Source organism: Populus trichocarpa, chromosome 5 (assembly GCF_000002775.5).
Source record: "Populus trichocarpa isolate Nisqually-1 chromosome 5, P.trichocarpa_v4.1, whole genome shotgun sequence".
NCBI classification, from domain to species: domain Eukaryota; kingdom Viridiplantae; phylum Streptophyta; class Magnoliopsida; order Malpighiales; family Salicaceae; genus Populus; species Populus trichocarpa.
Genome location: NC_037289.2, coordinates 9,620,808 through 9,678,928, shown reverse-complemented (window position 1 = coordinate 9,678,928; position 58,121 = coordinate 9,620,808). Strand labels below are relative to the sequence as shown.

The window sequence follows — 58,121 nt, the reverse complement described above, 5'->3', positions numbered from 1 at the left end:
ATCAGTCTTTCCTTGGGTAAGGATAGCTCTCGATGATCGATCCTTGACAAAGAAAAAAAATGGATCAAATTTAAAATATACGTTATTATCTTAGGTAAAGATAAGTAAATTATTTTTTATATGAGGAACATGTAGGAAATTGTTAAGGAAAAAGGATTTTAAGCAAGAGAAAGTAATAAAGTTGCCAAGATGATGAATTTTTCAAACCTTTTCTATTACTTATAACACCTAATCTTGGTCTAGGTAGTCTTCAATTTGTAGATTCAAGTTTTGAAGATCAAAGGTGATATGACGTGTGACGCTTGTATCTGAATACCATGATTAATTTGTAGAGGATTGTGTAGTAGTGTGGTAGGCTTGAGGAATTGATTGTGGTTAAAAGTCCTAATCAAAACAATGTTAACATTTGGAAGTGATATGGTCTGCTTTAAGACATATTTGACAAAAGCATCTAATAGAGGTGGAGTGAGTGAAAGAGAAATTAATATTGCTTTGGTTGTGAAAAAATCTTCTCCCTTGATTGTTTGATGAGCCTCCATGAGAATTATAGGATGAATGAAGACCACGATTGAATTTATTGGTGTTACTGCGAGGAGCAAAGTTGATAGAGGACATAGTTGATTATATAGCTAAAGTTAGATGTTTCGGTCTCATTTAATGTTAAGAAATGACCAAATAATTCATCTAATGTCATGGGCTCAAGTCTAGTGTTTATTAAACTAACTAGGGAATCATATTGTATAGGAAGACTTGCTAGTATATAGAAGATGAGTTTCGGTTCACTAACTAACTGACTAATGACAAATAGTGCATAATAAAAGTTTTTAGCTTTTTAAAAATAATTAGGAATGGAAAACAAAGTTGGAAGAGGTTGGCCTTTTTAAAATAGTAAGGATGGAATAGGATATGCATTAGTTGAGCATGAAATGAGGCATAAAACATATGTTCCAATGTTGTCAATGCTTTATGAGAAGTTTCAAGGCCAACAATATGAGGTAAGATGGATTCAGATAAAGATGAAGTAAGCGTAAAGATAATTAATTGGTCTTGTTCACACCATGAATCATATTTAGGATTAGATTGTGAGGCGTTTGGTAGTAATGGAGAAGGAGAAGGGATGTATCTAGTAAAGAGAATTAATTGGTATTGTTCAAACCATGAATCATATTTAAGTTATGGTCGATGGAAAGAATTGAAGAAGAGGGACATGATATGTTGGATGAATTGGAGGTTATAAATATGTTGGACATAACTTTTAAAACAAGATCAATTTTGCTCTAATTCCAAACTAGTTTTTCTCACTTTAACAATGAGAGCTTAAGATATATATATATATATATATATATATATATATATATATATATATATATATATATAGAAGATTGCAATTGAAAATAATCCTTAAATTACGCTGGGTAATCTTATCCTTATCATTTGTTTTAAGTTGGAATCTTTTTGTTGAGTTTTTGAATGCAGAGATATTTTTTTATTTGTGTTTTTTATATAATAATAGAGTGTATTAATAAAAAAAATCATTTAGAAGATAACCCCTGAAAAGTTGAAAGGTCATTTAAAGGAAAATAAAATGAATGTATTACAAAAAAGATAAACGGAAACAAAGAGAAATATAAAAAGAAAGAGCAGCCAAATTAGTGATTTATATTTGTCCATATCTGAATACCATATGCACTACAAATAAAGTCGTTACTAGTATAGTTGAAATTAAGTTCACTACACTTTAGCCAAACCAATAATTTATGCAAGATCAAAGAGAAACTAGAATTTCAATCTGGCTACACCTTGTTAAAAACCAGATCATATCTTATCAGCCAAACACTCCATGCTATGCTGAAGAAAAGGAGATTCCAAGACCGAGTCTAAAATGTACCTTTCACTAAAGAAGACCACTGAAAAATTAAAAAAATCTAGAGTCTTAAGGATGCACCAGGATATTCCTCATTATTTTAAGAACTTTGCCCATAATTGTCAAGTACTTGAACAATGGAATAACAAATGATCTGAAGTCTCTTGCTCTATTGCACAAAATGGACATGTGGATTGCTCTATTGGAAGTAACCCATGTTTGAGAAGAAAGTCACATGTACAAAGTCAATTTTGGATCGCTAACCACATAAATGTTTGTATTTTAGGTGGAGCCATTTTAAACCATACATTAGATTTGAAATGACTAGATCCTTTAAAAATAGTATTATCAATAAGAGAATTGCACGATTTGACCAAGTAGTGTCCATCCTTGTCTAATTTCCAAATCTTTCGATCGAATTTATTTTATGAAAGGTGCACTCCTTCTAGAATAAATATAAGTTTTATGTTTGTTCCTACTCAAAAAAGAATAATTCTGACGCCAATGAAGCTTTCATATCCATATTTCATTTAACTATAAGCCCATGTCGCTTACCTCTCCTCCTTCTCTATTAGATAACTTATATATAAGCGGGAATTGTAATTTTAAGGGCTTATTTCCCACCCAAAAGTCCTCCCAAAAGGATGTAGTCTTACCATCTCCTACCTTGAACCTAACACAATTTGTAATTACATTTAATATTGTTTCCTCCTGCTTAACCATTAACATTATGCCTCCCCATATATCTGAGAGGTTATTATCAAAGAATGGCAATCAATTCACAAAACTAGGTTGGTATTTTGACAACACTAATTCTTTCTATCTTGAACTTTCTATTGAGCTTAATCACCATATCCATTTGTAAAGCATTGCTTTGTTCTTGCTCAACAAAGAACCAATACCCAAACCACCTTTATATTTCTCTCTTATTGTGATACTCCATTAAACCTTGCAAATTTTCCTTTATTTAGTGACACCTGCACATAGAAATCTTATATGAATGCTAGTAAGAATCCATGCAACACCTTTGGGCATTAGAAAAACAGACATATAGTATAATGGAAGGGAATTTAAGACACTTTTGATTAAGCATATTCTTCTGGCCATACAAAGAAATTTTCTTCTCCACATAACAACTTGTTTCTAAACATCAAAATAATTGGTTTCCAAGTAGAGAACCTTTTAGGATTACATCCTAGAGGCATCCCTAAGTAAGTGAAAAGCAATAAGTCATGTCTGCAATAAATTGAGTTTGCCAAAGGTATACTTTGTACCTCATCGATATTAATATTGATCACTAAACTCGTATAAAAGTTTATTTTGAGTCCAAAACATAATTCAAACCACTAAAAGATCCTCTTGATCATTTTCAAATAGTTTAAATCATTTGAAGAAAAGACTAAGGCGTCGTTCGCATACTGAAGGTGAGAAATCAGATCATTATTTTTCATCTGAAATTATTTAAACAAGTTTGTAGCTGAAATTCGGTGAAATAGGACTAAAAGCCCCTCAACTACAATGATGAACAAAAGTGTTCACAAAGGGCCACCTTTGCATAATCCTTGTTTGAAAATGAAAAATAGGACTTGAATCCTCTCATGTTCATCTTTACATTAGTGGCCAATGTCATTGATGTGTAAGGTATGTCTCTGATCGCTCTCCTTCACACACATTGTATTGGTTGATGGACTTACAAGCTTTTCTCCTCATGAATATTATAGTATTATTGATGGACTTACAAGCTTTTCTCCTCGTGAATATTACAGTATTATTGATTTTAAATTGTGTTTGTAATTTGGTGATTCGATATATCTTTAGGGTAGAACCACATTATGATTACTCGTATATGAGCTTTCACTTCTGTTTAAGGATTTGTTTCAATCGACAATCCCTAGAAAAATGTTGTGCTCGGTACTTCATTAACGAATTTGTATAGCTTGTAGTTTATATCAATAAATTATCGTTCCCAAACTAGGATAAAAAACATGTAAAGGTACTAACCATTTCTTTTGAAGAATTCATGATTTGGAGGAATTTTGTAAACTTTAGGTCATGCAGAAGATCTGTTAGGCCATTTAGCTAAGGTAAATGTTATACCAACAGTTTTGGGTTGGCCTAATTTTGTATCAACAAGCAAAATCCTAACTTTCCCTTTATACTCACCAGAAAAGGCTTTCTAGTTAACCAAAAAATACTTGATCCATGAAGGTGAGGTGACAATTACCCCCACAAGCCGAGAACCATTTCCATTTTTTTTCTTCTCTCGATTTAATCGAAAAATACTTATAGGACATGGCTAAGTATCATGTACCACAATCCTATAGTGACATATCATCAATTAGATTTTCAACTAGCTATATGACCTGTACTTCGTCGTAGGTCAAATATTTTTATTTTTCATAAAATATTACATATGAAGGTTTTTTCAACGCATTTTTGTTGTTTAGAAAATTTAACAAATCAAAACATTTAGGCATACATGTAATCAAATAAACTAAGAATTATGTGCGCTAATAAATAAATAAATACATTATTAATGACACCTAAAAAAACTTGAAAAACCAAGAGACGGATGTAAATTAAGATATTAATTTAATCTCAAAAAATATGATATTAAATTGATTGAATAAAATAAAATAAAAAGGAATAACATGTAAGACTACATATATTAAAAATATCATCTAAAAATAAATATTTGTTATTTTCAAAAATATAGTTATCTATACAAAAGATAAAAACAAAACCATAGATGAATAAAAAAAAATCTGAAAATTAAACTCATAACCAAAAAATTAATATTATTTAAAAGAGACTCTCTAAACAAAATAAAAGAGAGAAGAGGTATTAATGTAAATATAATTAAGTTGTTTTATTAAAAAAAATCATCAATTGAAAAAAAAAGTTAGGGAAAAAAAGGGTCAGGCGCTGCTAGACCTAGGAAGCCAGGCCAGCCTGTCTGGCCAATTTAACTGGGGCCCCTTCGCGGGCCTGACAGGGCAAGCCTATCCACCCTTTTTAAAAAAAAAAAATTGACACGTCAAATGTTTTGCCCAGCTTCCAGCCACTATGGTGGCCAAAAAATCAGAGCCTATGTTTTTTTACCCCAAAAACTTATTTTTAAATCCCTGTTTGATCCAAAACACCTATAAAACACCTTAGAAACCATGACAAACCTCTATATAGCATTAAAAAACCCAAAACACTGCCATAAAAACCGAACTTAACCCGAAACCAAAAATCAACCCGAGCTCATCTATTTTCTCACGAAATTTTAAGGTACAAAAAAACCTAATATGAACCCCCCTCATTAAATAAAACAATTTGACATAAAAATCACCTATTTTTGTGGCCTAAATCGGTGTCAACGGTAAGTTTCTCTCTCCACCGCGAGAATCCAGCAACTCTTTTTTCTCCTTTCTCAACCTAGGACAAAAAAATAACAAAAATAAACCTCTGTACCAAATTAGATTTGGAAAAATTCCAAGCGACCGAAATTGTAAAATTTGCGTGATTGTTTAAGTTGGAGGATCAAAGTGTATTTTTTTCAAAACTAATGGTACGCCACCCATGTTCGGTGTGTTTTTCATTTCGATCCCTCCTCTTCCAATCCCACCATTTCATAAGAATTTGAAATCAATTGCTTCTTAAATAGGACTAAATTGCACAAAAACAAAGTTTTATGATCAAATTGATAAAAAACCATTTTGCATAGTGACAAAAGCACAGTGAAAATCCCATGCATTTTAGAGTATAGTATAACTAGCTAGGTGGCATTCCGACTACCTGGTAGACCAAACTAATTTTTTTAAAAAAATATATATTAATTTACCACAAACACATTTTAAAAAAGAAATAAAAATCTATGAATTAAGTCATAAACTTGACTATTTCAAATAAGTTGATTTTATTTTAATTAGACTAAAAAAAGCGACAACAGTATATGGACCAAAGTTTTTTAAAATTATCACAATAACCTAGGGAGAAAATATTATTTCAAAATGGGACAAATGATTGAACTTAATTTTCAACACAATAAATGCTGAAGGATGACATGAGGTATAAAAAAGGACCTAAAAAAATCAACCTGAGTTAGCAAGACAAACTTATAACCCTGGTAATTAAGGTTGAGCCAGCCCTGATTATCATGGCAAACTCGCGATCTGGATTACGAGATCGAACTAATCCAATACAAAAAAAATAAAGAAAATCGCGAAGCCTATTTAAAAATATGTTAATCCGCGTTAATGTTTCAAACTCGTAATCTGGGTCTTTAGACACGAAACACCCTATCTAGAAAAATCATGAAACTCAATTCACAATCAATCAAATATTGAAGTATTAAATTGAAAAAAAACAATTTTAATTATAGAAAAGGATAAAAAAAATAGCAATTAAAAGAATAAGGATCAAAATTGAAATACAAAATAAATTTTATATTTAATTGAAGGGTGAAATTAAAAATAAAATTCATTTTAGCAAAAGTAATCAAAAAATAATCAAAGAATGAGGATTAAAATTGACATAAAAAAATAAAACAAAATTTTGATTGATGGGTGAAATTGAAAAGAAAAAATAACTTTCACAAAAAGAAAAAAAAAAGAATGAGGATCGAATTGGTAAAAATAATATATCATAAATTTGGATTGAATGATGAAATTCCAAACAAATAAAAATTTTACAAACCATCCCAAAAGGTAAAAAAAATCATTAGAATAAGGACCAAATTAGAAAAAATAATATAAATCAAATTGAGACTAAATACTAAAGTTGGAAAAAAAATAAAACTTTAATAATAGGGGCAAAAAAAAATTTAAAATCAAAAGAATAAATACTAAAGTTAAAATAGCAACAGTAAAAGGACCAAGCTGTCATTTTTAGGGGAGAAGAGAAAAAAAAAAAAAAAAACAAAAGCCCCACTAGTGATAAACCTCATACCCAAAGCCAACACATACCACCCCAAAAAAAAGATGATACAATGACACTTTTATTGACATGGCGAAAGGTGGGTTTTGGTTGTCAAAAGGCGTTGCACGCGTCGTCAAAAGGTTGTGAGCACCTTGTATAAGGTGGCGCGTGTTATGCAAGCGTCAACCACTTTTTTTTTATTTAGTCAAAGACTACATTGCCTCTCAACTAATGTGATAATAGCAAAAAAAAACCATTGGAAGCCAATTTTATTTTTTTGGATTCAAAGGGCATTTTGATCATTTCATTCTGTGTTTTATTTTTTTTATTTTTTTTATTTATTCAAATATCAAATTGCCCCTTATCTTTTCTTATAACTGAGAAGAAATCATTGTGAAAAGATGGAAAATCCCATTGAGGGTGGTTTTACTTCTTTTTTTGCTTCCAAAGACATTTTAGTATTTTTATATGCTTAAAAAAATTAAATAAAAAGATATTTAAACACTCAGATAATATTTTAATGATTAATGAGTCTTTTAAAAAGATCTAAATACTTTTAATATCAAAGTATTTGTTTCTTTTAGGAAAAGGCAAAGATATAATTCCACTATTGTAATGAATAATACAAATGAGTCTATATTTATAGTATTTTTCAATGTCTAGTTAGGTTTTATTAATATATCAATAATCATCTTAACAGATAGTGATATATTAGTTTATTGGGTATCATATGAATTTATTTGTCAATATAGTAGTTAACATACTAGTTATAATCAAGAACATTCTGTCTCTAGCTAGCTATCTATCTATCTATCTATCTATCTATCTATGATCAAATTACCAAGCACCCATATAAAATATACATTGTTGCATAATGTGAACACATAATTAGTGCAAAACTTCCTTTATAAATATTTGAGGACATCAACTAATTATAACCAATAAGAAGTCATAGTTGTGTTTGAAAGTTACATGTGCTTGCAGGCGACGGGATTGCAAACTTAAGGTGTTTGGTATGCTAGTCATTCAAGTGATTTAGTTGACGCTCATTTTTTCCCCTTGTCAATGCTTCTATTTTACACAAGAAACTTGATCTCTTTAATTATGATTTTTCTGTTTCTAATCACAAATCATATATGGTTGGACGATCAATATTAGTATGAATATATAGGTAAGGTACTTTTCATTCTCCCTTAGCTTTATGGCATACTAACAATAAGCTAGATTCCTGCTCCTTGGTCAATGCTACAATATTTCTCAAAGAAATTATGTATTATTAGGTATAGGTAGGCTAAACGCATCCACCATTATAAGGCCACATTTCTCACCCGTTTCTTTTTCCCATTTAATTCATATAAAGTCATAAAAAAATACTTCACATAAAAAGAAATATTGAGTTTTTTATGGTCTCCTATAAAAATAGACCTTGTGAGTTGGGATTATCCATTACTTCAGTTAGTATTTGTGACGAAAAAAAGATGATGTATAGAAAAAGAAATTAAAAGTATGTTGTGTGTGTATCGGGGTTTAATCTCTGTCCAACCAAAGCTCAAAGTTCAAAGTTGGTTTTTGCTTGGTGAGACCGGGTGTATTTATACACCAAAAAAGGAAACCATGTTGGTTGCCTAAATGGGAAACCTCAATGGTCACCTAAATACACGACCATGTTAGTCCCTATGTTTAGCCTATGGTGACCATAAAGGTCTAATATTGAGTTTTTCATGGTCTGCTATGAAAATAGACCTTGTGAGTTGGAAGTTCCTGAAAATATAAATCCTTCATAGAACGAGGGATTCTCCATTACTTGAGTTAGTACTTGTGAAGAAAAAAAATATGATGTATAGAAAAAAATATTAAAAGTATGTTGTGTGCATATCAAGATTTAACCTTTGTGTATCCAAAGCTCAAAGTTCAAAGTTTGTTTTTGCTTGATGAGACCAGGTATATCTATACACCAAAAAGGGAAACCATGTTGGTTGCCTAAATGGGCGACCTCATTGGTCACCCAAATAGGCAACTATGTTTAGCCTATGATGACTAGAAAGGCCTAATTTATTGTTTTTTTAGCCTCCCAATCCCCCCCTCCCTCCAAGTCTTTCAAAAAAGGTGTTTAAAATATTGAACTTAACTGGGAAAAAAAACATACAAATGTTATTTTTAAATCTGTGCAATAATATTATCATGGTGGGGTCTGTGTTTTTGTGGCAAGAATCAGTGTCTTTTGTATTTCTTCAATTAAATTTTGCCAACATTTTTAAGAAGGATGCTTAATTTTTTGGAGACAATTAGTCATGAGACCTAGAGTTAAGTGGACATGGGAGCTTTGATACACGCCGCTTGGAGATTCAATGGGAATTTTTTCATAGAGGTTAGGAGTTATAGATACCACGTAGGAGACTAAATAGATTTCATAGAGATTTTTCATGGACAAACAGTACTATTTTATTGAAAAACTCAAAAGATGGAGATATTAATCTTTGGATACAATCCAGGGATTATTGTATTCATAAACTAGTGGAGGTATCATCTGGATATCAATCATTCTATCTTTTTTTTTAGTGTGTGACACTATTTAGTATCATGCTCATTATCGCTGTGAAATAGAAAAAAACTTATAGGATTCATCATGTTTGCATTGTTTTTCATGGGAGGAGGATATCATACAAGTTATTTCCATTGGCTAACAACTAGCACCTCAATTTGTATAGTGGTTAAAAGTATAACAATAAGCTTGAGGAATACTAGGAGATCATATATATGCCACTTGATGTTATTTTCTTTATGGTGTAGTTGGAGGGTGTATAACCTTTCCCACATGGAATAGTTTTATTCTCCACTAATTAAAGATTTTGTGGTGATGGGTTCAAGAAGTCTTTTCATGTTGAGCATTTCTTCATCGAACCTTTTGAAGTAGGCCCTAATGCCCTCATCTTCTCGTTGTGTGATAAAAAAAGCTTTTTGGTGCTCTTTTAGGTACGTTAAAGCAAAAGATGATCTTGGATCTAAGATCATAAAAGTGGAGAATATAGTCATACTCTAGGTTATGGTATCATGCACGTACAAATCCATGAAGTGTTATTGAAAGAATTTTGCACAAAGAATCAGTGTCTTTTGTGATAAGCTCTAAAATGTTACTCATATTTTATACATGCTTCCAAGGATTTGTGAGTCTCACATAATTGTTTATAATGGTTTTTGCAGAGACATTGTCTTTAAAGAGTCAAGAGTAGAGGATTATGTGATTAAGTGCAAATTCTCTTACTAGGTTTTGTATTTGTTGGCGAACTTATGGAGTCATAAAGCTTGTCTTATGCCTAGGTCTTTTTCTATTCAGTAAGTGAGATGATGGAGATTAATGACGAGTGGATCGTTTTGACCTAGCTCTTTTGAAATGTAGGAGTTCAAGTGTTACTCGCTTATATTTCATTATTCCTTGACTCTTTATGGAATTGCAATCATAGTTGCAAACTTGGTGGGGCATTCATGGGAGTTTGTTGTTGTTGAGTACGAGGCAGAATGCAAAGATACCATTACATTGCTGCGACAACATCATTGAGTAACTACACCAGGGTGGAGAGTTATTGGAGATATAGGAGAGCTAGAGTCCTTGTGGTGGTGGGGAGATCAGTCACTCTCCCTTGCACTTGGCTTTGTATTCAATTTTCTACAGATGGCGCCACTGATAAAGACATGGAAAAACCTCACACAAAGAATGTTGGGCTTTTCATGGTCTGCTATGAAATTAGGCCTTATGACTTAGGAGTTCATGAAAAATAAGTTCCTCGTGAAATGAGAGACTCATAGATGCTTTAGTTAGTACTTGTAGAGGATAAGAAGGTGATTTATAGAAAAAAAAAAATTAAAATTATATGATATACATGCTTGGATTTAACCTTTGATTGTCTAAAATCGAAAGTTCAAAGTTGGTTTATACTTAGTAAGAACATGTGTATTTATACATTAGTTTAGGATTTAGTCGTAGAGAAAGAAATCATGTCATAACCAACCAAGGTTACTCATTAGTGTGAGCTTGGGTTTTGTGCCTGGTACGTGTGGAGGAGAAACTAGTGTGCTAGTGTGACAAGGTATATTTATTTTTATTAGCCATCATGTAGGCTAGTAATAGGTGTAGTAGACAAGTAACTATTAATGATAAATATGATGTCTGTCATACAAATCTTGTATATGTAAGACATAAAAAATATGTTCTACATGTAAAATTATCATATAATAATTCATAGAATTATACATAAAAGTGTGTGCCATGTAGATTTATTTGTTAAAAAAAAGAGAACAAAAAAAATATTTGAGAGAGGAAAGTGGGTTGGTTGTTGGTTGGGTGACCTGCAAGGTTGAGTCACCTTAAAATAGTACAACCATGCTAGTCTCCATGGCTAGCCTATAAAGACCAACAAGGCCAGTCGCTTAGGCTTGGCCCATGGTGACCAATAGAGCCCAAATTCTCTATTGTTTGGCCCATCAAATTTATTACCAAAAAAATTAAAAAACACTGACAAAATATTTTAAACATGTTCAGCCATAAATTTCATCAGTATTTTAATTGTCAATGGAAACCTATTATCAGAAAGTACATCGTCAAGGATTTTCTTTTTTTCTGCATCTCCATCGACAATTTCAAATGCTGATGGAACATACAATACAATATTCACACTAAAAAATTAGACTTTTTCACTCATTTTCGGTCGAAAACTCCGTCAGCAACTAATTTATCCATAAAATTTCTCATTACTTAATCTATCAAGAAATCCTAAATATTCTATAAGTTTTGTTAAAAATTATAAAATAGATGAGAAGATTACAGTGAAATTACCAATGGAATTGCCTCTACGTCGGTGATTCCATTGGCATTTTCACTATTATTTTTTTTAGGTTTGTTGTTATAATTCCCAAGCCAACTAAACAACAACAACAACAACAACATCAATAAGAAGCATCTTCAAGTCAATAATTGTTCATATTAAACTCATAACCACAACAACAAATACTTGTGCAATGATTGAAACAATGAGCAAATATCCAAAAAATATATAACAAAATTATCCAATAAATATAAATATAATGCATTAATAAAGCACCAACAAATTTCTTATGCATTTCCAATTTTATTACACAATGAAAGGTCACATCAAATCAATTCAACACTTTTTAATCATAATCCTCCTCTTCATTTTCATCATCGTCATGTTCAACATCATTTTCTTCATTGAATTCAAGATCGATCTCATTATCTTCATCTATTTTAAGATTTATCTCATCATCTTTATCTACTTCGATATGTTTACTGGTAATCAATATTACATTTAACTCATCAAAATCAATATCAAGATATGTATTCTCACTGCCTTGAAAATTTGGATTTTCTAACTCAGTAGATTTAGCTACTCGATATGGATCAATTAACTAATCCTTTTGAAATACATTATCACCCTCAATTACTTCATCGTTATCATATTCTACTACTAGAACACGAATCCTAGGTTTTGTTTTGACAACAAATAACCAATCAACTCTATTATGATCATTTCTAAATGAATAAGTGTATGTATAATAAACTTGTTGGCAATTTTTTGAAAAAATAAAAACATCATTAATGTTGTGAAGTTTAACTCTTTTATTAATTTTGACCAAACCATGGTGAGGATCAACTCTAATTCCTCTATCAATAATATTTGAATAAAAACAATGTATCTTGCAACCTATGATATCGCAATTCAATCACCTCTTCTAACTTGTCATAATCATCAACTTTAAACTCATTGAAAGTTGAACCATTTATATAATCCTCACTATTATATGTCTTTCTACTTTTACCGTATTGTTTAGTATGAAAGACATATCTATTGATGAAATATCCATTATAACATTAGACTTTTCTTTCAGGATCTAAAGACAAAAAATTTAATCTACCAGCATTAACTTCCATGTTAAACACCTGGTTAAAGTTAACAATTATCAATGGTCAAAGAAAAACATAAAAAAATTCTAAATTTAGAAGTTATGAATTATTAAACACGTACATGTGTTTTAAATCACATGAGAAATTATTTATCTTGTAATTGGAAAAGCTGAGCTTCACTAATATTTGAATTTTGTATTAATAATAATTGAAAATGTTGCTTACAAGGAATTTACTTAATTTTGTTTATAAGAGAATATAAGAGAAAATGATTTCAAACTATATAATTTTGTCTACAAGGAATTTCACTAATTTGAGCTTCATCGTAGATTTTGCAGCATCGAAGTTATATTTTAGCCTATTCCCTTAGAGTAACATGTTTTTTACCCATTCAAGGATCTAATCATAACCGACCTTACTCAACCCTTAATTTGACTTGATGGTAAACACTTTGTTAATGGTCAACAAATTATTGTGAATTGTACACTCATCTCATAATTGTTCATCAAAACTTTTAAAAGTTCAAAAAATTTAACTATATCTATATTTGGTTCTTCATCTAAAGAGATGTTACATGAAGCTTTACTTGAATAATCCTAATTCATCCTTATTGCATCTATCACCATACTTTTATAAGGATTTTAATTGTTATCCACACATTGCTAGAATTAGAAGTTGAGATAACCATCATTTCTAACATGGTTTTGTAATGAGCAAAGGGTTTTCTGTATGCAAGCTAATTTAAGTATTTCTTGATGAACCCTTTTTAAATAGATGCAACATCATAATATTTTTATGATGTAATTTTTTATTTTTACACTTCACATATCGACATCTAATTTCACATTCACTAATACTCTTTGGATTATAAAGTACAAAATTAAAACCCTCAACCACTTCAATATAATCTCGCTTATACAACCCTTCACTAGACTCTTAATATACCTAAGAATGATAATCAATTACTTATGAAACATAAATAGAGTATTGATGACAACATTTATTAATAATATAACTATCAATAACAAATTCAACCTTTTTATTAAAATTGAATTAACAATCCAGTAACTATCAAACACTTCATATGTTGAACTATATTAAATTGTAATTGGTTATCAATTCCACACAAATTTAATTTTTCATCAAAATTTCAATTAAACAATAAAATTGGCAAAAAAAAAAAAAAAACTAGTATCCAACTAATTACCCCATCATTTATTAAATTTAAACTTATTCAACCTAAATTAATACCTTTTAACCTTTTTATTTTTATCAATTTTACAAAAATCAATTTTCCCCAAGGTTTTAACTTAACAATAAAATTGACAGAATATAATTGGCACTCATTAAATTACCCATTATTTCTTCAACACGCCTAAATTATAAAACCAAACTCAATTTCATCATGTAACAAATAAAATCTATTTCTTTCAAATTCCAAACAAATCCTAAAATACAAATCATATATTAATACAACAAAATTATCTAGGAAAAAGCTTTAAAACACTTAAATAAACAAGTAAACTATAACTACTACAAACAAAAGTTAATAAATTAACTTACAATATAAATGAGTTATAAAAACAACATATGGGTTTGTTTACTTGGTAAAGTGAAGTTTGCCAATAAATAAAATCAAGAGAGAGAAGCCAACACTACTGACAAATAAGTGGTTGGATTTGTGATCAAGGGGTGGTTGGATTTGGTAATTAATTGGGAGAGAGGGGTTGTTGTTTTGAAAGAGAATGAAGAAGAAGAACATGGTACGAAGAACTATTGAGTTTTAATTTATTTAAAATCACCGATGAAATACCATTGATAATTTTATCAATATTGATGACAAGGAAGTTTTTATTTATTTATTTATTTTTATTTCATTGTCATTTCCGTTGGAAATTACTTATGGAAATATTCCATTCTTATTTCTATCAAAATATTTTCGGTTCATAGTTTTATTATTTTTTAATTTAATTTATTGATGGTGATTACCTCTTATTCATTCATTAATCTCTTAGCACGTAGATGAAGAAAACAAGAGAATATAAAAGATCACTCTAAATTCTTTATCCTTTTTAAATTCGACCATCAAATATTGACTCGCTAAAAATAAGTACGTATGATTTCATCATAATTTCAGCTCATTACACTTGCCAACGACGTCGTAGACAGACTATATTCAGATCTTGCTATATTTGAATTACTCTTAGACAATTAAGTTGACTCACAATATTTATAATGGAGCATCTTTAACATTAGTCTATGCCTACTGATTAAAAATAACAATAGATCATATGAGCAAAAATAATTAATTCCAATTCTATAATCCCCATGAGTTGACTCCAGAACCCCATAATTGCAGCAAGAATGTAGCCGACGCGCCAAAGATCTCGCAGACACGGTAACTAGATCGTCAGAGACACCTAGAGAAGAGATAAATTAGATAGAAGAACAACAGCTTCTATATATTAGCATTAATCACTGTTGGTTTCTGGAAAATAAGATTGATCTATTAGGTAGTTTTGATTTTAAATTAATACTTCTAATTAGGACGGTTTGTTTTTACATTTTAAAAGCATTTAAAAGAAATAAAAAATTTTATTGTTTTTTTTTTACTTCAAATTAATATTTTTTTATATTTTTAGATTTATTTTATGTGTTGATATTAAAATTAATTTTTTTAAAAATAAAATATTATTTTAATATATTTTTAAATAAAATATCATTTAAAAAACAACAATTACCACACTCTTGAAACCATATTTAATTTTTGGTCACATAATAATGATTATGAGCCCATTCATTTTAGTATGTTTGTTTTTATATTTCAAAAGTATTTTTAAAATAAATTGAAATTTTCTAATTAGTTTTTTATTTTAAATTAATATTTTTTTAATATTTTTAGATTTATTTGGTATGTTGATATTAAAATTAATTTTAAAAAATAAAATATTATTTTAATATATTTTTAAATAAAAAATATTTTATAAAACAAATATTTAATTACAGGTTACACAATGATTATGAGCCGATCCATCCTATGATGTGAACTAAAAACCTCAAGTAGGTAGCTAGGTTAGTGCCAAAATCCAACCGCTTGGATGTCCCCACGTTAATAATTAGTGGTTTCTTGCATACTAGTACGTTTAACGTTAATAGGTTACGGCTTCTATGATTTTAACGTTTTTTGCATTTTAGGTTTTTATTATATAACTCACCGACAGCTATCTCTGTTCTTCGCTTTTTCATTTCATGTTAGTTTTCTGGGCATTAGAAAGTTGAAAACCTGTTATTCTATGTTTTTTCTAGTAGTCATAATTCTATGGGAAAACATGATTTGGTACGTGGTTCCTTGAGGATAATGTTTTTGGTTTTTGACTTGGTCTTAATCCATTAATGGCTGGTATGTTAGAGAATTAAATAAATCTGATGGATATTATAAATTTTAATTTCAAAATATTTTGATATTCCGTTCCAAGATACAACACGATCTGAATATTTTATGATGCTATGGTTTTCAATTCTCTATTGTGGTGGGGTTTTATGCGAGATTGGTTGCGAAACTTGAAGGGTTGGTTGAGTAAAAATGATTTTCTCTATTTTATGGCCTTTTGCAACAATGGAAGGCTAAGTTTGCCCTAGTACGTAGCAATCAATGCATGCTTTTAGGAGAACAAGGCAATTTTATATGGCGTTTTATCCGTACAGAATAAACAAGATAAACTCGCCGGAATTTGAGAAATAAATCTAGAATAACTCAAGATTTTGGACGAGATAGAATTTATTTCACTTTATTCTGTTTTTTTAACATAATATAAGATATATATACTGATCATTAATTCCGTCAAACAGAATGAAATTAATAACTTTAATCAATACATCAGAAAAAATGGACTTGAATTTCAAAAACTTCATTTTTGTATCAATTGTATTTTAACTGGTGGGTCGAAATTATATTGATGTGTTACATTTAATCAATGCATAAAATGCATCGATCGATCTCATTGTACAATCTACACTGATGGGTCGAAATTATATTGATGTGTTACATTATTTGGTCAAACACAATCAGTACTGTTTGGCTTTGACCAGAGGAAAGAACTCATAAAGAAAAGGGAAAAGAAGAAGAAAAAGAAGAAGCATATCAAATAAAGCAGTGATGAAAATAACTACACTGCATCTATTGTAGGAGTATCCAATCACAAAATGAAGAAATGTTGTCCAAGGAGAAGTTATTTTATATATATATATATATATATATATATAACAGCTTGTAAATCAACTTAATATTTATTATTATATGTATACGTGTGTGTTTTGTGTGTGTTTGTGTCAAATTTAAGCTATTTAGAACAACGTGCATCACATATCATTAATTATTTAAAATAAAAATAACAATTTTATTATACTAAATAAAATATGAATAAATAATTATTTTCATACTATATTTAAAAAAAGTATAACTTATTGTTTGAAAAAAGTATAACTTATTGTTTGAAAAAAGTATTTACAATACCAACATTGCAATTCCAAACAACAATTACTCTTTTCAACCATTTGGATGATAAGAGAAAAAAAAATTGTAATTTTCAATATATATATAATTTGATTACATCTCACTAACAAAAATGATTTTGGATAGAAGGAAAATTCCTTCATTAAAATAGCAACAATCATTAATTTTTTATTCAAAAAAAGAAATATCATAATAAATTAATGAGGAGAACGAATAGTCAAGATACGACCATATTAAACGAAATACAAAATTTAGATTTATAAAAACTAAATAAAAAGTCAAATAATTTAAAACTATTATCAACAAGAAGAAGAAGAAGTTGGTGCTAGTGAGAACCACTGGCCCCGGTTAGAGGACTTCTCTAAAAAACCCGGTTTTAATTTCAATTAAAACACAAATTAAATTAGAGCTAATTCTTTTTAGAAAGACAATTAATTTCCTAAATGGTACGTAGTCTACTTAACACTTAATTTTAAATGGTCAACAAATAATCTTACAATTTAAAACTGTTCATGAGACAATTTAGGAATGAGAAGGTAAACATTTGAAACAAAATAGGAAATCTCACTTGTGCTGCTGCTGCTGCTGCTCCAACTCCTACGCAGATTTTTCAGCGAAGAACGCAACAAAGAGTATAATTATTGATTACCTTTGGGACGCTCTTATAGAGGGCATCAAGCACTGTCTCATAGCAGATGCTATGGGGATTTTTTTATTTTAGATCTTAGTTTTTGTATTATCATAAAACAAAAACAAAAAAAAAATTAGATCTAAATTTTTTTTTTAAAAAAATAGTGATTATAAACAGAAATCATAGCAAAGAAATGCCAAAAAATATATATAGAAGGTAAATTAATATATCTTTCTCTGTAATTCCCTCTTCACTTTACTGCACTACTAGCTCTTACTATGTACCCAGTACAAAGCAAAACCCAGAAGAAGAAGAAGAAAGTACTGTAAGGGCTGTTAATGGACTTATTAATCTATGAACACCTTCCCTCTTCCGCCGATCTATTTTCAGCATTGGAAAATTTAAACTAAGACCTAAACTCTAAAAGTCAATAGCAAAAGGTGTCTGCATAAGATCATAAGGAGCCCATAATGCATCCAAAGGGCATGGCCGGTTTTCATCTAAGCGAACCCAAGGCTTCCCTTTGCCACTCCAATGCAGAAGACTAACTGGACCAGGATGCAAATCCCTACAAAGACCTCTAAAATTATCCCCTCCAAGGCCATGTTGATTCCATTTATGATCCACAGCAGCAATATTCCCAGCAAAAACCAACAAGAATGGAGGCAATGAGCCCAATTCATAAATCCTCATCCTCTTTTGAAGCTCCATCCATTCAACTATTTTTGTTGTGTAATCTCCTTCTCTCCATCTTTCTAAATCAATAATCATCACTCCTGTGTTAAAGTAACAGGCATTGCGTCCTGAAAATGTCAAGGAGAGCGAAGGGTTTGCCCAAAATGTAGGAGTAAAGTATGCGGTAATGTTAGCATTACAGTATTCCGGTGCTGCTAACACAGTTCCGGTACCAAGTGGAGTAGCTGCTAGCATTGCAATGTCGTCGACTAGGACTAAATCGGAGTCTAAATAGACAGCTTTCCGGACGCAAGGAGGAAGGATGTTGGCGAGATAATTGCGAGCATAGTTAAGAGGAGAGTCGAGGGCTGAGCGGATGGAGGTGGAGATGAGGCCGGAGACAGAGTTGGTGTCGAAAGGGTGGATTTGGGAACGGAGGTAAGGGAAGGAGGAGGTGATAGTTTCGTGGAGGTAGGTGGAGGAAGGGGAGGAAATGAAGTGGAAGCGAGTATTTTCCGGGCAGGAGGAGTGTTGGAGGATGGAAAGAATAGCGGCCATGGTGCCGCGGAGGTAAGGGAAGTCCAGAGTCATAGCCACGTGCACTGCTTGCTGAGAGCACATGTCTTTGGTGGAGATTGATGGACATGTTGGGGAGTTGTAGAATTGTGGGGCTTCTCTGAATCTTTTAGTATTGACGGTAGCCGTGGCGGTGGCATTGATTATAATTATGGAGAGGAGGAGAAGGAGGGAGAGGAGGAGATGTGGCGGTGATGGTAGTGTTAATTTTCGTCCTGGTTTGTACATGGCTTGGGGCAGGGCAGAGAGATTTAAAAAAGTTAGAGAGACTTTGAGTGATGGGTTCTAACCTTTTAGAAAGAGAGGAGACATGCCCACATCAATCTTGTCTATGGATCCAATTTGTTAAAGCAGGGAAATTGCTAGGAAGCGTAGAACAGTCAATGATTTTAAACAAAGCCAGGATTAGTAGCCACATGTTTTTTAAATGTGCTTCAAAAACTAAGTCCAAATATAAATAAATGGTGTGAAATGTGCACTCTTTAAATTCTTCCAATGTGATTTTATAAGCAAATAATTAACCACCGACTCTTTTTGGCAATTGGCAACAGAGAAAGTTCGTCTTTATGAATGTTTTTTTTTATTATTATTACTGTAAATAAATTAGTAACCGTCGGATCTTGAAAAAAAAAAAAAAGGAGAAAGTGCAATTTGGTACAATAAAGTACTAAGGTCAAAATCGACTTTGCCTGCATCAAGTCACCAACTTTTGAAGGTAACATCCGTTTCGCGCGGATCTTTGATTTGAGGAACAAGAATTATGGATTCATTAACACCAACTCGAACTCTAATGTCTACTATATGTGTGTTAAAGTATAATTTTTGCCATCTAATCTTATTAACATTTTGAATTCGGTTACAAATTATAGTCTATGAAGTTGTTCCTATGGATATTAAAAGGAATAGCTAATTTATAATGTTTGCATTATCTTACTTGATCAAACTCGACAAAATTAGATAATGTGGATATTATAAATGATAGTGGGTTAAAAAACTTAAGAAATAAATATCACGGGTTAGGTGGGGTTGGGATTTTTGAAATCCAATTAATCTAACCCAACTTGTATACCGTACACTCCTTTTTGTTTTTATATCTAATAATATGTGGATTTAGCATTTATTTTATTTTATTTAGAAATATTTCAGCTTCAAAGTTCTTGTTCGTGTGGTTCTTATTATATCTTTTTTTAATATAATAAAAGAGTTTATCTCATTGTAGGAGGGGAGGGGGAGGCAACTAGAATTTAATGGTGGTGCAAGGTATGAAAATTACACATATCATTAAGGGTGTCATGGTACCTACAGTCCATGTTATAGGTCTGTCTCCAAATGCGGATCCATAAAAATTAGCAATATAAACTCAAACCGTGGATATTTGTAAATATCCATAAAACAATTAGGCTAACCCGATATATTCAACTCGTTTGAGTCCAAAAAAACAATTGAATGAGTTAGATTTATAATTTGTAAAATATCAGAAGTTGAAGTAGATACAATTATAGGCCTAAACTCGACCCAACTATGTACATGGGAACCCCTCGTTGTTCCATCCAAGGCAAAGAACACTACCAGAATTTTTAGAATTACCAATGGAATTTTCTGTCGGGATTCATACTCATAGTTCGTAGGCATAAATTTTCCCGACAGGATCGTAGACGGTAATACTCCATTGAAAAAACTCTCATCACTAATTTGTGGTGTGCTAGTGAGTCTGTCGGAAATAATTTTACCGATGAATTTACTGACAGCAAAAGCATGCTAAAAAGAACATTTAACCTGCTTTATTATGTGGTATTTCCATCAATGAATATAACATGTCACTGACAGAAAAATTATATATCGTTCCATCGATGAATTTTTTTATCCATCAGTATTTTTCTCGATGAATTTGACATATAACTATCAAATAGACCGTTTGTAATTTCATTGGTGAGTAAATAGTGGCAATGAAATTTGCAGTAATTATTTTCCAACTCCCTAAAATATATTGATGGACTAAATCCATCAATAACCCCGTCAGTAATAATTTATAAATATTTTAAAATATATATTAAATAGATATTAAATAGAAATAGAAAATAAATTCAATTAAATTAAATTAATATAAAAATAAAATATTTATTACTAATTAAAACTTTTATAAGTTCAAATACAATTTGTCTAGAATAGAGGTGTTGGAGGAGAAGAAAGAGGTGAGTCTTCGTCAGGACCGTAGGCAAATAAGGGAGAGCACAAGTACCACTCATTTATGATCTCATCTTTATTACCGATCAGGGAAGTTCGGTCATCTCAACACTGAGTCATTCATAAACAACAACAAGATGGGTTGTCCGAGCTTGAACTCGTTGGTCTAAAATAGCCTTAAACTCCAAAGTTTGAGTGCTTGAAATCGATTGCAAGCATCCAACAGTTGAAACATTGCAAGCCATTCGCAAGACCTCGGTCGTAGTATTAAAGAGACAGTACACCTGATTTCTATTAGGTCCACCGGAAGATCCTGCCTTCACCTATAAATCTGGATCAAGATCTGGATGGGTCGAAAGATTGTCACTATATCTCTCCTTTAACTAGGGGTTATATGTATCCTAGAAAAAAAAATGTCAGCAAATTCAATAAAAATAATAACTTAAAAAAATTAGTTGGAAACCAACATATTACAAAGTGTTAAGCTCGGTTATCCACGAGCTGCTACACCCCTATTTGACAGTCATCATTCCACACGCATGTTTCCACAAAAAGCTTCATCGAGCTTGGCTCATATCCAAGAACCATAACTTGCAAGAGAAAACTGTCTTTAATTAAATATATTTATAAAAAACAACAAATTAAAAATGGATGTAATTAAAAAAATAATCTTATCATTTGTTTCATATTCAAAACAAACATAATTGAGTTGCTGGTGTGCATGGTAACCAAAGTGTGATCATCACATGAAATGTTTGAACGTCACATGCTGAATATATTCACGCACAATGGTTTGAAATCCTTCCAAATCATCATCTACTTCCAGCTTGGAAGCACTCTTTCTTTTGCATATTGTTTTGCTTTCTTTTACCCCCCATACCAAAAATCATGCAACCTATATGGTACAAATGAATTATTTGTTAGTAAATAAAAAATAAAAGGATTAAGAAATTTTATCTTAATTATAATCCTACTTAGTTGCAGTGTTATTCTTTTAAGCTCTCCTTTCAATAGCGTTGTCAGCTCTATCTGATTCAAAATTTTCCTTGGAGTTAAAATTTGTAAAAGAAAATTTTCATTAATATTAATAAACTAACCGAATTAACATAATAAAAAAATATGTAAGTTAATACTAACCTTAAACATTCTGAACCATGCATAAATTATAGGTTTTCATTCAAGATGTTTGAAACCTGACTCCATTGAAACAATTGAATTTTCATCGATGATTTCATCACCGATGTTATGGTTCTAGCAGCCTCAATGTTTTTAAACCTGAAATTGCATTCGTTAATTGAAATTAATTTGTCAAAAATTATTAACATGTCGATGTGAAGGGAAAACTAACTTGCATTGAAAAGGTTGTTTTTCCACACACCTTGATACTTTTAGGTAAATGAATCCTCTTGTGAAAGGACCCTTCCTCGACGTGGTGGCATTGCACTCGACGAGCCCGCGTTGAGCATGGTCATCTTTGTTTTAAGTGCCCGTTCTTGAGTGACATTTAACGACTCATGGTAGTCAGAAGCATTGCTAAAAGAACTAGCAACAATCTTGTCTGTACGATGTGCTATTAATTTTTTTTTAGGCATTTACACAAATTAAAGGATTAAGATACCATAAACTATTCATATTTTTAAAAACAATTCGATAGAACCTCTTCTATACAAGAGACTACCCAAAAATTTTAAACTTGCAAATACACAACAATTTAAATTCAATTGCCACAAACTAGTTGACTTTATTCAATTTGTTTCCTTGTCATTGAGTGAAGAGTTCACCCAACTTGGACTTAACCTAGTTTATAGAATATTGTTTTTAATTTTTTTATTAATACATATACTTATTATAGAGCATACATAATTATTGAATCTCTACTTTTTAACTAGAATTTAACTTTATAAATAGAAAAGCTTTTTTTCTATAATTAGGTTATATATAAAATTATTATAATTATAATATTGTATTGTATATCATATAAAAATCAATCTAAATTTATAACTTTAACTTTTTATTTAAATTGAACTTATAATTATGAATATATGATAATTAATTATTATTAACTAAGAATATTTTAAATTTATTAACGTTTAATACAATATTATTAACTAATAATAATTAAAATCAATCCTACACATTTAATTTAATTTGAGCAACAAAATTGAAAAAACAAATCCAACTAAGATTCAACAAAATTGTTCTCATATAAAAACAATTCCAAAAACAACATTAATACAATTATTAAGAACAAAAAGAATTAAAAAATAATGCAAAAAAAAACATAAAAAAGAGAAGAAAAAAGAAAAATCTTACCTTAATTTTTTTGTGAGTGAAGCTAAGAAAATTAAAAAAAAACAACAACAACAACTTTGAACGGTATGTTAATTAACAAAAAAAAATAGAGAAGTTAGTGGAAGAAAAAAGAAGAAGACATATTTGCACGTAGAGGAGAAAAGAAAAGAAATGAAGGAGTTCAGGAAAGAAGGAGAGAGAGAAGAGAAAGAAAGAGAGGGACATTAGTGTTTATTTGCAGAAGATGACGAGAGAAGAAGAATAAGATAAGGAAGAGAGAAGAAGAAAGTCAGCCCGTCTGTTATGATTTTAAGGATTCTGATCTTTTAACAAATATGAGAGTGGTTGAAAAGAATAGTGTTTTTTCAATTTTATTTTTTCAATTTAGTATTATTAAGGTTTTCTAGTTTTTTTTTAATATATATAAAGGCTGTAATAGTCTTTTGACAAGTGGAGACATAAATAAATAAAATTAAGTATTTTAAAAATCTCTCAATAGTTATAGTCTTTTTAGTCTTTAAAGATTTTGACTTGTAACAAGCCTCATTATCCTTCGCTTTTGGCTACGTCACATATTAAGAAACTTATAGTTGTTGCTAGTTATAGGCTCCTTCTCAAACCATATGTTATTGATCTCGATTCAGGTTTTTGAGTTTTGATAACTAAAACTCTTAGAATTCTTTTGATTTTAGTGTAGATAATTTGTTTTTCATATATTAAAAAAATATTTAAATCTCTATATCCAAAAATTAAACTAAAAATATACTTCATCATCATTAAAAAAAAAAAAAAGACACTAAGGGCATTAATTAAACAGACTCCTAAACCGAAATAATGAACAATTCATTCTCCTAATCAATAAAACAAAAGCATGATATCTTTTTGTTATTGAAAATTTTATATATTATTAAAAAAATATCATTTCTTTATGGAAGTTTATTCTTGAATTTGAGTTCTAGATGATGATGATGATGATGATGATGATATATATATATATATATATATATTATTGAAGCCAAGTTTCAAAAACTTTTTGATTCATTATAAGTTAAAACTTTAACATAATTATTTTATGTCTCAGATATCTTAACTTGATTATATGTAAAAAGATTAAAAAAAAAAGAGATATTAAACATGTTCTTTAAATATTGTTAAATTTTGAGGAAATAATAGTTTTATCATGATAAAATTATATATATAATAAAAAAGCTAGCAAACACTGGATTTATTAAGGCTACAGCATAACCCATAACGAGCTCACATATAATGTCCAATTATTAAGGTGGTCACTTCAATGTCCTTGATGAAAGTATGTGATGGAGCATTAAAAAGAAATTTATGGCCATTTAAGCTAAGTTTAAACAATTAAAAGATGCAGCTATGAAAAATCTAATTTTTATCTGAGATTTTTTATGACCTCATCATTGATGTTATTTGTGGAAACTTGAACAAAAACCAGTACATTCCATTTCACTCTTCACTAATTCTTTTTATGGCTGACAAAACTCTAGAATAGGAAAGAGTAACTAATCACCCCACTATAAAAACTCCAACCCCTCTAAATTCCTATCAACCCTCCCATCAAGTACAAGTGATAAACAATATTGTTCCAGTTATATAAGAACTATTTTGCACTTTTTCATTCCATCAAAAGAAAATACAACACACAACTTTAATATATGCACCAAGTGCACATAGACAACTCCATTTCCCTTAAACAATAGGATAAAACAAAGTGCAATAGGCATGATGCTCCAACTCTTCAAAGAAATGAGCACTCTTCAATAGAACCTAGCCATAAACATGGCTATCATTATCAGTCTTCTTCTGACTCTCACTCACATGCTCCTTGTTGAAAAAGACATGGATACAAGATTGTACCAGCTCCTAAGAATAAGAATGGACATCATTTTCACTAGGAGAGAGACTATGTACTTTATCATAAAATGTTACAAACTCATCTCTCAAAAAAATATGTCGTCACATAGACCAACTTGGATAACTATAATAACTTTACAGATCCTAGAGAGGACAAAATGTTAGAAACATCTTAGATTTTGTAATAAAAAAGAGTGATGCTATTTGAAAATATTTTCCTATAACTTTTATGGATCTACTAGGATGTGGTATTACAACCTTGAATTTGACTCCATCATTGACCTTAATGATCTCTACATTAAAATCATTTCTCATTTCAACACTAGGAATCCCATTAAAAAAAAGCATGGCTAGGATTTTCGACATCATCCAATGAAAAGATGAAAGAACCATAACATATCTTCATATATTTAATGAGAAAATACTAAATGTTAAAAGTATACTCGAACCCATTGTCACTGAAGTCTTGATTAGTAGAGTCTACAAGTACTAATTATGAAAAAAAAACCTATATATTCTTCATGAAAGGACTTTCCTTAACTTAAAATAGAAAATGAAAAACTATATTCGAGTAGAAAAGGCAAAAGGCAAGTGTGACTAGACAAGGACACCATTGTTTTCAAATAGAAGAATATCTATAGCGCAATTAGCCTCATACTAGGGCATCCAAGACAATCACCAAGGGATCCATTCATGATTGCCTGACTTTCTCTAAGTTCCCGACCACATCTCTTACCACAACATGTGTTGAGGTGTTTGTTGTTATTTAGGGAAAGGATTTCATGTAATATTCATTTCTAATGAAGAGTAACATGAACACAATGAACCCTAACTAGTTATGTCACTATCATAATGGCAATAGTTATGACACTGGGGAATGACATGCACTGAAAAAGGAGATTGAGAGATTGATCTCCAGATAATATCTCTAATAATTTTTAAAGAAGAAAATGCAACCTCTACAAATAGGAAAAAATCCCAAGATGCATTGTTCAAAATTAGATAACTTTTAGAAATTGTATCTTCACTATTTTTTAAACTTTTAAATAAAAACTGTAATGTTTCTTCACGTTTCCAATATCTTCAATGAAAAATCTTCATAATGAAATCTCTATATCTTCAAACAAATTCTTCATGTTTATAACAAAAAGTTTCTATGAAAATATCTATGAAAGTCTCTAGTGACTTGTACAAGAATCTCCATGTCTATGACAAGACCCCATGTGAATGTCTCCATACATAATGCTTTGCCATGGTCACAAACTATTCTTAACCTGTGAAAAATATTTTCTATCCGAAACATGAGTTGATGAAAGTATTTGAAATGGCACACAAATTCAACTATAAAAAGCTCGATTCCTATAAGAGGTTTTTCCATGACCTTATTAGTATTCAAGTCCAAATATTCAACAATAGATTATCTTGTGCTGGCATCTTTAATTCAAATATCATTCCAAATGATATGAAGAAAGAATTTGTTAATTCATGCTATTTCTTTACTTAAACTCTTTAGGTTTAGCATAGGTTTTTTTCCATGTAATTTGCAGAACTCTTTCAGCATAATCACTTCATGTTTTGTAACCAATATCAATAACATGTTTAGAAGTATGATAACGGTTGTTTTTTAATGTGTTTTTTCTCATAAATACATTAAAATAATATTCTTTTATTTTTTAAAAAAATATTTTTAATATTAATATATCAAAATAATTAAAAACATTAAAAAAATTAAATATTTAAGAAATATAATTTCAATTGCGTTCAAAGTAGGTGAAGGGGCGGCCAAAAAATCCGCTGAAAAGGGCAAAGCTCGTTGTCAAAAAAATTTGTCTGTTTGCTAGAGAATTTAATAGGGATATGTAAGGGTAGTAATTGTCAAACTATAGGGGCAAGAGACGAGGGAGTTTTAGAATTCAGCTCCCATTTCTACACCCAATGTATCTTGCAGTCGTAGATTTGGTATTTGTGCTCCCATTAAACTTCTCTGTATTATTGGCCTAAGGGAAATTTTTGTGTCAAAGTTTTGACAATTAAACTAATCAGTGCCTAATCATTTAATTTTCTCTCTTAATGACTTTGGTGAGGGTTTACATTTCAAAACTCGTTCTTATTTAGTTTTGGGACAATTTCCAAAAATATCAAAAGAATTTTAATGATTCAAAATTCTGAAGTAAGAAAATGTTTTTATTTATACATTATTTTACTAACAACATGATTTTTTGAATAAAAATATAAAGAGATTAAAATAAAAAATCAAATGATTTAAATCTAGAAAGAAAATAAATAGCCAAAACTCCCTTTTTGTTATTCATTTATTTTTTTTATTTTGATAAAATTTTCTTTCTCAGAAACATGATTTTCATATAAGAACTTGAACTAGTTTTTTTAAAAAATAAAAATAATATTATGATGTATTTAAATATAAAAGAAAACTAATTCAACAAAATTATATATATATAAAATACATTAAAGAATTCTATCTACATGAAGGTTCTGAGGACTTGGTCTTGACACGTGTGTTTTGGTACAAGCATGAAATTCAGCCCTGCGTGAAATTTTGAGCATTTAATTTAGAAGTTACTACATCCGTGGCCCTGTGTGCGAGCTCAAAAAAAGATAAAAAAAAAAAAACTAGCATAAAAAAAAGTTTGATCGGTGCTAGCGTGCTCTAAACAAATAAAAGAAATCCGTAACCGAGTCAAATAAACCGATATTATTTAATTTGATGATAAAAAAGAGGTAGATGGTCGACTAAATCAAACAAAAAAAAGTTTTAATGGGAGCCTTACTAGTAAGGTTAGCAAAAAAAAAAAATTAAGAAGCAATAGAGCTTAGTTCCAAGCCGATCCAAAGTGAAATATTGAAATTGGAGAAGAAAAGAAAAAACAAATACCCAAATATACCTAAGTGAGCATGCAAAATTTGTAAGTTGGTTCATTAAATCGGGATAAGCCAAAAAAAACAAATAAAAAAAATAATGAAACTTAATTCCTAAAACATCTAATGTAGAAGGATAAAATCAAAAGAAAATCAATTATTAAAAAAAAACAAAAAAAAAAACAAAACACCAGTAAACAGGGCAAGCCTACCAAACCACATGCCCTGAATCTTGCGAATGATATAATGCAATAGAAGGAAACTAGAAAAAATCACAAAACTCAATTCTAAAGCAATTCAATGTTGAAAAACAAAACAAAAAAATATTAAATTAAGAAAGCAACAACCCTAAAAAAGAACCAAGTCAATCCCGGCTAACCGCCAAACTTGTAATCCTAGTAATGAGATCGAGATAATTGAATTGAAAGGAAATCAAATAAAATCATGAAGCCCAATTTTTTTTTAAAAAAAAAACAACCAACTTGGAAGGATAAAAATAATAATAAAAAATAAAATCAGAGTAAAAAATAAACTCTAATAAAAAAAGAACGATGTTAACCCGGATTAAGTTTTAAAATTTATGACTTGGATAATAAAACTGCGATCACTCTATCATGAAAAAACATAAAGCCCAATTTCCGACCCTATGCTTAAGGATGAGATTAAAAAAAATACAAAATGACCTAAAAAAAATAACAACCAAAAGAATGGGGACCAAATTAAAAATAAAAAAAATAAGAGGAGATTTGACATTTTTGGATTGAAGGATGCAATTGAAAAGAAAATTCAATTTCACAAAAGGATCAAAAACTAAAAATGTGAATTAAAAGAATGAGGACCAAATTTAAAAAATAAAATAAAATAATAACCTCAATTTTAGAAGAAAAAAAAACATGAACAAAGACTTAAAAATCAAAAGAAAAAAGATCGAATTTGGAATGATAATAAAATAAGATGACAATTATGAAGTTTTGAATAGCCATAGCGAATTCTAAAGATAAAAGAGAGAAAAGAGATAAAGAATAAAGAAAATGACGTTGATGATACACCGTAAAAATTGAGCATACACACTTCAATTGCCACCTCTAAAGGGTGTGTTTGGCCACCAGAGAAGGCAATACGTGCTGCCAAAGAGTTGTGCCTCCCCCACTCTCTAGTGGCGTGTGTTTTTTTAATCTTAATCTCATGACTTGAGTCGTGAATTTGGAAGCTTTTTACAGGTTGACTTGGGTCTTTTCTTTAGTCTTTTTTTTTTTAATTTCTTCTTGTGTTTATAATTTCATCCTCCAAAATTGAGTCGTGAAATTTGCAAGTTAACCAAGGTTATCCCAAACCAATCCGATTTGTCATCATTTTAATATTATTGTTTTTTAAAATATCATCTAGTATGTCACTATTTCAGTATTTAAAAAAGGTGTCCTCTAATATGCATCATATTTTAAATTCATAATTAAATATATTTTTTTCTCAAAAACACGGTAGCAATGCATTTACATTTTTTATGTTTAAAGAAAAAATTATCCGGCTTGCGGTGCAGCGCGACCCATGGATCTAGATTGATACTAAAAATAGACATTCATAAGAAAGTGAAAAAAAAATTAAAGATAAAAACAGAAAAATAGTTTTATTAAATTTAAATCAAAGATAACAAAAAATTCAAAAGACAAAAAGGGGCTATGAGTCTAGACTTGGGAGGGCCCACGCACCTGCCCTTTGTTTTTTTGCATCTTTCAAAGGGGGATTTTTTTTAAAAAAAAAATCAAATGACATGTTATCTATTTCAAAAGATGAAGTGTCCTCTGTTGTGATAGATAATACATCGTCTGAATGCCTAGCTTCTAACTATCAAAAACCTACTAAAAAACCTGGTTGGGTTTTTTTACTCAAAAAACTATTTTTCAATCAATTTTCATCTAAAAACAACAAATAAACACTCTCATCACCTTAAAAAATCAATATCTCAACTCAAAACACCCCTAGATTTGTAAGAAAAAAAAAACCACAAAATCAAGTTGAGAAATATTATTTGCCAACCTTGATCTATATTTTTCGTCCGATAAAAAGATCTAAATGTAATTTCTCTCGTAAAATAGAGCCTATTGACACCATGAATAACTTGTTACGTCATTGAAGTTTTGTCAACTATTAACTTTCTTTCTTTTTTATTGTTTTCCAACGACTCTTTTTTCCTCTCATATCAAGAACTTAAAAATATATAAAATAAAGTTTTGAATCAAAATAAAAATTGCAAAAAAAAAAAGATAAAACAAAACAAAACAAAACAAAACAATCTTGAAAGGAAAAAATGTCATAAAGGTACTATTTGAACATTACAAAAAAACCATTTGTTTTAGATATAATGTCAATTTTGGTCCTTATATTTTCAAAAGAAAATTCAAGCAACATAATCGAATTTTTTTTATTTAGCAAAATTGAACATTAACAAAATATCATGATATTTTTTTGATATCTCGAGAACATGCTAATCAAAACAATTTCTCATATTCAAATATGAAATAACAAAATGTAAAAGGATAAATTAAAAAAAAAAAGCTTGGTGATTGAAATATAAAAATCTTAAGAGATTAAAAAAATACAAAGCACTGTTTGCTATCCATATTGGTTTTAGTATGAGATTTATTTATTTTTAATTAATAATTACCTGTAAAGCATAAATACAATAAATTTAACAACTTTAACACCTCAATTGCTCCACCTGTTAGACTATTGAAATTACATGGGTGACTGAGAATTTAGTAACATTTAAAAATATATTAAAATAATTTTTTTATTATTTTTTAAAATTAATTTTTGATATCAACTCATCAAAACAATACGAAAATATAAAAAAATAATTTTAAATAAAAATAAATAAATTTAAGCAAACCTTGGACTTCACTCCTAAACAGAGCATTTTCAGACAGTATAACCAGAAAAGAAAATTTCAGCCAGGAATTACATGGAAAAAGATTATTATTGTCCCAAAGAAGATTCATTGTGCATCTATCCATTTAAGGATGTGTATAGGAATGAAATTACTTTTTTTGGACGCATTTGAAAAATATCAAAATGATTTTTAACAATTTTAATTTATTAATTTAAAAATTAAAAAAAAATATTTTAATATATTTCTGAATAAAAACACCATAAATAATTAATTGATAATGTGAGGTTTGACTAATATTGCAGGCATCTTCATCACAATTGGTCACAAAACCTGGCATACATGCAAAGAAATTGACATCCAACCAAATTCAAGAAAATATCAACGCTTTCCTGCATGTCTCATCAACTATGGCGTAATTATCAAGAACCGAAGCTCAATCCCTTTGCAAGAAACTATTAAACCACTTCGATGATTTGAACCATCCTTTTGTAATGGTTAGTCTTCTGAAGGAAGCGAAATTTACGGTTCATTTTCTTATATTGCAGATTGCAGTAGGAACCCTCCATTCCCGTTCATCATTCTAAACGCCTGAACTTTCCTGACACTTCATCTGAAACTCCATTGCTTCACATTAAGAGCCTAATTTTATTCGTCATAATCCTTATTGGGTGAGAATCATGTATAATTTACCCGTAAAAGAGCTGGCAGAAGCAGCTTCAATCAAATGCAACGCAATGTACGCTATTCAAATACCAATGTGAAGTTGGAACTGCTATTAAAAGGCTACTTCGCTGTACAAAATTTGCCAGCAGAAGAAATAAGACCAGATAGAAGAACAAGAAATTACCTCCTTGAGATTAAATATGCAAACATAAAATAGTTGGAAAATCTACATCCCATTTATAATTAATCATGTTCCATGATTGCTAGTCGTTGTGGAAAACATGAAACTCCCTCGAAAGGATTTTAATCATTACAGAATTATCTAAGTAAAACAATCGCAGATGATGTATATACAGATACAACAGAAACAATTCGAAGTGACAGTATCAGTCGAAGTTCAAAACGCAATTCATTGATTTACCACCAAAGCAGAGCGAGGACCACCAAGAATCCAATAAAAAAGAAGAGGTTCTTCAAAACATTATCGGCCTGCTGCCCTCGAGTAGTTGCAGGTGGGAAGCGGTGTGTACGATTGCCGTGAAAACCATGAAAGCCATATGGAAATCCAGATGTTGTTCCATACACAGTAGCATCTGGGTACCCTTGAAACTGAATATTAAACAACGATGGGAAAAGTGATAGACCACCAAAAGCAGTTGAAATCGTAAAGCCACCAATCCTTGTTGGCGCTGCAGGCATGAATCCTCCTGGCATTCCAAACCCAAAATGGGGTAAATTATTTGCATCCGGCGGAGGAGCAGTTTCAGGCCTTTGTCCAGACGGGCGAGTAGGAATATCAATACCCGGATAAGATTTAGATCGAGGGTCAGCCTGAGTTTTCCCTCTACCATAAAGAGGAACCAATTTCTCTTCTTGTATGATGGCCTTACAAACTGGGCATTCATGTGAATGCGAATGGTGGTGTAACCATCGGTATAGACAGGGCCAACAAAAGAGATGACCGCAAAGAGTTACGATCGGGTCCTGAGCTAATTCAAAGCAAATATTGCATTCAAAATCGCCTGCATCAGTGCCGTTATTGCTCGAAAAAGACGAGCTTTCCAGACGCACACTTGTCGATTCCTCATATCCACTTTCCATCTCTTTATCCAAAAACCCTCAAAATCAACAGCCTGTAATCACATAAAATCCTCAGGTACCATCAAGAACAACAAATTTTATGCTTCAATTCTCTGTAGCCTTAAGCACAAAAAATCTCCAAAATAAAAAATTGTCACCTTCATTTACAACTAATCAAATAACAAAAATTGAACCTATTCCACAAATCCAGCATAAAACAACCTAATCAAAGTAAACTGAACCATTACAACGAATCACATGATCATAAAAAATGCACGATGTCATAAAAAAAGAAGAAGTTAAATGACCCATCATAGTCGGTCACAAAAACATCATAATTCAGCATGTCAAAACCTTGAAAAAGATGGAAAAGAAAAAAAAGTTGACAACTTTATAAATCAAAACAGAAAACAGATAAACTACAAAAAATTGCCATTAAAATCCTCTAAAATCACCCAAATCATATATAAACACAAACAATAAAACACTCAGAGCAAAACTTCATACGGAGACAGGAACCAATACCACTCACCTTGATCAAGAGAGACAGGGAATAAAAAGAGAAGCTTTCTTTTCTTTTCTTTGCTGGAGAATGAGAATGAGGAGTCTTTAATAGTTAATACTATTTTATTATTAAAATGGAAAATAAAGAAGAAAAGTTCAACAGGAAGATTCTGGATGGATGTGGCTTACCTTACCTAAACTTTACCTTGTCGATTTCCCCTGGTAAACCATGTGCAGGATTTTTTTTGGGCGTGGCATGCTTGTGTTTGTCTGATTCTACGGTAAATGATCAGACGGTTGTGCATTTTGATAAGACGTGATCAGCTATTTGAACCGCTTGATGATGATTTTGATTGTGTGGTTTCTTGGGCTGGGCCTTTAGAATTGGTTATCATCACCCAGCCTGATATTCCTGTGCAAAGCTTTTACAAGGCTTATGAATTATGATTTTAGGCAAGTCCGAAAAATAGAGGACTCAGAACTCAAGTCCATGGGCTTGCTGTCTAATATAGGCAAGGATTTGACGATATTTGAAAGGGTGATAAATATTATTTTTTGAAGTGTTTTTTTTATTTGAAAATATATTAAAATAATATTTTTTTATTTTTAAAAAATTATTTTTATATCAGCACATCAAAATAATATAAAAACATAAAATTCAGAGAAGGCATCACTCATTCGCGGGCAAGTATTGTTCTTGAAAAAAGGTCTAGTGGCATTCTAGTATGGAAATGCTCCATCGAGTGCCATTGGCTGTCAAAACTTGGATTGGCACTAAATTTTGTGCTGACACAGGAGCCCTACCATTCAACACTAAAGAATAATAAAGGGATATTTTGATTTCTTAATATATTTATTTTTCGGTTGCAATTTCATGTAGAAATCAAGGACCAGAATACGAATTGATGCAAGGTGTTTTTTATATGCTAGTTATTTTTGTCGTGTCAACTTTGCCGGCCAGTCAACACAACTAACTAGTTGGAGTCTTTTGTTGACGAGCATAGGTTATTACAGTCGTCAAAAAATAATAAGTGGGATTATTTTATTTTATTTTTTTTAACGTCTAACTTGCACTTGTTAAGTCTTGTTTTTAAACTTGGTCTGATTATACGAATTGAAATGAAAGTCCAGCGATTTGATGCATAATTCAAATTGGGTTTAATACTAAAAAAAAAATTATTTTATCATATTTAATCCAATCGGATTAAAATTCAATTTAGTCAACTTGACTTAATCCAATCTTGATTTACCTATCCAACCCATTATTTGAGCTTGATTTAATAACTTTGGTTTGCTCAAATGTCTTTACTGAGCATCATAGTAATAATGGTGGGTTTTTTTATAACAAGTATAATGTGATAATCAACGAGAAAATCATGATTCCCATTCAGTGATTTCAATTCACTATTTGTTCAACTCTTTGCCTTATGTTTTGTAATTAAATGAGACCATGCCTCGTATCTGGTCAGGTTGGAAAGCAAGTGTATATATATATATATAAATATAAATATGACGAGAAATTTATCAAGAATTGATATTATCATTAAGAGCATAGCTTAACATCAAAAGAAAGAAACAAAGTTAGAGTTCTAGGCTCTTTACAAGCAAACCAGAACCAAGCAACTAAAACAACTTCCCTATTAACTCATTGAACTAAAATATGACCACTTTGAAATGAAACGTGTTTAAAATTCACATAAGAAAGAATACTACAGGGATTTGAAATGACATTGAAGTCACTTTGTAAACATCATGGCCACATGATATTGGTACCCTTACTCCAGGTAATGGCATTATGCGAATTAGACTCTATAATCTAGTCTTTAAAAGAAGTATAACAACAATCAATATCCAATTGAATTTCTTTTTAAATTGTCAAAACCTTAGTTGTGTTGGAATTTTTAATACTCATGGAACATGAAAAGATATAGAAAAAGCACTCTAATGATTTTTAATATACCATCAATTCCTGTGAGCCCTAGTTTGCCAGTTAGAGAAGCATTTCTATTCCACTTTAACTGACATGTTGGTATCCATGTGATTTACTTTGCATTTAGAGAAGCTCTCATCACGATATTTTGTTCATGTTGCAACTCTATGGAAAAAAAAGTGATAAATGTTTTTATTCATTTTTGAGCCCCACGTGCTGAAGATGGTGTGTATCCCTCTTGAACCAAATGCAGGAGTTTAGTTCATGGTTGATGAAAAATTGACAAAAGCAAAGAAGAAAGGAATGTTTTTCGAACCCTGTTTCAGTTGTTTTCTGCTCTCTTTATCCTTCCCCTTTGTTGCCGAAATCGTCAGGATTCTTAGATTAATTAGGAGTCTTTGTGATGCTAAATGCGTCCCTTCTTTATCTGGTCTTTAAGTTTGGATAAATCCCTCAGAATTTGCACTAAAAAAATGATTATGATGTTGTCGCAATTCTGTTGTAATACCAATTTTGTTCTAACTTAGACTTTGATTCTGACTTGGTTTCTCGCGATATCTGACCATCCCAGCTATATTCATGACATGTTAAAGAATTGATATGCACCTTTATTGGGTCCTAGGGCCCACTGTTCTTATGTTAGACTCTCAGTCATATAGGGATGCTCGACATTCACTACCAGAAATTCGCTAAATAGCAACGGATTTACCGACGGAATATTTCTGTCGGTAATTTGAGGTCGAAATTACCGACGGAAACTTTTCCATCCGTAATTCAGTCGGTAACTACCGACGGAAAGTTTCCATTGGTAGTTACCGACTGAATTACGGACGGAAAAGTTTCCGTCGTAAAAAAAAAAGGCGGGTCGCTGACGTGGAGGTTTTGGCGGGTTATTTTTTCAGACGGGATCACCGACGGATTCAAAAAGACAGCCCATACAGCGACCGCCATTTATATTGCCGACGGAATCACCGACAGATTTGAAATGGCAGATCCGTACGGTGACATGTCGATTGTTCCGTCAGAATCATCGACAGTTTCACCGACGGAGTGTCTGTCGGTGAAATCATCGGGAAAAGTTAATATATGTCCAATCTACCGACCCTCTCCTCCCCTATTTCTCCTTCTTCTTCCTAATCCCAACTCTCCCCATCTGCAAACAACCAGCCCCCCTCCCCCCCAAACAAAAATCTCCCTCATATCAGCACAAAAGTTATATTTCTTGAAGTTTTGTGGTCACAGCATCCGTGTTCTGATTTACCGACGGATTTTATCAATTTTTGTAAGTAATTCTATCTTTTTAAATTTTAACATTTAATTAAATGTCGATTTTATTGTTTTTTTAGTATATGTATTTTGTTAGTAGATGTACATGTTGTATTGTTATTTCTCAAACAAACTTGTAGTATATGAATGTATAATTCTATACCTGTTATGGTTTGTTTTAGATTTTGTAAGATTGTATTTGTTTGTAAATTGTTAAAACTTTATGGAACTACCGAAGTACATGTGCTGTTTTGAAATAATTAATAGCTTGCTTAATGGGTTCGTTTAAAGTTTTATCAATGGTATTGCGGAGTGGTAATTTCTGTAAATTTATATATTTTAATTTGTATGGACGTTGATAAATGATAATGGATATTTAATATTTATGAGAAGTTGTGATTGGTTTGTTGGATAATCTCGAGGTAAAGTAATATTTTTGCAAGTTTATTTACCTAACTTAGTTAATTAATACATGATGTCATCATAATTTTATAGAGGTTCGATATAAATCATGGATGATCGTTCATGGATGTATCGAGATTCACCCCAAGGATTGCGGAGGATGGATTATTGTAACGGGGTTCAGGGTTTTATTAATTTCACAACATCTATTCCTAGAAATTTTACTGGAGGCGGTATTAGGTGTCCATGCAGGAAGTGACAAAATAAAAAGTATCTGCATCCAGATGTTGTAATGATGCATCTTCTACACAAAGGGTTTATGGAGAATTACCAGTGTTGGTATGCACATGGAGAAGTATATGTTAGTGAGAGGAGAATGGAAAAAACGGTGGTTGGGTCTACTTCTAGTGCTAGCAACGTGCATGAAGCGGCAAATGACAACACTAATCCTTGCAGAAATATGGTTATGGATGCAATGAGAATGAATCAAGGTAATGTCAGTCAATGTCCAATCATAGAAGAAGAACCTAATGTAGATGCAGCTAGGTTTTTTGATTTGTTGAAAGCTTCTGACGAACCATTATAGGATGGCTGCACGAACCACAGTAAATTATCGGCCGTAGCACAGGTGTTCACCATCAAGTCAGATCACGGGTTGAGTGAGGCCGGGTATGATAAGATTATTGAATGGGCAAAAAGCATTTTACCTGAAGAGAACAGGCTGAAAGAGAACTTCTATGCTGCGAAGTCCATGATGAAACTCCTCGATTTAGGGTCCGTTTGTTTACGCAGCTGTAGCTGCGTTTTAATTAAAACGCAGTCTGCAGCCGTTTGGTAACAATCCATACACAGTTTACTGTGTATGGACCCCACATGTTTTTTGCGTCTGTGACGCAGAAAAGAAGAAGCAGCATTTTGCTGCTTTGTGTTTACTGTGCATGCTAATTGCACTGTACTGTACAGTGCAATTAGCAGCAATTCACTGCATTGTTCGTGAATTGCACTGTTCACGTGAACAGTGCAATTCACTTGCACTGTTCACGTGGACAGTTTTTTTTTTTTTTTTTTTTTCAATTGTGTTAAGTTTTTTAATATTTTTTTTTTAAAAAAAAAAACTAGTTTAGATTAAATTAAATTCACTTGCACTATGATGTTAACAATATTTTTTTTTCAAAAAATTAGTGTAAAGTGAATTAAATTTACTCGCACTGTAATATCAATTTTATACCAGATAATATTTTATCTAATTTTATTACACGTATAAAAACTATAGTTCTTATCGAATGAATTTTGTACGTAATAGAATTATAAATTATTTAATAGAATAATAAAAAATATTTTATATAAAGTATTATTTATTTCATGATGTAATAGGAATAATTAATTCTACAATATTTAAATGTAAACCATCAATATTAATATATATTTGTAAATTATTTTATAACCTTAATTTCAAAAGCATTCTTAACCAAACATATTAAACTATTTCAACCTCAATTTCAACCACAGTTTTAACCAAACACCTATTTTTTCAAACCAACCTCAATTAAAAGTACTTTTTATAAAACAACTTTTTTCAAACCACAACCACAACAGCTACCGCAATACCAAACACACACTTAGGATACCAGAAAATTGACATGTGCCCTAACTTCTGCATGTTATACTACCTTGAAAATGCTAAGATGACCGAGTGCATGACATGTGAGCATTCCTGTTACAAACCTAGAACTGGCAGGGGAAAGACTCTAGTGGCATATAAAAAACTTAGATACTTCCCGATCACACCTAGACTGTAGAGGTTATTCATGTCACCAAGGACCCCTGAGCACATGACATGGCACCAAGCACACCATGCGGTTGATGGAGTGATGGTTCATCCTTCTGACGGTGAAGCGTGGAAACGCTTTAACAGTGTTCATCCTCACTTTTCAGCTGAATCAAGGAATGTGCGTCTTGGGTTGTGTACAGACGGATTTAACCTATTTGGGTCATTTGCTGCTCCTTATTCTTGTTGGCCGGTCATACTCACAGTTTATAACTTGCCACCGGGAATGTGTATGAGGCCGGAGTTCATGTTTTTATCTACTGTCATACCCGGTCCAAGCAGCCCGGGGCGGAATATAGATGTTTGTCTTCGACCGTTGATTGATGAGTTGGCGCAGTTGTGGTCTTCTGGAGCTCTGACTTATGATATATCGAGGAAACAAAATTTCCTTATGAGGGCGGCTTTGATGTGGACTATCAATGATTTTCCAGCTTATGGAATGCTTTCTGGTTGGAGCACGCATGGGAAACTCGCATGTCCATACTGCATGGAAAACAACAAGGCATTCACACTAGCAAATAGAGGTAAAACTTCTTTTTTTGACTGTTACCGTCGCTTCTTGCCACTTAATCACAGGTACAGAAAGAACAGAAAAGATTTCTTTGTTGGCAGAGTTGAAAAAGATGTTGCATCCCCGTGTCTTTCTGGTGAAGAATTGCATGATGTTGTCTCAGAGTACGGTGACATTGTGTTTGGCCTTCAATCAGGTAAGCAAAAGTTTCCTGGTTTTGGTTTGACCCATAATTGGGTAAAGCGAAGTATCTTTTGGGAGCTTCCTTATTGGAAGACCAATCTGCTCCGCCATAACCTTGACGTCATGCACATTGAAAAGAACATGTTTGAGAACATTTTCAACACCGTCATGGATGTGAAGGGGAAGACAAAGGACAACATCAAGGCTAGATTGGATATAGCTTTATACTGTAACCATAAAATTTTGGAGTTGGTTTATGATGAGTCACGAGTCGCAAAACCAAGAGCAAGCTTCGTGTTAGGGAAAAACGCACAACTGCTAGTCTATAAATGGCTTAAGAGTCTGCGTTTTCCGGATGGACATGCATCGAACATATCAAGGCTGGTTAATATAGAGGACTGCAGATTGTATGGAATGAAGAGTCATGACTGCCACGTGTTTATGCAAACACTCATCCCATTAGCTTTTCGTGATTTGTTGCCAAAGGGAATATGGGATGCACTCACGGAGATCAGTCATTTTTTCAGAAATATATGCTCCAGCAAGTTGAATATTAATCACATTGAGAGGCTTCAAACGAATATCATCGAGACACTATGCAAACTTGAGATGATATTCCCTCCATTATTTTTTGACTCAATGGAGCATCTCCCTATACATCTACCGTTCGAGGCAAAAGCTGGAGGACCGGTCCAATATAGATGGATGTACCCATTCGAACGGTTAGATATTACAGTTGCAATGTAATTCATATATAAAAGTATTTTATATGTTTTTCTTCATTGAAAATACTTGATTAATATTTCAATGCAGGTACTTGTTTAATCTCAAGAAAAAGGTTAAGAACAAGGCGCATGTTGAGGCTTCGATATGTGAGGCCTATATTGTTGAGGAGATCTCAACATTTATCTCATACTATTTTGAACCTCATCTAAGAACGAGAATCAATCGCGTTCCACGGCATGATGATAGCGGTGAAGTGCCTTCCAGTGGGAACTTGTCAATATTCTCCAATACTGGACGACCCACACCTAAAAATGCCGTAAGAGGAAGATATTTGTCGGAAATAGAGTTCAAACAAGCACACAACTATGTTCTATTTAACTGTGATGAGCTGGGACCTTTTATTCAGTAAGTTTATACTAATTAAACTTTGTTAGTAATATATTGTTAATTATATATTGTAATATCATACACTCATTATCACTTGTAGGCAACATCGACAATATTTGCTCTCCAATAACTCACAGCTGACCGAATCCCAGATCTTGCAATTACAAGATGAACAGTTTGCTACGTGGTTCAGAACACATGTAAGCACTATCACAAACTCATTCTGGCTTGCAAAATTACTGTACGTATGCATGTCATTACGAGATTCTCGTTCATTTACTGTTTATTGATGTACATTACATACAAGGTTTATCAAATGGGAAGGAGTGCGCCTAAGTCATTGTCTTCACTAAGCCTGGGGCCTGAAAGAAAATGTAAGTGCTACAACGGGTATTTTATCAATGGATATGTTTTTCATACTGAAGAATACGGGCAAGGAAGAAAGACATACAACAGCGGTGTTTGTGTTAAGGGATCCACTAGTAGTGAGTTAGAAGTTGACTACTATGGTAGATTAGAAGAGGTCGTCGAACTGCAATATCATAACGAACAGAAGAGAGTGTTTTTATTCAAATGCTATTGGTATGACACGACTGATAGAGGAATCAGAGTTGATCCGCACTATGGTCTGGTCGAAATCAACTCAAAAGCTAGACTCCGCAACATAAATGATGTCTTTGTTTTCGCAAAGCAATGTCAACAAGTTTATTACACATACACCCCTTCATTTAGAAAGGATCGATCAAGAGTTGATTGGTTGTCCGTTTTAAAAACGAAACCCCGGGGTCGTGTCGAGGTTGTTTAGGATGAGAACGAAGACACAAGTGTGCGAGATGAAGTCTTTCAAGTTAGTGAGCTGGTTGAACCATATCGAGTTGCTCCTTCGATTGAATTAGAAGAAAATTCAAATTTTTGTGTTTTCGATGATAGTCTTGTTGATGTTGACGCAGATGAGTTGAATGTTGTTTTGAGCTCTAGCGGACAAGCAAATGTGGATGAAGAAGACGATATCCATATTGAAGATTGCGATGAGGGTGATGACAATTTAATTGATGAAGAAGAAGAAGAAAATTCTGATTAACAATCAAATTTAAGCCCTGTGTAAAACCCTTTCTTTCATGTAATTTAGATTATGGATGATATATTTTGTAACACGAAATATTTATTACTTGAAATAATTGCTTGAAATGCCACAATCACGAAATAATTACTTGAAATAATTATAGATCATGGATGATATATTTTGTAACATGAAAATAAATACTTGAAATGCCACAATCATCGACGTCCGTACCGACGGTTATATGTCCGTCGGCATTTCACAGAGAGTTCAAAATTAATTACTTCAAATGCCACAATCACCGACGTCTATACCGACGCACTTTGTCCGTCGGCATTTCACAGAGAGTTCGAAAATAATTACTTAAAATGTCATCATCACCGACGACTATACCGACGGATATAAGTACGTCGGCAAGTTGTCGGCGGGTCAATTTTACCGACGCCATTACCGACGGACCGCGCGAATTCCAAAGGGTTGTGCATTAAATGCATCTCTGACCGTGTCAGCTCTCCGACGGAATTACCGACGGACCACGAAAAATATGGAGGGTCATTAAAAATTTTGGTGCGAAATTCAAAAATTACCGATGGATTTTGGACGAATCACCGACGAAATAAATTAAAATAATAATTAATTTTATATCCGTCGGTAAAACTGCCATATAAGTCCCCCATCCGCCGTTTCAGTTCATTTTTCTTCTCCTCAGTTTTTTCACTGATTTTCTCCTCAGTTTTTCACTGATTCTTTTCCTCTCCGTTCTTCAAAGGTTTCACCAGCAATCTCTAACAATTTTTCTCGTGAATCTCAATCAGTTTAAAAGGTATGTATGTTTTTTGCTTTAAGGGTTTTTTTTTTTTTTGCTATTTGTTTTTGGTATGTTTTTTGTTTTGGTGTATTTTTTGTAATGTAGATAAAGTCTATAGTTTTTTTTGCATAATTCATTGCTAAAGTCTATATTTTTTTTTTGAATTTTTTGAATCTATAGTTCTAGGAGCGATGATGATATTTCCTTATATGCCTCTCAAGAAGAGGCACCTACACCACCTGCGCCGTCAACCGATGCTGCCTCTTTCAGCGGTACTTCACAGTGCAGAGGGGGCGTGCCTTCGCAGCGGAATCAATTTACCCGCAAGTACGAGGCATAGTGGAAGGACGACCTTTCAATGTAAGTTTGTTAAGGTTTAATTTTTTTTAAAAAAAAATTACAACATAATTTATAAAGTAATCACTATTTAATTTATTTCATTTATTTTCAGGTTCACAAACATTGAGGCCACTCAAGTAATATCATCGGCATTTAAATCGTCGATGGAGATTCCATTGTTTCAATGGAGTCAGATATCCAAGCATCCTGAATGGATGCCTCAAATCAATGCATGGTTTGGCAGATTTCAGGTTGGTGTTAATTTATAATTTTCAGCTTATTTCTAATAAATTATTAATATAATTGTAAATAAATTATTGTTTCTATTTAAACTTGTTTATTTATACACAGGACAAATTCTGCTGGGACAGTGAGCATAACACTGTTGTGAGGAGGGTGTGGGAAAATCACGCGGCAACTAGGTAAGATCGAAAAAAATACAAGATTTTTTTTAGACTAAAATTTATGTTTCGAAATGTAATTTTTGGTTGCGTAAAGTAGGTTGCGTGATTTTTGGTATTAAGCACGGAAAAGGGCAAAAAAAACCGCGAGGGATAGGGGTTTCCAAGGCTGGAACGATGTTGCGGTTTGGAGGGATTTCAAACCGATATACATCCCGAAAGATATATGGCCGCACTATCTTGAGCACGTGACGTCTGAGCGGTTCACACGACGCTCACAGTCCGGTGCTGGCAACCGGAATCGGCCAATCCATGGCTCGGTGACAACGCACACTGGCGGCTCCGTTCCGTTTGCTACACATGCGAAACGGATGGTAAGATTAATTTAAATGAAATATATCGTTAAATTAAGTTGTTATTAATATATCTTTTTTCATTATAGGCCGCGTCTCTTGGACGTGAGCCGAGCCCGATGGAGCTGTTTATGGAGACACACGTGTGGAGTCAAGACCGCCAAAACAGGGCGCAACAGTTTGTTGATAACCGTGCTCAACATTTCGTGGTATGTTTGTTCGACCATTTTATTTTGTAAGTTATTATGTAAGTTATTATGTTTATTGAATTGAATATGATGATTACTTTTTTTATTTTCAGGAGACCTATAATAATCGGTTGAGGGAGAGATACGAGGACGATATTTTGACCCATCCAGAATTCGATCCGGATTTGTGGATGGAGGTTGGCTCATCAGGTGGACCCGATAAAAATCGGGTTTATGGGCTCTCCAACACTGCGGCCGACAACTTGCGGTCGACCCGTAGTGTTTCAACCGTTGGGAGCTCCCAATCAATATCGAGCTCCCAATCTAAGGAGTTCGTGGCCTTGCAGCAACACACGGCTCAGCTCACCGACAAATACGACCACCTATCAGCGGAGTACGCACAACTCAAAGCGTCTCATGCACAACAAAGAGCGGAGTCTGAGCAAATCAAAGCGTCTCAAGCACAACAAAAAGTGGAGTATGAACAACAAAAAGGCGGCTTATGAACAGCTTCGCGAAATGATTATGAACATGGCAAATAGTGGAACATGTGCGTCTAATCCTTTTTGGCCGTATAACCACCAGCCTCCTCCTCCAGGATCTCCTCCTCCTCCTCCAGCTCCACCTTTATATTAATTTGTAATAAACATTATTTACCTTTAAAACTTCATTTCATATTTTTTCTAAAACATATTCAGTTTGTAATGAATATTATTTAACTTTGTTTTTTTTTTTTGATGTTTAATATAAATTTTATTTGCATAATTGGTTTGTATTACAATTAATTTATATAGTTTTATATTATATATCCTAAATAATTTTTTAAAAACAAATTTAGAAAAAAACTATTACCAAGGATTTTACCGACGGATTCATTCGGTCGGTATTTTAAACACTCACCGACAGACTTACCGACGGAATTAATCCGTCGGCATTTAACAGTAGCTGCCACACTTACCGATGAATTTACAGACGGATATATTTGGTCGGTATTTCATACACTCACCGATAGATTTACCGACGGTTAGTAGCCGTCGGTAAATCACGATATCACCGACGGACTAAAAATCCGTTGGTATATTTCAAGCGGGAATCTTTTTTTGTTGGCGCGCAAATTCCATCTGTAAAACCATCGGCAAATGGTTTTTTTATTTTGTCGACCGATATAGCGACGGAATGGGGAATCACCGATGAAAGGAAAGCCGACGGACGTAATCCATCGGTGATGACGTCGGTAAAACAATCACCGACGAACTTCTAATCACACATCGACGGAATTTTTTCGTCGGTAAAACTGTGAAATCTTGTAGTGATTGTCAAATTTCCGAATCAGATCATGAGATCTTTTTTACCAACCGGATTGTGGGCAGATTCTGTTCTTGAAAATGAATTTATCTCACTTTGAATCCTTCATGAAAGTTGTATTACTGTATGTATAGATGAATTTGGATTTTTAAATCGCTTGATTTCGATATCAAAAGCTCAAAATATTCCCGTTTGGATGTCTAGTGTAAAAGCAAAGAATCCTGTCGCGAGAAGGATTCTGACCCGAGTTTGCAGGTCTGTTTCGAGGGACCCAATTTAATGTTTCGAGGATTTATCAGGATGATCAAAGACCAATTTTAAATTTGGGAAAGTCAATTAGTTTCGTTGAAGGAATTAAAAACAGTGACTGGATCAGAAAAACATCATAATAATTTATGTTACTGGCCACCACGTTGGATTATATTCTGCTTCTCTTCATAAGAAAAAAAACACCACCGTTTGAGACTTTGCATCATGAAACAACATAGGAATTAATTAGCATGGTACTGTTCATTTGTGTTTTGAACAATACCCCTCCCCATATCCAATTATTTCCTTTTCTCTACAAATTCTTGCTGGTTTTCTTTATCATCGCGCTTGATTTTTAGAGCTGCAGACCATGTTTTTTCTGCCTCAGTCCAAAGGAAATAGTTAGTGCCTCACGGTCCCAGCTATGGAAAGTCAGAAAGGAGTCGTACCATCCTCTAATTACTGGAATCACCACAGAATCAATGAGAATATTTTAGTTTCCTCATTTGCATTATTTGATTTTAAATCAACCGAGATTTACATCCTAGAATTAGTGCATTGAATCTTTCCTAAATAGAGCTATGTATAGGCTATATATATACCTCCTCTACTGACCTAAGAAAGGAGGCAAAAAAAAGACGAGAAAAAGAGAAAAGAAACGAGAGAGAGGCAGGTGACACTAAGAAGGAAAGAGGAAAAATGAGAGGAAAAAAGGGGGGGGAGGCAGGCAAAATAAGGAAAAAAGGGGGGGAAAAGAAAAAAAAAGGGGGGGGGGGGAATCAGATAAACGAAAGAAAGAAGAGAAAAGGGAGAGAAAAAAAATAAAACTCAGAGAACAAGGGAGAACAGAGAGAGTTTCTTTCCTTCATCCTTTCGTTACTGTGAGACAGGGAAAGCAGAACAGAGGAGAGGGAGAGAAGAAACCGAAGCTAAAACTAGTAGAGAGAGAGGGATAAAGACACAGAGCTAAACGTAGGAGACAGACGTAAATAGAGAACAGAGGAAAAAGGGCTAAAACCGACGAGGATACTGATAGATCAGTCAGCACGCTTTGAACATCACTGTCGTCCCTTCGTTTCCACCTCTAGGTATGTTCTTCCTAGCTTCGCATGCATTCTTAGTTAAATTATTATTGTTCAATTGAATTATAATTCCTCTAAACTCATATTCTTTATCGAAGTATTCCATTACTTTCTTCTTCTTTTTTCTCCTCCCATGTAACTAGGTTACCAGATTTTGAATTTCACATATTAGAGCATTAATATGCTTGCATTCGAGCATTCTAAAAGCAAGAGTCCAATTCATGCTTCTTTTGTAACAGAAATATGTCTTGCTATGACAAGGCTACCTTAATACCTAAAAAATGCTCTAGTCCTTCAAGATTTTTCATCTCAGATTTGATCGCCAAATATTTTTGAAGTCCAAAGATCTCCTCCATGTCATGTTTTCTTTGTTTGTTGGGCTTGGTTTTGAGCCCAACTTTCCTTCTATCTTTGTAACTTCTTCCTTGTTCTTTGTTGTTGTTGGGCTAGACTTTGAGCCCAATACTTTCCTCCCTAAGTGTTCCATTTTTAGAGCACCATCTCAGTTTGCGCCCAGCTTTTCTTCCCTGATCTCGATTTTGAGTCCAAGGTTTTCATCCCTGGGTGTTCGGTTTTCAGAGCATCCTTCTTCTTTGTTGTTGGGCTTGGTTTGTAGCCCATATTTTCTTCCTTTGGGCTGTTTTGAGCCCGACGTTCTCTCCTTGGGCTCGGTTCAAATCTCAAGGTTTGCCTCCTCGGTTTAGAGCATCCTTATTCTTTGTTTCTGGGCTTAGTTTCGAGCCCAATATCTTCTCCTTGGACTTGGTTCTATGCCTGAGGTTTTCCTGATGAGTTTGGGCAGCTGCTGCACATTTCCTCTTTGAGCTTGATTTTCAGCCCAAGGTATTCCTCCCCTTCTTTGTTGGTGGGCTCCAGTTTTTCCTATTTTAGGAGTCGGATTTTGCATCCCCATCAGAAGCAATGAAACTAAATTCATGATAACAGCTGAGAGTAAAACTCAAAGATTCACATTAATGTATAAAAAATATTTTATTTTAATTTCTAAGGCTATGTTCAAACTCAAAAAATTTTCTTCTTCATGTTCCATGCATGCTTAATAACGGAGGAGCATACCTGTTATAGTAATGGGTTTTTTTTTTTTTTTTTTAACAATGAGAGATCTTTGAATTAACTTGTGCCTAAACTGAGACTGAATCAACTTCTCGAACAATTTTAAAAGCACACCTTCCACATTAATCTAACGCATTCAAGAACATTTAATAAAGTTTTTTTTTTAAATGTTGACTCTAAAACTTGAATTTGAAAAATTAAGAAATGAAATATATCTCTTTTTATATAATCAAGACAATCCTTTTATATATATATAGGGGCGGAGATAGGGGGAGGCTGACAGGGACCCCGCTCCTGCAAGGAAAAAAAAATTTTAGTCTCTTTTAAGTTCATTCTTAGTATTTTTATAAGACACTGTACAAATCACAATCACAACATTTTGATCCCCTTAATTTTATGTTTTGATTCTGTCCCTGTGTATATATATAGAGTGTGTTTTTCATCTACTCTTGTAAAATAAAAGATATGAATCGAGTGCCATAATTTGTAGCAAAATTGAAATTGAACATGGAGGTACGAAATGTATGTGATGGTTAGCCAAAAAGATTCAACATAAGCTGCTGCTAGCAAGTTACGGCCCCTTTTAACTCTTGTTGATGGAGTAGTAATGGCTAAGGAAAATTGCAGTCGAAATTAAGCTGAAGAAATAAATAAAGAGGGAAAAGTGGGATAATTAACCAATTTGTCTTAAAAACACAGCATGTATTAGTCATGGCTGAGCTAAGAAAAGAATATAAATAAAGAGGGAAAAAGAGTCTCGACAAGGAATTATCGCTTGCTGTCTTTGAATGGTTAATTTGTCTTAAAAACCCAACATAAAAGTAGTGCTGACATCAGCCTCTAGGTGTCAAGGGCTTAACCACCGTCTCCTCCATTATAGCCTTCAACATAGTTAGTGACCTTTGTTTCTGCCAGATTTTCCGGATCAGATCGGATCTTTGCTAAAATCCATTTTAAGTGGAAAATCTGGAATGACTTGCTAGATAAAATTTATTTTTTAAAAATAAAAAATTGATACAAAATAAATCGATTATTCTAAAATAAAATTGACAACATTGATTTGTAATACCAATGGAACAAATCTCAGCTCCCAACAACTAATAAATTAGTGTTTGTTTTGTTATTTTTTAAAGTATTATTTTAGTTAAAGATATATTTAAAAAAATATTTTTTTAATTTTTAAAAATTATTTTTGATATCAATATATAAAAATATTTAAAAAAATAAAAAATAATTCTAAATAAAAAAATATTTTTTTATAAAACACTAATTCTAAACTGCTTGCGATAATTAGCAGGGACAGATATATAAAGAGTCAGAATATTGTCAATTCTAGTCAGATACACGGTTGCCACAACCGGCCATTGATCTATGACGTCACAAGCGTCAATGCCAATCCGACGTGCATGAGGCTTCTCCAACCGAACCTTCCCTGGCTACACCTCCACCAGAAACGAACCTGGCCTGAATTCTTTGCAAAATTCAAATTGAATTAACCCAATTTTATTTTTTGGTCCTTATAAAATAAGTAATTTACTAATCATACGACAGGGACAGGAAAGGGCTAAGGATGGTATCTGAATTAGTAAGAAATGGAAATGTATTCCAACAGCGTGGAGTTAATAGCACGGCAACGAGTGACAGAAACCTCTACTTGCAAGGATTATATATATATAAACAGACAAATTATCAGAAAAAATAATACGATAAAGCTAAAAGAGTTTTGATAGTTCGTAGTAAGGGGCAAAATTGAAACTTCTTAAACACTATAAGGGTAACATTAAGATATTTTAAATTACGGAGTAGAAATGAAATATTAATATACCTATAAGGGCAAATATATAGTTTACCCTTTCATTTCCCTCAGTTAAACAGCCTTTCAGATCTCCAATAAGATTACGTTCATGACCAAGGATTTGATAAGCTTTAATTATTAAAACAGTTTCTTTTTCTTTCTCTCTTTTTTTTTTTGTTCTTTTCGAGAATGACAAAAGAGTAATCTCTGGTGGTTTTTCCATTTTTTCTTAAAATAAAAAGTTTTAGAATATTTAATGATTATTTTTTAAAATATTTTATATTTAAAAATATATTAAAATAATATTTTTTATGTCAATATATCAAAATAATATAAAAATATATAAAAATTAATTTTAAATAAAAAAATTCAAATTTTACCGAAACCCTATTTAAAACGCAATATCAAAGGGGGCTTGAGTGGTGTTAAGTGTGGTAACGATTATTTTCAGAGCATTTTTTACTTGAAAATACGTTAAAATAATATTTTTTTTATTTTTAAAAATTATTTTTTATATCAACATATTAAAATAATCTAAAAATTTTAAAAATATTTAAAAAAAAATTAAAATTTTATTAAAACTCCAATACAAACGCAACGCAAATGAACTCTTAATATCTGCAAATTTAATCTATTAAAACTCTCACGTCTTTTTTCTTCAATTTCTTCTGTTTGTTTTTTTATATGGAAAAAAGAGAGTAAAAAAGAAGTAGGTGAGAATAATAAGATGGGAAAGTTTGATTAAAAAGGTAATTTTTGAACAAGAAACTACTAAATGGAGAATGGTCAATGGTAATCAAGTGATCATTTTATTACTCTGATTTACAGTACAATAATCAATTAATTTGTTTATAATTATAGGGACTAGGTCAAACTTATTGCAGTTTGGCCCTCAATGGATCCTTCAATGTTCCAATCACAAATCCACACAAGGTTTGAGCCATGCACCTTGTAATTGCATCAAGTGATTCTACCAAGTATTAACTATTTAAATTCGAGAAAAAAATAAAACGCAACGAAATTTTGATTTACCAACTATAACAAATATTTCTAGACACTCTAAATTCTTTCTAATGGTGGGGGACAATTTATAAAGCTTTTGCCATGGTAACCAAGCACCCATAAGACTAGCTCCTTGCCTAATACTGCCTAGGAAGTTCGAACTTCAACAAAATTGTATACGTTAATTTCTCTATTGCCATCAACGGTTTAGCATATTTTCCCAGCTTGATCAAATGAAGTGATTGCTTGGATCTGCTCCAGAGATGATGAATGCGGGCAACAAACTTTCTGGAGCTCACTGTACCTCTTCACATCAAAATTGTAGAGTTTCGCGAGCTGCTTCTGCTTGGCTACAAGCCTGCTCTGATAGAACCCTTGGAAAGAAGGCTCCTTTGATGTCCTGAGGAAGAAGGCATAGCTAGCCATGAAATAGATTGACGTCAAATAGAAGCAGATGGGCTCCATGACATCCCATGTAAGTTCCCAGAATGTCAGCCTCATGAATCCAGCGGTCTGAACAACTAAGAAAACAAGGCCACCCCATAGTTCCCGGCGAACCAGAGCCCTGGCCTTCTGATCAATTAGAGCTTTCTGTTTCTCCATTTCTTGCAGCTCCCTTCTTCTTGGATCACTGGGGTTGGTTGCTGGTAATGGAATTAGGCCTCCAATTGCTTTCAATACCTGTGTTTAACAGATATTGAAAAGAATCGTTTGTGTAAAGGAACAACTCTATGAGACTAAGCATCTTGATTTTCTTAGTAGATTAACCACCAGCTAACGAAAGGAAATTGCTTATGAATAAACAAAAAAGATTAATGATTAAAGAAAGGAAATCAATCTCCCACGAAAGAAATCAGCAAATCAATATTTTTTTTTAAAGCGTAATAATCAGTATAAAAACAAAGACACAGAAAATAGCTTGGTCATTGTTAGTGATTTGCATCATCTACACATGGTCAGCTACAGCCTTGCAAGCTGACCTGTTTTCCAGATCATGCTTGCTAGGCTTTTTCAAAATCAGCTGATCAAAAAAGAATTAATAGGAAAATAAATAAATAAATAACAGAAATTCTTATCCTCCAGCATTTTTCTTTCCTTTACTTTTCTGTCACACGAACTCAATAACTACAATTTCTATTATTAAAAACCAAAAGAGAACTCCATTGTCAAGACATATCTTTTATCTTTCAGCGAAAGAAATTTTCCAGGTAAATTCATGTTGATGGGTCTCTTGTTAAACCATGTCACTGATTCTAAGGTTCATGTCCAGATTATTATGAATTATAAGCTCTGATCATCAAGTATAAAAATCATAATTCCTCCACCTCCACAACCACCTCCATAACCACCGCCACCACCATTTTTAGACTTCTAAATTTAACTCAAGCCATCCATCAACAACCAAGTAAGAGGGTATTTGAAGTTTTTTAAAGTATTTTTTAATTAAAAATATATTAAAATAATATTTATTTTACTTTTTAAATTCATTTTTAATATTGAGACATCAAAACTATTTAAAAAATTAATCTCTCTCACTGGTTTACTTCTATTTTTTTTTATATTCCCCACTAAAAAAACAAAAATACCCACTTCAATTTTTATTTTTTTTCACTCCCAATTTCTGATTTTAGTTTTTTTAATTAGATAATCCTTTTTTTTTTTTTCATTTGGGAATATCTAAATGCACCAGAAGTGTGAATCAAATCTTGTCACTGAAGAAACTGAATGGCCCTTAGATCTGGAGTGTAACAACAAAAGTTTCATTTTCCTGCCGAAAGAAAACACAAAATATGCATAAAGAACATATCAGTTTTCAGCTTTCCACAAATTAAAGAAAATACCAAAACAAAAATTGTATTTATCTGTTAATTATCGGTTAAACTGTACTCAATTTAACCTTCACAGGACCAATATTGCCATTTTTAAATCTGTAAAACAAATTTATTAACCAAAAAACCAAACATTATGAATTAATTAAAATTCTAACGAAACAATAAAAAGTTAATATTTTTACCTGCTCTGGTTTTAGCAAAACAAGATTTCCAAGGACAACAACAGTCCCAGATTCATCAAGACTCCTTGCTACCAGAATACCATTCTCAAGATCCGAACAACTCTCACTGCACACCCGAACAAACTCCGAATAACTAATCCACGTTTTCTCCATCTCTCTCAGCCTCAATTTCACACCCTCCACCTGAACCGCCTTCAACAACTTCCTGGCATCCTCCACCGTCAAACCCTCCTCAGCCGCCACTTCGGGAGGCGGAGTCAGACCATCCAACCGGATCCTGTCCCTCATGATGTCAAAACCCCGGATTTTATCAATCAACCCCTCTCCAAACGGCAGTTGCCGGAGCTCAGGCGAGAAAATGGCAGGTTTGTGAAATAATCGTCGGAAAGTGCCGGATTCTCCAGGGTGGTTGGGTCTGATGAGGGGATGACCAGGATGTTGGCGGATTCGGGTTTGGAGAGAAGAGAAAATGCGGCAATGGGTTATGTATTGGTTGGATAGTTTTGAGAAAGCAAAGAGACGCACTGCTATGGATTTCTTTAGCGACATTGTGGAAAATAGAAATGGCTACCTTAAGAAGAAATGAAAGCGAAAACGGCACAGAGAGAGAGAGAGGTTTTGCCCTAGGGTGCTCTGCAAAATTGGATTCTTCTGGTATTGTTTTGCAATGGAATGGGAAGGTTGAAGAAGATGTGGCATTTTATATAGGTGTTCTAAGATGAGGGAGGTCAGGAGAAGTTGAAGATGTCGTGGTTTCTTGAGAGGTTACGATAATTTAATTATTACCCTGGCATATTTTTTCTTAGGTTAAAAGTGATTGTTTGAATTTTTAAAAAAAAAATATGTATTTTTAATTATAGTTTTAAAAAATATATGTTATTGATTAAAATTGTTATGGGTTAATTTTTTATATAAAATAAATGAAAAATAAGTATATATAAATGAAAATTTTATTATTTTAATTTTTATAAAATTAAAATTTAAAATATAATTATGTGTAAGGTTCAATATAAAAACTAAAAATTATTTAGCCAACCAAACATTTTTTTCGTGGTAGAGTAAAAAACAGAAGTTATCATAATATTAAATTTTCTCTAAGTATGTGTTTGGTAACGTGATGCATGGTTTTCTTGCAAAAATATTTTTTAATTAAAATAATATTTTTTTTAATTAGCATTAAAATCATCAAAAAAAAATTTAGAAACATAAAATTAAAGTCTTTTCATATCAAAATCACCGAAAAAACCTAAAAATATAAAAGTAATGTTTTTTAAAGACAAAAAAACACTTTATAAAACAAGTTAAATCGCATTATCAAACAAAGTCTAAGTATATATTATAGATCTAACTATGATAGATATTTTGGTTTAATTTATGTTATGAATTATTACAATTTTTTTCATGGTTTAATATGTATTTTATGGATGTTTTTAGTTTGTTTTATGATTAGGTATTTTTGGGTAGTATGTGTATAAAGTTTAAATCATTACTATTTAGATGAAAACAAAGTAAATGCTCTAAAAATAGAGCATTCACAAAATAAATCATTTTACTATTTACAAATTAAATCATTTTACTGTTATAGTATCAAGAGTTTGAAATTAAGTTCCTTTTACAACGTGTTAATCACTTTAACCTCTTTGATATTTTAATAATATACTTAAGAAAAATAATATTTAAATATTTTATCTATCACGGTTTGTGATTATAATTAATGAGTTAAATCAATTCAGTAGTTTGTTTGACTTTTCTCCCGTTCTTTTGAAATATATTCGCTTCGAGAAATTGAGAGGTTGAGTATATGGGGCCCAATCACGAGGATAAATATCATGGATCCTTGCTTAATCACCGTACACGTGGTTGGCTAATTTTGGTAGACTATAAAAACACCGGCAAGCATCGTCTGCTCATAAGTAAGGCTGAAAACTGTGAAGAGGTACGAGAAATATCATGGGGTCTTGATTAGTCACCGTACACGTGGTTGGCTAATTTTGGTAGGCAAGCACCGTGTTAATTTTATGTTGACTTGAACCCGAAGTAGCACGACATATTTAACACGTGTAAGAGGGTGGAGGAATTGCTATCTGATAAATATGAAAGTTAAAATAGACTTGATTGCATGGGATAAGAAAAAGGTTCTATCAAAAGAACTGGAAAATTGGAATTATACAGCTCAGGTTAGCCTAGACTGGTTACTTGAGAAGGGGTGGGCCGGTGGGGTCCATTTGCGTTCACGCAAACGTGTCGCCACATATCTTTGATGAAGAACATATGTAAAAAGATAGCCTCTCTTCACGTAAATTTCTCCTACTTTTGAGAGAGAAAAATAATGTAACGGATGTTGGTGGGTTTTTATTCACCACCTAATGTCAATGACTAATTATGGTGGCCGGTGGGTGTTGTCGTAATGGAAATAAAGGCAATTTTAGATACTTGTTGATGTTGCTGTGTTGTGTAGTAATTGTTTTTTAAATAGTTTTTTTTTAATATATTAAAATATTGGTTTTTTAAAACAAATAATTTAAGTAAAAGAATTTAAGGCAATTTACTTTGTTTTTAATATAATGGATATATATTTAAAATTATTATTAGTATTTATTTAATTATTATTTTATTTTAAATCCATAATTTTTTATGTTAAATCTGTTAGTTTAATATGCCTTGTAGTCAATCGATTACACGTAGCATTATTATATTCATGTAAATACATATTTATTATTAATAAAGGCTTGATTTATCTTTAGTATTCATATAATATTATATTAATAAATTTAATATTTGATTTATGAATTTAGAGTAAAGATAAAGTATATGAGACAAAAATATTTTATAAAAAAAATTATAAAATTATTATAATTATGAGATTCCTATTGCATCAAAGCATTGTTTCTAAAATGTTCATAGTCATTCATCTCTTAAATACTGAACATTTATTAGAGTCATAGATACTTATATATATACTGAACATTTTAGAAACAATAATGTTTTTTCTTTTATGAAATGAAATAGTTGTTCTTATAAGTTAATGTACAAGAGATATTTAGAATTAACATGTAGAATGTTTGTCATAAAACATGTACACTGAACTAACCCGCATGAGAATTCCATATGAAAAGATCACTTATATTTATGAAAAGATTTACATGATGGTTGTGTAAGTAATCTTTAGACTTGAGATCACTAAGTTATCGTATATAGATAATGTTATGCTTTGATCCTGTTATATTCTATCTTAATCGAGGTAATGAAGGGACATACATTGGGTATAACATGAACTATATGAAGATACTTGAGTGATCAAGAGAGGATTTATCACCCAAGATGAATTAGGAAAAATGTTATATTTGTTCTAAAATAATATTGACTGAAAAATCCTTGACTAAGGTGGAATGAGATTTGGAAAGAATTTCAAATCTTATTCAAACGATCAATGACTATTATGTAGTGAAAAAACATGATTTAACATGGCAGACATACTCCATGCTTTAATATTAAATCGAAACATTATGGATGAAAGGATTTAATTACACCATGAAACCGGTCATTGAAAAGTTAAGTTAAACCTTAATAACTTTTCTAATATTTAGGGAAACATGACACGTTGCTAGACGATGCACTTGATCTTCAAATATAAATTAATCAATTGTTGAATTGATAATAAATTAAATTTTTTAATTTATTTAATTCTATTTAATTATAATTATAATTTATATTTGGACCAACATATTAGGAACCTAATGGGTTACATACATTAAAAACCATTAGTTAGAAATTAAACTAGGATGATTTAATTAAGTATGACTTGATTAAAATATATTTTAGAAATTAAGAACTAAAATATAATTAATATAGGGATTACATTTCTAGACCTAAAAAAATTAAGTAAAGACTTGATTGAGTTAATTTCTAAAATTGTCTTGAATTAATAAATGAATATTATACAAGGAGCAAATTGATATTTTATGAATTTATAGAGTTTTTCAGATTTCCTTATAAATAGTAAATTATGCCTCTTATTTTTAGTGGTTGTCTATTAGACAGAAAAACTATACAAGTCATGAAATAAAGAGCTAGCACTCTAGGCATAACAATCTCTTTTCTAAATAGAGATTTAAGAGATTTCTCACTAGTGGTTCGCGTGAATTACTGTTGGAGGCTGGACAATTGGACGACTTGGTTTTTGCGACAACCTAGCCTTTAAAGAATTATTCAAAGCCGAAGAAGATCAAATATTCAAATAATAAATCTCTAAACAACTTTAGATGTGTCTAATAGGAGCTTAGGGATTCCTAAATAATTATGTTTTATTGTTTCCGCTGCATGTATGATATTTGGAAAACCCAACAAAATCACCCTAAAAACCCATCAAAATCCTATAAAATCTACTAACCACACCCCAAGTTACACCCATTTCAAATCACCCAAAAAAACACCCAAGTTAATGATTTAACAAAACAAAAACATTTTCGAACCACAATCAGAAGAAACCAAACCTGTCTTTCGCTCTAGAAGTGAAAAGCTTATGAGTACATTTTGATCTTCTTCCTAGGCTCACTTGGTACCAGGATCACAAGTCTGCCACTAATATTACTGCCCATAGTGGGTGTTGACAGCGATGATGATAAGGAAAGTGATGGTTGTTTGGAGTGGATGAGGTTAGAGAGAAAAAAAAAAGTTTTAACAACTCTTATTAGGGAGAAAGTTTTATATGAAGAGTAATATAGTCATTATATAAATAACAATATTTGTGGAATGAATTAGAAAAGTTTGTCCTACCCTTTTAGTGAGACAACTATTTATCTTTTAGAACAACATTGGACAGGAAAAATATTAATTTTTGTAGAGTTCAAAGATACATTAAACAACTTCACAAAAAAATAATAATTTATCCAGTCTTTCTTTGTCTGTTATACCAAACACTCTCTCGTTGTAAGAACTAAAGTCAAGAAGTTTGAATAATAAAAATGAGATTTTCATTCTCATACTCAGAATATGCTCATAATAGATAAAACAAAACCATTTGTTTCATGAAAACTAAAAAACAAAATAAAAAATGGAGTAACTAAAGTTGAATCATTTAATAGAAAGAAAATCAAAGACTAAGATGAGATAGTTCGAGTAAAAATGAGGATTCCTTGCTTCTTTCTTTCATTCAAAGATGCACACAAGATATGAATAAACAGATCTTTTAAACCGAAAAATTATTTTATAGGGTTAAAATAAATTGTTTCACCATGTTTTATGAATTATTTAATCTAAAATGATTAATGAAGGTTTAAAATGATTTGATAGGTGTTGTATGAGACACATTTTAAGGGATTTTCCACATTATAAAAGGATTTTGACTTAAGTTAAAAACATACATTATAGTTATAACACTTGACCTAACTTGATCAATTAATCTTTCGACTTACTGACGAAAGATACATTATAGTTATAACACTTGACCTAACTTGATCAATTAATCTAATGATTTACTAACTCGAGATTTGATCATATATCAAATTATTAAAAAAACTTTTTCTTAATTAAAACTATGTTATTTTAAGTTATTTTTATGAAACAGTTAGATATTTAGTTAACTCAATTTAACCTAGAATCAATACCCTAACATGCATCTGGGTTTTCTGCTGTATCTATTATGTACTTCTGATTTTTTTGGCAGTTGGCATCAAAAAGCAGTGGCGGAACCACAGAGGGACAAGAGGGGGCAATTGCCCCCTTTATTTTTTTTAATATTAAAATATTAATATATTAGTTTAGTGAATTGTTGCT

General features: G+C 31.9%; 3 protein-coding genes across 4 annotated transcripts; all 3 read right to left on the bottom strand.

Annotated features, from left to right (window-relative positions):
- Positions 1 to 18,038: 18,038 nt before the first annotated feature.
- LOC18099326 (probable galacturonosyltransferase-like 1) lies at positions 18,039 to 19,459 on the bottom strand. The gene has a single exon (XM_006383195.3). The coding sequence runs from the start codon at positions 19,307 to 19,309 to the stop codon at positions 18,251 to 18,253; it is 1,059 nt and encodes a 352-aa protein (XP_006383257.1). The 5' UTR covers positions 19,310 to 19,459; the 3' UTR covers positions 18,039 to 18,250.
- A 12,570-nt stretch (positions 19,460 to 32,029) lies between these two features.
- On the bottom strand, positions 32,030 to 33,654 carry LOC18099325 (uncharacterized). 2 transcript variants are annotated; one of them, XM_052452685.1, is made up of 3 exons: positions 33,636 to 33,654; positions 33,475 to 33,527; positions 32,030 to 32,995 (listed from the first exon to the last, which is right to left on the bottom strand). In XM_052452685.1, exon 3 carries the CDS (start codon positions 32,961 to 32,963, stop codon positions 32,280 to 32,282), a length of 684 nt encoding a protein of 227 aa, XP_052308645.1. In that variant the 5' UTR covers positions 32,964 to 32,995; positions 33,475 to 33,527; positions 33,636 to 33,654; the 3' UTR covers positions 32,030 to 32,279. The 2 variants fall into 2 exon arrangements, with proteins under 2 accessions (XP_052308645.1, XP_006383256.3); XM_006383194.3 differs by lacking the exon at positions 33,636 to 33,654 and having other exon boundaries at positions 33,475 to 33,629.
- Positions 33,655 to 50,336: 16,682 nt separating this feature from the next.
- LOC18099324 (calcium uniporter protein 2, mitochondrial) lies at positions 50,337 to 53,037 on the bottom strand. Its single transcript, XM_024600267.2, has 2 exons — positions 52,347 to 53,037; positions 50,337 to 51,013 (listed from the first exon to the last, which is right to left on the bottom strand). The coding sequence occupies exons 1-2, from the start codon at positions 52,893 to 52,895 to the stop codon at positions 50,540 to 50,542; spliced, it is 1,023 nt and encodes a 340-aa protein (XP_024456035.1). The 5' UTR covers positions 52,896 to 53,037; the 3' UTR covers positions 50,337 to 50,539.
- Between the last annotated feature and the right edge of the window lie 5,084 nt (positions 53,038 to 58,121).

Excerpts from the sequence above, each read along its gene's own strand:
- LOC18099326 (XM_006383195.3), bottom strand. The coding sequence starts at position 19,309 with ATGTACAAACCAGGACGAAAATTAACACTACCATCACCGCCACATCTC.
- LOC18099325 (XM_052452685.1), bottom strand. The coding sequence starts at position 32,963 with ATGGAAAGTGGATATGAGGAATCGACAAGTGTGCGTCTGGAAAGCTCG.
- LOC18099324 (XM_024600267.2), bottom strand. The coding sequence starts at position 52,895 with ATGTCGCTAAAGAAATCCATAGCAGTGCGTCTCTTTGCTTTCTCAAAA. Across the intron at positions 51,014-52,346 it reads TTTTGCTAAAACCAGAGCAG|GTATTGAAAGCAATTGGAGG; the intron begins GTAAAAATATTA and ends TGTTAAACACAG.